The 72,089-nt window shown below is 41.7% G+C and overlaps 2 protein-coding genes across 6 annotated transcripts; both read left to right on the top strand.

Moving 5' to 3' along the window:
• Positions 1–4,175: 4,175 nt before the first annotated feature.
• Positions 4,176–26,889, top strand: ddhd1a (DDHD domain containing 1a). Of its 2 annotated transcripts, XM_051387228.1 has the most exons (14): positions 4,176–5,501; positions 7,226–7,402; positions 11,934–12,035; positions 15,264–15,392; positions 16,956–17,103; positions 19,559–19,668; positions 20,084–20,190; positions 20,277–20,539; positions 21,068–21,143; positions 21,424–21,573; positions 21,997–22,061; positions 22,162–22,334; positions 23,020–23,217; positions 23,308–26,889. In XM_051387228.1, exons 1-14 carry the CDS (start codon positions 4,715–4,717, stop codon positions 23,493–23,495), a joined length of 2,673 nt encoding a protein of 890 aa, XP_051243188.1. In that variant the 5' UTR covers positions 4,176–4,714; the 3' UTR covers positions 23,496–26,889. The 2 variants fall into 2 exon arrangements, with proteins under 2 accessions (XP_051243188.1, XP_051243197.1); XM_051387237.1 differs by lacking the exon at positions 11,934–12,035 and having other exon boundaries at positions 4,177–5,501.
• A 3,098-nt stretch (positions 26,890–29,987) lies between these two features.
• fermt2 (FERM domain containing kindlin 2) lies at positions 29,988–70,825 on the top strand. Of its 4 annotated transcripts, XM_051387264.1 has the most exons (17): positions 29,988–30,211; positions 31,760–31,917; positions 44,879–45,112; positions 51,752–51,880; positions 54,519–54,551; positions 56,305–56,530; positions 56,699–56,801; positions 57,149–57,256; positions 60,587–60,721; positions 61,340–61,389; positions 62,024–62,148; positions 62,296–62,402; positions 62,496–62,714; positions 65,600–65,620; positions 67,213–67,337; positions 67,511–67,652; positions 68,400–70,825. In XM_051387264.1, the coding sequence occupies exons 2-17, from the start codon at positions 31,761–31,763 to the stop codon at positions 68,571–68,573; spliced, it is 2,088 nt and encodes a 695-aa protein (XP_051243224.1). In that variant the 5' UTR covers positions 29,988–30,211; position 31,760; the 3' UTR covers positions 68,574–70,825. The 4 variants fall into 4 exon arrangements, with proteins under 4 accessions (XP_051243224.1, XP_051243241.1, XP_051243233.1 ...); XM_051387281.1 differs by lacking the exon at positions 54,519–54,551 and having other exon boundaries at positions 29,989–30,211; XM_051387273.1 differs by lacking the exon at positions 65,600–65,620 and having other exon boundaries at positions 29,989–30,211.
• Positions 70,826–72,089: the final 1,264 nt, after the last annotated feature.

Genomic DNA, 72,089 nt, shown 5'->3' with positions numbered 1-72,089 from the left:
GCAGTGATCTCCTTGTGTCTTGTCCTCACTGCAAGGTTTCGAGGCAACCGGCGGAAACTCCAGGAAGTTAATGTTCCTGGCCAAGAAATAGTCTGGCACATATCTCACCTAAAAACTGCAACTTGTCATGTTAACACTTTGTTTTTTGGACGGATTAAACAAACAAGACACAGCATGTTAATTAATACGCTTTGGAAATACAAGCAGGCGGACTTTCTAGCCTTTGGGTAGCTTTTACTTCTTCTGTCTTTGTGCTAAGCTACGCTAACCGTCTCCTGGTCCCAGATTCAAACTGAATGCACAGACATGAGAGTGATATCAATCTTCCACGTTTAATGAAAGCAAACAGGCGTAATTCCCAAAATGTCGCACTATTCCTTTAACCTTGCTTGTATGCGACTCTTACCAGCTTTAGTTTTTAACTAAGTCTTTTTTTGTTTTGTTTTTCAAGTCAAATAACAAAAGAGACAGCAACACAGACACAAACACAAACAACAGGCTTCTCCCGTAAGAACACATTTTAATTAGAATACCACCACATATAAAGGCTTATTATTCCTGACAAGCTCTCATTCTCTCACACAAACAAACACAGGGACAGCAGTAAGGCAGCCCATCCCAGGCCAGGCTCCAGTGCGGAGGGATATCAGACTTGTGAATTGTAGCGGGGAGCCTGAATGACAATGGGTCTGGCAGCCCTGGAGGAGATCGTTATGGGCAGCAGGACCAGGCAACGGCTGCCGTGTGCTGGAGTCAACAGCCCCAATCACCCACCTGGAACCTGGAGCCCAGACAGCCGGGGGGAGGTGGAGCCGATGGCCTCCGTCCCCTACAGGCTGCAGGAGACGGAGGACCCCAGCCCAGACAGCTCAACCAAGGCTCTTTTGCTTTAAGTCCCACCCTGTTGGTGACCTGCATGTGCCCCTCCCTTCTATTATATTTGCCCAAAACGAGCCTTGTTAAATTCCCCTCCAATTGCTCTCATCTACTACCAGCTCCTCCTCTTTAGGACCCTTTTGACCACACCCATCTATCCCCACCTAATACTGCCGTGCCCCAGTTTAATCACCTCTGTATGTGGGTGGAGGTAGTTTGGGGGCTTTTGGGGGTGGAGGCAGAAAACCACGCATTACATCATGTATTTACTTATCCAGGGCAGCTAGCGAGTGACACGGAGAGTGGAGCTGGGGGTGAAAGGTGAAGGACTCAGGAGTAAATGAGTCATGACCAGAACCAAAGGGTTGGATTCTGGGGACAAGGTTGCTTAAACACCAAAAGGCTCACAACACCTCCGCAAAGACACTAACATATCTGTGGTTGGAGCATAAAAGTCCTAAAACGTTTCACCTGGGGATTGTGTGATTGCTACAGACAAATTTCTAAACTAATCCTCAGAGGCTTCCCAGATGTACACGTCTTGAACATAACACCATAATGTTTCCCAGAATACAGACTAAGCACTTTGAGATTATTTGCTATTAATGAAAACAATTAGGGGCTCAGGCTTTTGGTAGCCTGCCAACTACTGTTTCAACATTTTTTCCTGCCTTGCAAGTGGAATTTGAACTCTCTAAATTGCTTCCCTTTAGTAACAATGCAGTAAACACCCTCCAATCCCCTCTCAACCATCTGCCCATGGTCAACATCACCTCAGTAACTGCTAGTGACATGTGCCGCAGATCGGCCTTGTAGTGCGTCCAACCACCCCACCTTTAGCGAGCTGGTGCAGCTCAGAGAGACCAAACAGACCCAGTGAAGTCAATCGGCAGACTGCTCCATTTACCCTAAGTGTGGGATTTCTTTATTTCAGTGGTGAGATCCTCCATCCTGAGAAAATAGGTGGCTAGGAGAGGGTGAAACAGAGGTAAAAAGAAAAAAGATAGAGGAGGTAAGGAAGAAAAAGAAGAAAATCAAGAGGAAACAGAATAAGGACAAGAACCGAGATGGGTCAGTGGACTTCCACTCATTCATCTCCCATGTCCCAGCAACCCTTGCCTGTCTGTTGGAGCGGCAATGGCCCGCGCGGAGACATCAAGCACATTCCAAGAGTCGGCCCAATTACGGGCAGATGAGGGGCAGTTCTCTTTGTTTAAGAACAAAGCCAGAAGTGACACAACTGGTCTTTAAAGGGAGCTCTCACAGCCGTGGCTGAGGAGAGGGGGGCCCAGTGGGTGGGGGAGGTGACCAGCTGGTTATAAATATCTATTTGGTCAGTTACTGGAAGGAAAATTTGCAGTTTGTTTGTCATCCACTCATCCAGGTGGTGGGCCTGGTGGTTGCAAAACATCAGAACAGAGAGAGAGAGAGAGAGAGAGAGAGAAAGAGAGAGAGAGAGAGGACAACCTGTTTGAGTTTGACTGCCAGAAATAAGGAATTTGACTAATTCCTATATGAAAGCCACATGTCATCCTCCAGTGTACACCTGCAGAGAGAGAAAGCTCTTGGCAAGATCTTATTGCATATTTAACCCAGTAATTAATTTGGCCATACAGATTAGATATTACTGCAATGTGAATTAGTCTTGCACTCATAATTACGCAACGTTAGAGCAATTTTTAATGACTATCATCTGGCAAATACCAATATTACAACGTTCATGTTGAGTTGACTGGGACTGTAGCACATTCTCCATAAGCAACTTATAACTAATCAAGAATAATGAAAGAAAATGAAGATTAACTTCTTGAAATTTCCTGGGTTTTGGCCTCAGACTGTTCTGTTCTACTATCAAAACTATGAAATGCAATTAGGAGTTTGTGTGGGCCAGGGATTGTGGAATAACTGTTGCGGTGACTCAAATTGTCCTGCTCTAAAATCCATTTTTGAGTACGAGGCACTTCTACCCCTAATGGGCTAGAAGGGTGCCTGTAAAATGCCTCTTTGTTAGCGAACAGTGGCTGTGCACAGCTTGAATTCAGTCAGTTACAATGGTTTCCAAAGGTGACAAACATCCACAGAAAAATCTCAAGCCACTTAATAAGACACATCTCACTCGTCCAAAAGCCCTGTATGCTCCAAATGATCGTCACTTTGCCAACAGAGCTACATACGCTGCTTCCACATTGTACTATTGCCCTAAACAAATCCAAAGCTCCTCCAGAAGCTGTCTTCTCATGAAAGAATACATTTTTACAACCACCTTCCAAGTTTACAGGGGGTGTGAATTTGATACTAAAAACACTGATTTTGGGTGGAGTAACACTTTAATAATGCACATTGTGCAAGTGGTTGTTGATGGCCAGAAGCATGGAGTATTGGACTTCAGAGGGGCGGGACGAGTTTAAAGTTTAATTCCCACTCTGCAGTAAATTAGAACACAGCAGGGTAATGTCTGTTTATCCCAAATACAGCTGCCTGGGCCTCTCTCTCTCTCTCCTATCCCTCTCCTTCTCTCCCCACAGACCACACCACGGCCCCAGGATCACCTGGACCAAGCAGTGCATACACAAATGGCACTACACAAAACACGCATTATGCAAACACATGCACTTGCATAAACAAACAAAGCAGCACATGCATTCATATGCGCACAGACACAAACACAAGCTCACACTGCACTCACACACGCAGATGTAAACACACGGGTTGTGCACTAGAACAGATACATCACAAATAGATTCAGGAGTTCAATGACACCAATGAACTTAAACTCAGAGGCAATTACTTTGTTGCTACTTGCTTCATTTTTATTACAGGGGATGATGTTATCTATCAAGTGTATCTCACTGTATAGTTGGTCATATATCAAGAATAGTTTTTTATGGAAAATAGTCTGTAAGAAGGAATTTGTATTGAGGCTGTGTGTTTTCCTATATTTAAAACTGTGTGTCCGCAGCAAAGTGAGAAACTAGTTCAACTTTGCAATAGTGTTTTTTAGAGAGTAAATTCACACTAATCCTTCCAAAAGAAGCAGGCCAGCTGAGATGTTGGGTTTTAACTTTACAATTAGTAGGTATGTGCTGCCCTCTAGTGGTAGATTGAGCTACTGCACGGTGTAAACAACGAAATAAAAGTCTGAGAACCATAAATAGGTGTTTGTCTCCATCTAGTGACCAATAAGAAGAATGCATTTTATGAACGGAGGAGGGGAGGAGGAGAAAAAAAAAAAAAAAAACATGTCGTCATGTTTGCGCAATTTGTACGTGCGCGTTCACGAGTGAATCCTGTGATCTATGCGTCAGCTGTCAAGCCGTACACACGCACACTACAGTACTGTCTCTATGCAAGATTTGTTTGGACAACGAATGAATCAGAAATTCCAGAGAGACCCGGAACACTTAAAGTATGGTGACCGCAGTGTTACTCCTATCAAGCTGGACTAAAGCGACTCGGCGACAGGAAAGTGGTTTGCCGCGGGTTTGTGTTAGTTAAAGGAGGAGAAGGAGAGAACAAAAAAAAAAAAAAAAAAAAAGAAAGAAAGGGAGAACACATTTTCCGGTTGCAGACTTTCTAATAAGCTAGCAACGGAGTTCTCCAACCGGCTTCATTAGCTTAGCTAGCTAGCAAGCGAACAAGCTGGCGTAAAGACAGCTGCGGTGCACTCGAGGAAATGTCTGCCTGGAGGTGTTTTACAGTTTTAATATGTATTTTTTATTGAGCACTCATTAGCATGAAATCGTGTGTTAGCTGTCGCGAAGTAGCGAGCGCTTTGTTCAGGTGAAGTGACGGTACCGGTACCGGGAGGGTGGTGAGGTTGGGATTGCTCAGGTAAGTTATGAGCAGTTTCAACATTACAACCAAGACCTCCACATTGAGCTCTTCTTTGAGCACCGACGGCAAAGGGTCACCGCTCAGCGTCGACGCCGCCAACAACAACAAGGAGTGGGAGCTGGGAAGCGATGTGTTTCCGTGCTGTCACGAGATGAGTCCCATGGACGATACGATGCAGGCAGGGATGTCCTCCGTCCAGTCGGGGCTGGACGGACACCTGCCGCTTCTGCACGCCAGACACCGGGACGGGTATTTGTTGGACCTGAACTCCCCGGCAGCCTACCTCGACAGCAGCTCCCTGGAGTACAGCGACAACGACGGGAACAACGCAGGTCCGTTGTTCGACAGGAGGAAGAGGTCGCGGTCCAACAGCTCCAGGCACCGCTACAACGAGGTGGTCACGGAGCTCGGTCCGGAGGAGGTGCGGTGGTTCTACAAGGAGGACAAGAAAACGTGGAAGCCCTTTGTCGGCCACGACTCGCTTAATATTGAGCTAACGTATCGGAAATACTGTGAACTGAACCCTGGTGCAGCAGGCTCCCAGGTACGCGGTGGGGAGGAAGAGTCCGGTAATAACAGTGTGGAGAGCAGAGGGCTGAACGGTGCAGTGCCGGTGGAGACCAGGACCAGCAGTGTGCATGGAGACCGGGGCTCCCTGGACACATCCACCGTGTCCTCGGATGAGAGGGACCCTGACAGCATTGAAGTCAACGTAGAGCATGTGTGTGTCCGGGGAGGGCTCTATGAGGTGGATATTAAAGAGAAGGAATGCAATCCAGTTTACTGGAAGCGTGAGTATGATTTAAAAAAAAAGATGGTTAAAGTCTGTATCATCATATGTTATGCTCTGCATCAGTCACACATTATGTAGCTCCTGGTGGCAGCTCTCAGAAGGCATCACTGAGTGCATGTCTATAGGCACACAATTCAGGAATTAGTGCCTATAGACTGCATAGCTCATGTGCTTTATATTCTGCAGTATAATGGCTGTCAGCATACAGATTAATGACCCACAGCCACTCACAAGTCTGCTTTTATTCAGCAAGCAACATCCATCCCTGCTCCCATTAAAGATACAAACTAGCAGCTGATTTAGTAGCAAATTTTAGTTACTGCATTGTTTTGCAGTTTTTTCATTGCCTCATTAATAACTTAGGCCCCTCTTTTGGGAACATCTAAACTACTCAGGAAGTCAGTCTATTGGGCTCAGCTGATCTGTGCTAACTAATTCATGAATATTTCCAGGAAAAGGCGGCGAACAAATGAAGGCGGCCACTATAGAAGCCTCGGAAAACCTGACCCCATGAAAGGGTTCATGGGTAGCTGGTTCTTTTGAAGGTTAATGCCAAGTGACATTTAGAGAAGCATTTATTTTCCTGAATGTTCATGCTTTGGATGTAAGGCCTTTGCAGTCGGCTCAGACCCTCGCTGTGCCTTCTCAGCTCGGCCTGCACCACTGTTAACATAGTGTCACGTTAACACTGAAGACTGTGATGCACCACATTTGAGATGGGAACTAATACAAGAGGAGATTATTTTAAAAGTAATCAAAAGCATATCACTCTGGGAGGCGAGAGGCCAGTTCATGTAATGAGAGACGTGAAGGGGAGGGATTGTTGATGTATTGTAATCCAAGAAGTAAAACATCCTCAGACGTACGAGAAAATGAAGGTTTTGGGAGGTGTTTTGGCACATACAGTAATAGCTTTTCTGTTCTGACATGTAAACGTAGCAAACAAGGTGCAAGGTCACTTTTCACTCATGAGAAGACTTGTCTTTACACTTATCTTCTCTGGCCAGACCTTAACAAATGAGTGAATAGTATACTATCAGTGTGTCTTTCTTGTGTGTTTATCTTAGTCATGTGTCCTCTGTAAATTATATGCTCATGTGTTATATATTTGTTGAGATGAGCAGTCCAGCTTTGTACAAAAGGGGCCTTGTGTCTCGCAAAGTATGCCTACATTTAAAACCGTATTTATATGCTTATTCACCACCAGAGAATCAGTTAATAATGTCACTGAAGACTGTAATCAAAGCTGGCCTCGCTCTATAAGCCACTGAGACTTGGCCCTCCTGGATTTGCCAGACTTGTTGAGTTCAATGGAAATTAGTTTACATAATCTAAATCTCATTCTGAAAGGCTAAATGATGCACTACTATACAGTGACTAACACTGTCACTGGGGAGGATTCCCACTGAAAGACGAACTGTGGAGTTTTCTTGCAAAACAAACAAAAGTTATAGTTATGTTCCGTGTTACTAACCAAGTTTGTATCCTTGTGCACTCTCAAATATTAGAACAAGTTTGTTTAATCCAGCATTGTTTTCAACCATGATTAGCTTGCAGTCTTGTTCTTCCCTACCTTTGTTGGTGCACTGCTGCATATCTTGGCATGTTACTGTCGACTTTATATTAAGGAAATAGTGTGAAATCACTGGCAGGAAAGTGTACCTTGACACATGAGTGCATGTGTGTCGAAAACTAACCATGCTATTTTGTACTGTCTTACAGAACAAGACCATATTCCAGTCATGAGAGGCCAGTGGTTTATTGACGGTACCTGGCTCCCGTTAGAGGAAGAGGAGAGTGACCTCATCGAGCAGGAGCACCTGAACCATTTCCGGGGGCAACAAATGCAGGACACCTTCGAGACGGATTTGGTGGTCAGGACCGTCGATAGCAAAGATGGTGAGAGAACGGGGAGGGGAAAAGTAGAAGAATAAGGATCATTTAGTATGATCTTAGGGATGTGAGGCAGAAGCTCCTACATCTAGAAAGCTACAAACTGTATCAGATTTTTGAAGAAACACATTGAAGCATCCATTCTGGCAACTAATGCTCAGATGAATAAACACTATTAATAACTTCATTATAACTAGATTTGATGGCGAATGTTAGTATGAGAGTGTGGTTTGAGGTTGAGGTTGCTGCATTCACCAACCCTGCAGTATTTTTTATCACGAGCAGGCAGTATCTTGTAAAAGAACACCTATATAGTGCTGTGTTAGAGCAGTGAGGAATTGAAATGCTCCCATAGGAGTTATTAGTAATAAATTCCATTAAAAAGGAAAGTCATGGTCTTCACAATAAAGCCAGAAGAAAAGCATTGTGAGTCATAAATGGTGAATTATGTGACAGCCCTGCCTGCTGTAGTATCGATGCACAGTCAAGAGAAATGAATGGCGCAGGTGCTTCCATTCATGTGAGTGTAGATTTTGTCATGTCGTGCTCCCAATGTAAAGCAGGTGCAGCCCGTACATTCTGGCACGTCCCTGTGGTTAGGGCTGGCTCAGGCAAAATGTAGCAGGCTTTAGCTGTGAAAGGCAATAAGAAAGAGGTCCTTTGATTCAGCAGTCTCCTTAAGGCAGCCAGATCTACAGGACCTTCAGCTGGTGATGAATGTGTGGGTGTGTGAACGTGGCAGATAAATAGAGGAAAAGCAGAGAGGAAAAAGATGCAGCAACTGTTAAAGAGAGTGAGAAAATGTTTAGTCTGCATTATAAAAACTGAGAAAATTATGTTTTAAAGAGACACAGAAACATACATCAAGACATCACCGAGGTAGTCTGGAACACTTGTGCAAAAATTTAAATCGTCTGTCAAAATCCACGAATAGCAATTAATCATCAAATTACCCTTATTTCCTGTAACACTGATTGGTTGTTGAATAATAACTGTTTAATGACTGTTAATCACAGTTAAATTGCTATTAATTGCACAAAGTTTTATTTTATTCATGCTTCCCTCGTGTCTAGCACCCTGCACTGTTGCTGACATGTCACTCCCCCCTACTCAGAATAAATCTAAGGCCTATAAATAAAGTCGCCAACAGAGCAGATGAAAGTGATTACAGTAGGTTGGTCAGTCTTGCATCGTCATGTCCTCGAAGCTACTGGCACTTTTCCTGAACTGAATCACAGACATTTTGAGACAAAACTGGGCTGTCACTCCTCGGCCCAGAAGCTTTTGTGTACATGTACACTGAAAGATCTGTACTTGGAAGCGGGCATATAAACAGTCAAAGAGGACAGAGGGATCGTAGTCAGGTTATCTGCAAGCCAGGTGTGTTAAATATAGTGCAAGGGCACACAGATTGGTTGTGTGACACTTGGAGGCCCCTCTGTTGCACAACACACAGATCATATGACCTTAGCTTGTCCAGTGAGTGAGCTGTATTACTGCAAGGATGAATAGTGCAGTATAATTAAATCACCACATCATTTAGTGTGAAATGCTTACATACCCTTACTCAATATATGTTATTAAAACCCATTGTCAGCGGTATTTATACACGTTAGTGCAATTTCCTTCATCGCATGCAAATATTATTGAGCATCTGTTTGAAACCCTCCTGCTGCTTATGTTGGCAGATTGTTTTCCTCTCCTATATTTAGCAGAGCATTAAAGCAAAGTGAACGATAGATCCTGTTAATTCGCCTTGTTTCAGTAGGTATTACAGGGAGCCTTTTCGGTAGAGTATTTTATCTTTGGAACTAATAATCTGAAGCACTTGGAGCCATAAGTCGGCTAACTTGAACTGCATTGCAATTGATAAATGGATCATAAAGCCAGCGAACTGCGCTCTGACATTACCGCAGTACATAGATTTCCCCTGCTATCTCTCCCCCTCCCTGTCTCTACTGTCTTCCTTCTCCCAGCTTTCTACTTGTGTCTGAGTAGCTAGCTGAGACTAAAGGTTAGTAAAGCAGGAGACATATGGTAGGCATACCAGTGTGCTGCAGGCTTAGCGTCACACTGTGGGCAGGACTTACTGTTAGGTACGAAAAGTGCTCTCTCCAGTGTTCTCTCATGATGCAAATGTACTTTTCTGCCTATTCTTCATGAATTGTAAATGAGGAAGGCAAAATCAGAAGTAACATTGCTTACGTATGGTTTTGTGTAAAGACCAATAGGCAGTTTTAGAGCTCTAATCACAAATGAACGGTGGAGTTTTCACAGTAGTTCTTTCACAATATCAGTCATTGTCATTCACAAATGTTTTTCTTAGTCAAAAAGAGCTTCAATGTCAGATTAAAATGTATAGTATTACCTGCCTTTTACAATTATCTTTCCACTGCCACATTCATCATCACATATTAATTGTTCTGTGTCACTGTTTGTAGCTTTATTTAAAGAGCGACTGCTGTCGTTTGAGCAGATTGTGATCTTGTGGTGCCAGAGAGGCACTCAAAGCTCTTATTTCAGCTGCTGAGACTGAAAATGGCCACAAGGGTGTTGCCGCTAATGTATTTTAGAAATAGTCTTTTAAAGTTGGGATTTTCATTGTCCAACTTTGATCAGCAGAATGATTTCTTATGGCTCCAGTGTTATTTTCCAAGCCCCACTGAGGAAAACGCTGTTTGCAATTCACTATATGCTTCTCGGGTATGTGTGTATATGATTATAGAGCAGTAAGCCTATGATGGAAACTATAGTGTGTGTGTGTACTGGGTGTGTCCCAGTCTCTCAGGTCTTTCAGGCATCAGGGGAAAATAAAACCAGTGGGCTGGGCACACACACTTTTTGGTATTTTGGAGGTAGGCAAGGCCTACATGTTTGTTTGTGTACATTACACATTCAGCTGCATATTTATTTAACCATCACATGAGGCTGCGAACACACTGCATGACTGATGACTGGCACCTGCCTAAAAGAACTGGCAATTACTCATCTAATAACTATCTGTTGGAATTTCTTACATGTTTTATGCATTTGTATATGTCTTGCCGGATGTCATTTAGTCATCACTTGAGCTTCAATTATGAAATATGAAAACATTAGGTGGGGGGTGTTAACCCTTCAGTGACGACAATATCTAGATTTCTTTTGCTCTGATCTGGAAGTTATTGGTGATGTTGCAGCCAGGTGACCTAAAAGTCATGTGTTAACCCAAAGGATGGTCACACAGATCCATTGATCCTCAGTACATCCATAGAAAGGATTCTGTGCATGGATATTTCAGTCATTAGGGAATAACAATTTCTGGATGGATACATCAGTGCTGTAATGCCCAAATGGACTTTACTAATAGCTTTTACAGCAAACAAACTTCCTGTGCACTCAGCAGGTCTCTCCTCCTCCTCCTTTCCCTCAGCCTCCTTTCACCTCTGCGGAGGGAGACACTGCTGACATTTGCAAGTCCGATGTCTGTGTTATCACGGAAAGGATGATTTAGGCAGATCTGAGACTTGTGGACTTTGCTGATTTGATTAACAAATGCAGAGGATGTCCTTTTAAATGTCAGATTAAGACATCCACTTTGATTTTGAATAGTATCATAGTATTATAATTGTTCCTTACAATATATACAAATACCTGCAGCCAGTGTACATTATTTTTCATACTAGTAAGTTTTGCTATGCATGTTATTAAGAAAATAGAGCACACACTTCTTTGGCTATTTTAGATGAAGAAGAGGATGATGACCTTATTTTTATTTTATTACCATTATTTTATATTATGAGTAATATTATACTCTTACAGATCTGTTTGTTTGTAGTCAGTATGTTCCTCTCTGTATTCAACAAGTTCCATAAAACATTTCTAATATACAAAATATCAACAATTTATTAATCCAAATGCTGTCAGGAACTTTTAAAGGTTTTGTGCGTTTTTTATTTATTTATTCGTGTTTCGCTTATTTGCAAAAGGTCTTCAAATGTTTTCTAATTTAGGGTCTTTGTGCCACTTAACATACAATATAGTTTTAATTTGTCATTACTTTCTTCTCTTTTCATCGTGTGTTGTGTGGAAAAGTAACTTCCACCTACCATATTTAAGTATTTAACAAACAACATGTTTTCCAATAATTCTGCCTTTTTAGAAGAGTAGCTGTGTATTAGACTTACACAAAAGAAATGTTGGTTAACTTTATGACATGTTTAATTCTCACAGTGAAGATTTCTGTAATGAGTGTACAACAGACGCTACCTCAGTCATCTTATGGCATATGTCAAGCAGCGCTGCATTTGGAGCTGTAGACTTAAATGAACCACGGCCCGTTATTAAGGCATTGTTTGAGGTTATTGTCAGGATATTTACCTGCAGCCACCAGGTTCTGTCAGTAACCAGTACAGGCTCTGTGCCCAAGGCCATGATGTGGTAACCTGATAGCAGCGCTACTTGATAGATTGGCCTGTTCAAGAGTGATGACAGCGGTAGCTTCCTGTGTGACTGACACCAGGGCAACAGCCATTACTCACTTTTTCTTGGTTGTTAGTTCTCTCCCACCTGCCCCCTTTCTACCTCCCTTTTCTGTTCAAATGGAGTGGATATCAGACGAGTGCTAAAACTACATGTCACAAGCGCAAACGCTGCCAAGGTACTGTAAAATGCCATTTCTTCTGTATTAGATCTGCTAGCTTGTATCCTCTCTCCTAGTAGATCCTAGGTCCTTATGGAACTAGATTTTCCTTTCTGTTGTGGTTCAAACCTGTTCAATCTAATCTTTAGAGCTAGACCTAGGCCTAGTTAGACATGGTTGTGTTAAAATGGATTTAGGCTGCTCTCCCAGTTCTCCATTGCAGCCTTAACTGGGCCTAGTTGCTAGAACTTCTCCCCTTGTGCTGTGACCCAGAGTTCGGTACTTCTGCTGTTGCTGCTTTTTGAGGATACCTTTTGAATCTGTCTCTCATCTCTTTGCTGGGATAGTGAGTAGACAAACATGGTTCACTCAACTACAGGGGCCACATCCCTTAAACCAGTGGACATGAAATAAATATGCTAGTCCTCAAAAAGCCACCCTTCTTTTACCCCTCTTTATCTTTCCAGCCCTGTCTACCACTTTCTCTCTCATTGCTTTCTTTCTGTCATGCCCTCTGGCAACATGACCATCATTAATGAACTACCATCACCAGCTCTCGCTCTGAGGGCAATGAACAAAGCTCTCTGTTGAGAGCCAAGCACAAGTGATGAACTGAACAGAGGAGCTATTGTGGCCCTTTACTCTATTCCCTTAACATGGTGTGTAGAGTCGCCCTCTTAGAAGTCCATTACTGTCCTACTTCTGAGTGTATTGACCCTTGTTAAAAATGCTGAACAGAGAAGTCTCGGGATCTGTGTCCACATCTCATAATAAATCCAAGCAGCCATTGATTGAAGGCCTAGTGTAGGCCAGAACTGAGACCTATAATTTTCCTGCCTTGATTAAGAATATTACAGTACTGTAAGCAATACACTTTTAGTAACATTACAGTAACATAACTCGTACTCTGTCTTGTCCTTCCCTACAAGAAGTGGGAAAACCCTAGTGAAGGGAATGTGCCGCCACTCTTCACAGTCCCATACCAACATCATAGTACACATGATTCATTTGAGGAGCTCTTCCTTTTCATGTCTTTCACCTCTCCCAGCTCGGTGTCTTTCCCAAACTCACCCAGTTCCTGGTCACATTCTTTACCTCTCATCCCTTTAGGTTTTACCCTCTCCCTCATCCTGTGTCCCTCAGTAATTTGCCGTAGCAGTGTTCGAGAATTCCCTCAGTACACTCTTGAAACTTTCTTGGTTGACTGCCAGCTCCTCTGTACACTTTGATGCCCCTCCTTTCCCTTCCTTTCACAGTGCATTGCCTTTCATTGTAAAACAGGAAGTGTCCCTGTACAACCCCTTAGCATCACTCCATCTTACTAGCTACATTTTCAGTTGTAAATCCCATCAAATATTTTATATTGAAAAAGCCAGCTAAATGGAGATGCTCAACATTGTTTCTATTCTGGTTGGACTCCTGTTTTACAGTGAATTTGGCTACAAATGAAACTCAACAGTCTGAAGTGGCTTCCCCCACCCTTTTATGATAACAATGTGTATGGCAGCTGCCGCCATCCTTTTTTCCTTTGTCCTAGCTTGTCCACAAGGTAGATGAGGAAAGGAAGCCACTTTAAACTGTTAGAGATGAAGCAATACTTCATGGTGAAAGGTTCTCTTCTCAGAAGAGTTGATCGTTTCCCTTCACTGCTGCTGTCATGGAGTGGTTTAGTGATAGTCTGTGTGGTGGTAGAGGTTAAGCATATGTTTGCTTTGCTGTTGAGTGGTTTCATTTGAGGATCTGCAAAGATAAATGGAAACGTGTGACAGAGGTAACTGTATGCAATCTTGTCTCTCACCTCAGGATCCTTGGACATGAGCTTTATTATTTTATCTGGCAAAAAAAAAAAAAACAATGTCCCTTTGTTATCCCAAATTTAACTGGTGCCCTTTACTCCCACACTTCTGTTCCTTGTGAGAAACTCTTTTTCCAAACCCTGCTTGTCCTCCTCCTTATGAGGCAGCCATTCCTTTTCACACTGGTTCACACTCACAGTGAACAGGTCTCAGCTAAGGGGCAATAACTGCTTGGCTTCGCATTACCCTGGGGTCATGGTTGTCCAATGAAGAAATTAGCTACGGAGGCTCAGCTTAACTCCAACATGTGACACACAATCACACATGATGTACAGTATATCTTTTTTATTAATTTACATGGTAAGTGGAAGGAGTGACAGCAAGCCTTTTGGATTTCCTGTCAAATGTCGTGTTTACTCCAGTTTCTTACCAAGGAATGTCTAGTAAATGTCAAAATATTAAAGGATAAATGAGAAGAAAAGATGCACTGACAAGTGTTTCCCTGGTAATTTTTCATCTCCTCTATGAAAGGTACATACCTACAAAAGATATTCAGTAAGTGTAAGGTTCTCCGTGTACTACTTCAGGCACCATAGTAATACAATAATAACATTTATTTTAGCATTTCATTTTGCATTGTTTGTGGGACTATGTTGTTACAAGTTTCAAGCTAGCAAAAAAAGGAATCTGGAACATTTTATTTTTCCAAGTACTTTACTCCGTTCTTAAGGGTTTTAATCCCCAGATTGGTTCAGAGCCGTACAAAGAGCCATGACTGTACACTGAACCTACGCCAAAGTCTTCCACCAATTTCATCCAGATGAACTTGACTGCACAGGACATTTAAAGGACATGCTGCAGAGACATAAATAACTCTCTCAAGTCAACCAGTTTCATTTATCGCTCTCAGCTTCTGGAGCAAATAGTGTCTCCTCTCTAGCCATACCTCTGCTCTTACTTGCTCTAGTCACTGAATTACACTTTGAAGCAACAACCAAAACATTTAACCGAAAGTGATGTGAATTTAGATATCAGCGATATAAAATGTCTTCAATCTGATGATATGGAAGCAGGACAGACAAGCAAGAGCTGAAATATGCAATCGTGGTATGTGGAAGTTTGATGTGTTTTTCTTTCCAACTGCAGATCAATGCTCCAAAGTGCATTTGATTGAGCTGTGTGAATAGATCGATTATAGACTTTTTTGTATTGCATTTAAGATGATCACAACTTGGTGTAATTCTTACAATGTCTTTAACCTCTCTCCCTTTGTACTTACCCTGAAATTTATAATAACTGCATTTGTGTTGGTGAACCTTTTTTTTTCTTCACCCGTTTCCCTGATTTTGTTACCCTTCTCTTTTGCCCCGCTCCCCACACCATCTGCCTTCCTCACTTTCCTCTGTCTACTCATTCATTCACTCACTCCTCTCTCACTGCCCCCCTACAGCCATCCACAGTCTGAAGCTGAGTCGGACCCATGTGGATTGGCACAGCGTGGATGAGGTATACCTCTACAGCGATGCCACCACTTCCAAAATTGCACGCACCGTCACCCAGAAACTGGGCTTCTCCAAAGGTCTGTAATTTACACACTATCATTATCCTTCCATTTAATAAGGTGGACAAACAGTTCCCTGATCATACTGTACATGTGTTAGTATTGAATTCATTTAAAAACCACTGTTAGAATAATTCATGTCTTAAATAATTAGCTCAAACTGTTTTACTCTCACTACTAGCAACTGGATTACTGTACATATCACTACTACAACAAAGAAATATGGATTTTAAAACCAGGATTGGTACAATTTATAATACACTGATGATAGAGTATAAAATTACGTTTTGTATTGAACCACATTTACATTACACTCTCTAATATAAAAAAATATACCTTTTTGCTATACTTTCTATGAAGCTAAACATGCGGCTGTTTAGCAGGTAATTATTACCATGTTCACCATCTTAGTTTTGTGTGTTCGCATGCTAACAGTTGCTAATTAGCAGTACAGCAGAAGCTGATGGGAATGTCTTTAGTTTAGCATAAACCAAAATACTAGAACATTTAGATTTCTGACCTAGTAAACATCATCCTGAGGGCAGCATAAATGTCTTTACCAAATGTCATAACGATCTATCCAATAATTAAAGATATTTAGCTAAAAAGACAAAAAATGTCAACCTCATGGTGACACTAGAGGGTATGTTAAGGGGTCATCAAAGTCATTAGAGTTCTTCCTGTAAGCGCCATGAATGTCTGTACAAAATTTCATAGGAATCCATACAAGTTGTTGAGATATTTCAGGCTGGACTAAAGTGGTGGACCAATCAATAACAGACCAATATTGGGATCTATAGAGCTAACATGGCTAAAACCTTTACTGCCTGTTTCACAAGGTCCACACATGTTCCCACTTTTCCTACATATTATATAGCTGCACTCAACAGTGCATTGCCATTTGCTGTTATTCAACAGTTCTTTAAACAGGCTAGCAAAAGTTCAGTCTCTTAACTGGATTAGCCCAGAAAACCACACAGTGTCCATCTGCTATTCTATGTTTGATCAGGTGACCCAAGTGTAACTGAAAAGGTGGCAACTGCAGTTTGACCCCATGTCCGATTTTTGATCGGCATGGATGACTCTAATCTGATCTACAGTCTCCCAGTTCTGCAGAACATTTTCATCTCCTGCTCGCAGATTAGAAGTGGAGCCGTTGGCACTGGTTATCTCAATCTCCCCATGACACACAGATGCTCAGTGAGGGGAAATCTCCTTAGTGCTATTCAGACAGCAGCAAAGTCCATTGGCTCCTATCACCTTGCCGCACAGCACATGACTGGACTAGACTATAGATTCTAAATTAGGACACACACTCAACCCTCTAGGCACATTACAACAACAGAGTGTCGGGCTACAGCAGGACTTCGTGTCTCACCTACTGGCCTCTTTGGACTCATGACAGCATGTTACTTAAACACCATCACATAGATATTTTTAACATTATAGTAAACAGAGGGGAAATATATATACATTCAGCAATACAGTATAGAATATTTCATTTTAAACAGTACAAAAATCACAAGCAGATAGCTAGCTACAATAAGTAATTGTCCAACCCTGTCTCCTCTCCTTTTCCAGCCTCCAGCAGTGGAACGCGGCTCCATCGGGGTTATGTTGAGGAGGCCTCACCTGAGGACAGACCCCCTCAGACTACACACATTGTCTTTGTGGTCCATGGGATTGGACAGAAGATGGACCAGGGACGCATTATTAAAAACACTGGAATGTGAGTTTTTGAAAGGATGATTTTGATTGAGGATTTGCTTGTATGCATGCTTGTTTTATGTCATTAAGAGCACAGTCTTTCACTTACCTCTACCATTAGCATTTGTAAAGGTGATAAAGCAGGTTAAAATGTATTCACACTAATCAAATCCAGTCTTAATTAAGAAAAATCTCACTGAGAAGATGAGATGATTGAATTGCCATAAAGTTTGTTTGTTCCTTTTGTCTTCTTTTCCTCACACAGTCTGTCTTACACACTTCTCATTCTGTCTTTCTTTTTTTCCTCACTTCTTCCTTCTTTTAACTTTTTACCTCTGTAACAACACAGACACAAAAGCATGATAATATCTTGTTTAAATGTTTAAATGTTTATAAATTGTGCTATTGCATTGTGTGTTCACTGGCCTCCTGACTAAGCTTATATTGCATGTATTGTTCAGTAACTGATGGGGGTTGGTTGTTTCAGATGACGACCCATCTGACAGGTTCTTGAGATTCCAGATAGCTTTTTTGTTCAGCACAAACGCCAAGTATTTATGGCATGCACAACTACAGTCTGTACAGAAAACCTATTAACAGCTGTTTATGCATTTGCAACAATGCACCTGCTGTCTTTGTATTTTGTTCTCTTCCTCTCTTCCCTCCATCATTCTCACTCTCTTTGTCTTCTCCTGCTGTTCACTTACTTTACACTTTGTATTGTTAAAATGCCTTCAGTGCGGAGGCCAAGAAAGCACAGTGCACCCAAACTCTAGAAGACACAAGTAAACAGGGGAGCATATTTGCCTGAATAGCATTTAATGAGGCTCTACGGTACAAGCAAATACAGAAATGGGGCAATACGTATGTAGCACAGCATAAGGGAAATATATGTGGACAACATAAAACACTTCTACATCCTAATATTGTGTAAAAATCTCGATGAATTGTATATATCCAATCAACTGGGACTTGATTATGTTTTGAGCAGCGCAAACAAAACTACATTTCCTCCGATTTTATTGGGGTCCTGCCACAACTTTCAGAGATGGATATCGCACAACTTCCCACTCAATGATCCTTTAACCAGCCTGTCGACTTCTTTTTGTCTTTTTAGGCTTAATGTTACAATGAGGAACATTATTAGTCAACAATATCCATTTGTGTAGCGGCTACAATGGGGAAGTTATAAGAGGAAACCTGATTAAGCAAATTAGCGCAGTGTCCTTGCCTTTTTCAGAGTGATACATTACTCGCTACAGCTGGGCAGCTGATCAGTGTTTAGGCTGTCGATCAGTTTTGAATAGTTACTAAAGCTAGGCACAGCCCTTGTGTCTCTGTGTGTCATGGTCTGTGTAAAGACATATCTGACGCAAAATGGCACCACTGTTCTGGCCCTGGATCATGAGCATTACGGGCAATAGTACAGAACATGCAGACCAGAGCCATGTGTGCCTCTGTGTCACAAAGTTATCGTCTGGCCACTGCTCGCGGCTTAGGCCAGCTAAGCAGGTAAAGTAGACCAAGTCAAGCTGCAGAGCACTTTAAGCCTCACTACCAGCTCCTTGTGGATTACAGCGTAGACGCTTTCATCAACCAAGAGCAAAGATCACCCTGACATGTCTAGCCAGCTCCTTGTTTTGTTTTTTGTATAGGACCTAAATTAGATTCAGATGCGTGCCTTCCTGGGTGTCACCAGCAGCAGTGAAAAAGGAAATTGTGGGGGCGTTTAGGACTTTATTATTATGCTCTAAAACAAACTTTTTAAAGCCTATTTTTGCTAAACTTACTATGTCAAAGCTCACTGCCCAATTGATGCCAACCTAAAAGCTAGGGAATTCGTGTGGGTGCAGCACAGAAAGCCCCGTAATGCAGCGCTCAACCGTGCGAGCATTTGAGTTTCCCTGCAGAAACACTAGCCTGCAGATAGTCCCGTCAAAACCTGCATTAGGTGCCCCATTCCCAGACCAGTCACCTAAAAGCCTCTCTCAGCCTCCACTTATCCATGTCAACACTCTACCTCACCGTCACTCTCTTTGTGTATTTAGTGTTTCCTGCGAGCTAATGCTGCCCCATATAGGCCTATTAGCACTGCAGCCATTGTGTGTGTGTGTGTGTGTGTGTGCTGTGTGAGGGAAGCTGCTGCATCAGTGAGCAGCAAAATGGGCGTCATTCTTCTCTTCCCAACAGTCATTAAAGACTGTGAGAGAAAGTGTGCAAACACAGACTCCCTAGTCAGTCTGTAGCAGGGCCAGCTAAACGTAGAGGACGTTACTCATCCACTCAGTACCTGTCATTATAATGCACTGCTGCCCCGACAATGCGATGATGACATTGTTTCTAAATCGAGCACTGTCACAGCATTGTTATCGATGAATGTTTTAGCGTATCGGTCAACATATAACCAAATACACTCTGAAGTCACAAAGTGCGCAGTGTTCCCCTCGTACTATATGTGCTTTATTGTGTCAATTCAGGCTGAGGGAGGGTGTGAGGAAGATGGAAGAGAAGCACTTTTCAGAGCACAATGATGAGCATGTGGAGTTCCTGCCTGTCGAGTGGCGCTCCAAACTTACACTGGATGGAGGTTAGTGTGTATTTGAGACTGTACATGCGCATGCATGTGTTTAAGTTTGTCTATCATTGCCTCTGTTCATGGTGGACATGTCTAAGTTGGTCTCATATGTCAGTCTTTCCATCCTATTGGGAAAAAAAGCATAGCCAGAGTCATCCCTTATAGATAAACAGGTAGCTAACCATGACCTTATGACTGTCCTAACCATGGTCACTGTGATGTGTGATGTACAGTAGGTTAAGATGTAAAATGAACTGAACAGGTATCGAGGAGGGTGGTGAGATCAGAGGTCATGGGCTCTCCAGCTTAATAAAGAAGATTTTAAAGGTGTACCTCATATAGTGGCCACTGAGTGTATGAATACAGGCACCATTGTGTGTCATAAATCTCTTTTTTATACCGCGAAATCGGTGATTTGATTCCGTAGATACGGTAGACTCAATAACACCGGACAAAGTGAGAGGACTGAGAGATCTACTCAACAGCAGTGCCATGGACATCATGTACTACAACAGCCCCCTTTACAGGGATGAGGTGAGAGTCACACACTTCCAGAAACCAGAAAAGAGTTCTCTGTACACTATTTCTCCTTATAACCTCTCCACTCCCTGTTTCTCCAGATTACCAAGGGCCTAACACAGGAGCTAAACAGACTGTACACACTGTTCTGCTCGCGCAACCCCGAGTTTGAGGAGAGGGGAGGCAAAGTGTCCATTGTGTCTCACTCCCTCGGCTGTGTCATCACCTATGACATCATGACAGGATGGGATCCTGTGCGCTTCTGTCTGCAGGAGCATCACGCTGTGGAGGAGGAGCTGGACCTGCGCTGGATGTCCTACGAAGAGAGGCACCTTTTAGAGCAGCTACGGACCACAAGGACGAGGTAGACTTTGCTAATGTAGATTTTCACTGACTCCTAGCTTGGCCTTGGGGACGCCATGTATAGCTGTAAGGATCCCCAAGAGATTTTTGGGTAGTAGTGAGTTTGCTCAGCAACAGAATACTGGTATATGCTATACCAGATACTGAGGTGACTGGAGGTTAAATTTGGACTTCGACAATTTTCTCTCAATATGAACAAACAGATACAAGGTATTCATCTCATGCTCCATTTTCAGGAGGCAAGTGGTGTTTCCTGTTTTGCGGGCAGCAGGGCATTGTGATGCCTCATGAACAAATGGAAAGGAAGAGGCCCTGTGTGTGCAATATAATTTAGTGTGCGCACCATTAGCTTAGATCAACAAACTTGTTTTCCAGCAGCTTCTTGTTTGATGACTGGCTTAAGGACAGATCTATTGATGAAGGCAGAATCAGTATGTTTGTCTAGGTAGCTTGAGGTTACAGTAGTGCTTTAAAGTGTTCTTTTCCTTTTTTCGTTAATAAACATTGTGTCTCTTTGTGCTTCTAACAGGTTACGAGAGCTGGAAAATCAACTCCTCACACTGGAAGAATCTAAACCCTCAGCACCCCCAGCCCTCAAATTTAAGGTAAGATGCTCCATTATGTGAAGGTACCATACATGGGTGTACCATTACAATTTGACATTAATCAGTAAATATTAGTGTTTTTAGCAGTTTTATTGCAGAATATTTCTTAAAAAGACCAAACAATTTAAGTTAGCGCAACACGAAATGCCATGATATAACCGAGATGATTATACCCTTGGCCTCTGTAGCATTGCTGTTCACAGCATTGCACCAATGCTATCTGTGTCAATAGACTCCTTTTTAGGACATTTATATCACCTTTGCACCTTTTATCTCTCAGGTGGAAAACTTCTTCTGCATGGGTTCTCCTCTGGCGGTCTTTTTGGCCCTGAGGGGGATCCGTCCTGGTACCAGCTGCCACCAGGACCACATCCTGCCCACCGCCATCTGCAGCAGGCTCTTCAATGTCTTCCACCCCACAGACCCTGTGGTTAGTCTCCCTTGATTTACCCCAGCCTGTTACAGATGCTCTCCCTCACTCAGGGTTCACAGCAAGTCGAGATTTTCTTTTTGTCTTTTATTTTTCTTAATTCGTGTCGACTTGGCCCACACACATTAAGGGTGTGATTTATGAGTAGGAATTTGCTGTTTTCACTGGACTGGATTAGCTTTGCAAATAGAAACTAGACCGTTTCAACTCACTCAGTCAGATTTTTTAATTAAAAATGTGCACTGTACATATTTAACTTGAAATAGTTAAGTGATTTGTAGTACAGCTTCGGTAAAGATTGATGGGTAAATAATTTTATAAGGTGTGCGGTTTAGACTTGTTCTATATGCAAATTGTCCTGAGATAACTTTTTATGATTTGCCTCTATAATTAAATTAACGGACATTTTATGACTCTGTTCAGGCCTACAGACTGGAGCCCCTCGTCCTCAAACATTACAGCAATATTGCACCTGTTCAGATACACTGGTAAGAATCTTACATCTTATAACACTTTATCCCTTGTACACAGAATGTTTTCAGAGTATGTACAGTATGTTCTGAATGTTTGTGTTATCTTCTCCGTCAGGTGTAGCGCCACTAACCCCACATCCTACGAAGAGGTTCGGCCTACCTTCCTGAACCCAGTCAAAGACCCAACATCTGACACTGAGAGCATCCCCAGCCCGAGCACTTCTCCCGTCCTTGCACGCAGGAACTATGGAGAGTCCATCACCAATCTGGGCAAAGCCAGTATACTGGGTAAGACTACCATCACTTTTCCAATTCTGGTCTAAACTTAGCTCTAACGGTTTACATGACTGAAATGTGTTTACAGTACGTGACAGTTCAGACTCTAGAAGAGTTTCTGTATATGATTGTTTTGATGATTACTATATACCAGTCCAGAAGAGTTGTAAAATTGTTGAATAAAACCAAAATAGTTAGAATATTTAACTACTTACAAATGTGGCAGATAGGCTACTATAGTGAAAAGCATCTGGGGGGGAGAATAAAGGAGTAAATATTCTCTTTTTAATACATGCAATCTGTCTACATTTGCTTTTAAAACTGCCATAGTGAAATATTATGAGGTCTGACAGCACCCAGAGAAAGAGCTGAGTGCATTAAATTTCACTCTGGAGATAGTTCTTATTCCATAGGTGAAATTCTTTCTCTCTTGAGATTTAATATTTGAAGTAATGTGAGATGCTTTGAAAACAGCACTATTTCAACAGTGCCATCATGTGGACAGATGGAGAACAAGCTTATACACTTTGCTTCCCCTATAGTTTGAAATTAATTAAATTAAAGAATTTTAAAAAATGAAAGAAAAGCATTACTACAATTCTTTTTTTCTTGTTCTGAACTGCATCCCACCCAGCATTATCTCTTTTTCCTCCTTCTCTCTCTCTCTCTCTCTTCCCCCCTTCCACACTCAATGTAGGAGCGGCGAGCATAGGGAAGGGCATTGGAGGCATATTCTTCTCACGTTTCTCCCGCTCCAACAGCCAGCCCTCGGTGTCTTTAGGGCTTGAGGGAGGGACAAACACTGAGGAAGAGGAGCAGAAGCGGACAGAAAGCCAGTCAGCATACGGACTCTCCACCATGATACGACCCACCTCGCCCACTACTGACACATCATGTTAGTTCATTTAACCAACAATCATTGAGAAAGTCTCACATGTGCTGGTGTGCTGGAGGGTATTATAATGTCTCTGTTTCTGTCTTACAGTGGAGTTGGAGCGGCGCATCGACTTTGAGCTCCGAGAGGGTCTGGTGGAGAGTCGCTACTGGTCAGCGGTGACCTCACATACAGGTTACTGGTGCTCACATGACATAGCACTCTTCCTGTTGACCTTCATATACAAGCAGAGGACAACCTCCTCTGACCCGGCAGAAGATACTCCGGAGCCAGACTGAGGCAGCACATTTGTTACAACACAAACACACTTGAAATGGTGTCTTACAACCTTGAAGGGTTGTGTCATCTTCTTGACAAGACACAAAAATAAACAATAAACATTCATTTATAGTTCATGCACACAAACTGCTCACATACACTAACCCTAATCATCTCCTGTAGCTCCCTGTGATCCAGCTCTTTTAACAATTGGGAGTCATTACTGACAAACTGACTTAATTCCAAGATGTGCATTTTTGTCTCTTTTTGTGTAGTTTGTACACAGTTGTGCACCCTAAGGGTGACAGTGTTGGACTATGAACCCCTAAGGAGGTGCACCGTTTGCCAGTATGACCACAACCTACATATAAACATGGAATATGAGATTAATGAGTTTGATGTCTAGGAGTCTGTTACACCCAGAAGAAGAGAGTTCTAACTTCATCCACAGGTCTTCAACCTTAAACAGATGCAGCCAGTTGATAAAGTGTCCATACTTTACCTGTTAATCAATGCTTAAATCCAGCCTCTCTCCCACAGACTCACTCTGAAGCCTTTTGACATTGTGCTTGATCCTCGGTCACCGTGGCTTGAAGCTCTGTGTCTGTGCTTTTTAACTTCTTTTTCTTTTTTACATGGAGGAGAGAGAAATATAATTGTCAACAAATAGCAGTTTTATCTTTGAATTAAACCTTTAGCTACTACATCTTAAAAAAAACTTAATGCTAACAAGCAAAAGCAATGCCTTTCAAAATTAGCCAAATAATATTCCTCATACAGAATATTTCTGTTCGGTTTTTCTTGAAAACCTAGGGCATTATCCCTTTAATAATGTTTTGAAAGTACAAAGAAAGACATAGCAAACATGCTATTTTCAGTTTGTTTTTCTTCCGCTGTTATTTATTTATTTTTTAACATTGTTTTACTCTTGAAATAGATGGATAGATGTACCAAATAAAACATGAGAAAAGCTTCACTTTTATATGCTACACAGTCAACTAAAACAGAATTTCCTTTTGTGTTTAGTTTTTTGCAAAAACTGTTATTGTTAAAGTACCAGAGACAAAATGTCTCTTACTAATACAACTTCTACAGCTGAACATCAACACATTTACATAAAGAGGTTTACAACCACAAGAAGCTTGCATCATGACATGCATATCTTTGCTCTTAAGCAAGGGCCGGACATGTACAGTTATTTTCTTACACCCAGTTTATGTCTAAAAATCTCTTGATGATGTCATTTATAAGACAAGAGGTCATTCAAACTAATTTCCATGCTTCTATATTAAAGATATGTTATGGAGAGAATTTTCTGTGTTATATCTTTATATTGATATCCAAATTAAATCAGTGGTACTAGATGTATTTTTTCTTAAATAAAAAAAAAAAGAAATATTTTTCCTAGCAATTTTCAGGCTCTGGATAGAAAACCTGGTTCCCATGATGGGGAAAATGGGATTGAATTTGCGGCCAAATAACATTTATGTGTCTAGTTTATCAGCTGCTCGGCATTAGTAATGACCTAGGGTTAAAGTAGCTTATTTTTTATTTAGAGACTTTTGTGATACATTGCACGCAAAAGTAAATTGTATCTCTTTTGCCTTTCTTTGTGACCAATTCACACTATCCCCTTTTTGAGCAATGGATACATCAGCTTGTCTTTTTATTTATGTGGAAAAAAGGGTTTCTTTAGTCTTAAAAATTTTCCAGCAACTAAACATGTATCGTTGCCTAACTGACACTACTTGCAAATCTACTCCCAAAAAGAAAAAAAATGTCAACAACTGAAGGCAGCAAATCATAATTTTGGTCCTTTTTTGTTGTTGTTTTTTTGCTGCTTATCATGACTCTTGCCTTGGTTTGTCAGAGCAGTTCTAAGAAAAGCTACCCCAGTAATGATGGATCCTATGCCTGTCAAATCAGAGCCTAAAAAAAACACCCAGTAACAATTATGGAGAAGTTAGAAAACATACTCCCTTTGCATGGTGTCATACTGATAGTTATTGGGTGTTGGAACAAGAAGACATTGCAGAGTGCCAACACACATCTAAGAAACTGCTTTGTGTTCTTTATTGAGTAGAAAGCCACTCATGATTGTTTATGGATTTCTAATAAAATCATTTGCAATGGATGAAGAAATGGAATTACCCTCAAATTTATGTTTATGGGGTTAGTTACATGTGACAGACTTGATTATTGTCAGTGTCAAATTGTCTTTGTGTTCTATTTGTAACTTCATAGTTATCAAGGAGAATATTTTAATTTGCTGTGGCGCAAGCTGCTGCTTTCAGAGTTCCACACAATCAAGGGCTGTTGTTGACTGGTCCACCACTGAATGGAATCCATTTACTGTTTTTTTTTATGTCTGTGTTATACATGCAAAGGCCTACTGACTGGAACCAGGCTGCCTGTCGGATGACTACCTGGAAGTAGTATGGAAGCAGGGACAAATATGGGAGAGTGATGTGAAAGTGTTTCTATGTCTGATCTGGTGGATCTTGCCCATTTTTCCAGCTATGAATTGCACAGAAATGATGTAGAAAGCAGCCCACTGTTGATTATATATATTAATTTTGCTGAGCATGTTGTACATTGCAGCAATAGATACAGAAAGCAGTTTTAACATGCTACTTGGATGGCAGGCATGCAATTTATCTTGGAGACCTTAGACGTGTAATGCAAAATACAAGGATGTTGTCCATTGTTGCTGTCACTGTGTGTGGGTGTAGACACAGCAAACATGTAGAAGTGTGGACAGACCATCACAGCAAAAACAACAATGTTCCTGCCAGTGTTTGTGATTTGGCCGTGTTTCCAAAATGTATGTGAAATTTTGATATTTTCCATTCTAGCAACTCTTGATTCAAGCACAGATTTTCAACTGTAGCCACTCTGCTTGCTAAAAAAAAGAAAACTTTGTCAAGATATATTGTACTTTTGAGTATATGACCATTTAATGCACAGCATTTTGAATGATGACAGTATATTTTTCTTGTTAAAGGCACCATAAGCATCAGGGAAATGTCTGCTGTTACATGTTTTGTAGATTCAACACTGTCGTTGACTCCAGTTTGAAGCCATTATTAAGTAAAAGAGTTAAAAAGCTGTCACAGATCTGTTGTCAGTCTTTAACATATTCCGAGGTTAATAAGAAAGGGCCTGCAGCCATATGTAATCAGTCACTGGGTGAGAAAGAGAAATAAGAGTTGAAATTTATCATGGGTGTATTGAATGAAATGTGTTCAATTTGTGTCTGGCACCACTGTCGCTCTAACTTTGAATGGAAGTGCGGAAAAGTGTTTTTGTCTGTCCTTAGAGCTGTGCAATAACCCATGCCTGTAATGGATTCTAACTGCCATCCAAAGCACTGTATTTATTTGATTTTATTAAAGCATTTCTTTTTGGATACAATGTCTACTTCTTCTTAATCCAGCATGGAAAAAATATTAAATTTGGGAATCTGTTTGTGGTGTCGCGTAGGAGGAGGAGGTTGACATTTCCAGAAGAAGATGGTCTCGTTGCTCATTTCCTGACTGATTTCAGAGGACAATAGAGCTATTTGTTCGTCTGACGCTCGAATCAGATTCTTTCCAAGGCACCCCCTGATGTGAATAACAAAGCTGACTTATAGATCGTGAATGGGCGGCATTGTGATCCACTAGCAGTCGTGGCTTCCACATGAGTTACTAGTGCTTTAATGCAGTTAAGCAACATCTGCAGAGGCAAGGCTCACAGATGGGAGCAGTTAGAACAGAGGTGATGCTCATAAATAATGCATTTTGCCCTGCTGTTCTGCATTTGGCCAGAAGAGGTCAGTCATCTATAGGTAATACTGGAACAAAGACCTCTATTGACCATCTGTTGTCTTGTGCCCTTTCTCCTTTCCTGTTTCCATTTATTGCCCTTAACTAATTGAGCTATTTTGACAGTTAATGCTCTTATTCATAATTGTGTGACTTTATTAATTATGTTTTTAGGTTTGTAAGATATGTTAAATTGGCATAAAACATAAAAACCTTTACCTTTACCACTCAAATATCACACCAAATGCTGAAAAACGTATATCATTTTTGTTAAAGGTGATTCGTGCAGACAGTGTAAACCTCTTGAAGCTGTCCCCCTCACACCCTCCACCTTTCTGCCTCCTACTTTCTCCCCTTCATCTCATCGTCCACATCCACAGCCAAGCCAAGCTCCCTATCTGATTCTCCTGCTCTGCATCTGACTGACTCAAATGTTTACTCTGCAATTAAAACACAGCCTATAAAAGGCAACGGATCGGGTGCCAGATGCCGACAAGGGGGTCAGAGCTACAGGGAGAGTTTATAAATCGCTTTGATGCCGACTGTAGTCTGAAGGCCCAGATTCCTGAGCTGGAGGATTGGAGCTGAGTGAGTTCATGGGGGCCCGAGCCAGAAACACGGATGATTCATGGGTCTTTACTGCAGACCACTTGGAGAGTGTCTGTTGGGGTGTGTATTGTGCTTTGGAAAAGACAGGAGACAGCAACCTTTCTCTGCCCCCCGAACTTGTCAATGTGTGATCATTTGATTGAATGTACGTATGAAATGTTATTACTCATCTGCAGCAGTGAAGACGTGAGCAACAACCTGCAGACAATGATATCCTCCGAAAAAAGAAAGATATGATCTGCACACACTGATGACAAGCTATTGCATTCTTTTATAGTGATTCCATGCATGCTGTCATAACACATACTGATGACAACGTCCCATTGCAGTTTTGAATTTGGTGCACAGGGAAAATAAAGACATTAAACAAGGGATGAAGATCTGCACAAGATCATTTTCTCATAGTTACAGGGCTGTATTGGGAGACGACTGCAGACAGTTTTAGATGTCTAAGTATAAGTGTATTAGCAAATGAACGTAAACTGTTATTGAATTTCTGTAATTCATTGAGTTCCTGATAATGACTCACTGTGTGTGAGAGATAAATATAGTGTGTACATGAAGGAGAAAATGTGAAATTAGGTGAAATAACTTCTAAATTAGGTGAAATAACTTATATATAGCATATATTTATTGCAATTTGGAAACACTGGTACTTTACCTTCCATATGTATTTAACGAAGTGTTTTTTTTAGAATATATGTCAGAGGTCAATGCTGCACTTTTTATTACTTGTCTGCAGCTCTGTGTATTTGTTACGCTCCAGAATAAGATTTTATATTAGCTAGAATAATGATAGATAGATAGATAGATAGATAGATAGATAGATAGATAGATAGATAGATAGATAGATAGATAGATAGATAGATAGATAGATAGATAGATAGATAGATAGATAGATACTTTATTTATCCCGAGGGAATTCAAGCATCCAGTAGCAGCATACACTCGATACATACATACATTAGACATACATTAAACATACATTAAATATATAATGTATATCTTTACTTTTAAACCCCAAAGAGTATGTGAAGAAGTACATACCTCTGCCTGGAACAGCTGCAACATCACCATAAAAATGCACCTTGGATATATGTGATGTGTCAGGAATGAAAGTAGATATCTGTGTACCTTGGCTAATTTCTACACTTCATAGTCTTCCACTAGGGCTTTTTTAGTCTGAACGAATGAGTCTACACTGAAAGCAAAAATGCAGATACTCTTTAAGGGACATATTAAAACTGTAAAAGTCACAAAAAACAAAATGTCTTGTTATTCTTTGCTCTTACTCCCGGGGCTAAAGACCCAAAGATCCCTGGATGCTGCTGCAGGGCTGAGCAGCACTATTGCCATAAAAGGCAGCTTGAGATCTTAACTGCATGTCCATTATGCTCACCACAAACTGTTGAATTTGTACTCTGGGGTGTTGCAGTTTGACAAAATCTGCATAAAACACATATAAAAATGCAAGCCCTTGCTTATTCTGATAACATACTGTATTTTTGAGATTTAATCGTATCTTATATTGTATTATATTTTACAAAGCAAGTGGTATGAACACTAAAATCGCAGGAATACCTGATTGTTTTTGTTTTTTGTTCTAAGTCGACTACATAAGTGGAAGGTTTTATCTTTTACCTTATCTAATATTGTAGTTTGCATTACTTGTCTGCACCTGTATTTAGTAGTTAAGCACTAGAATAAGATTTAATATTAAATCAAATGATGAAATATTAAGAAGTAATATACAAAAAAGAATAAAGAAAAGAACAATCACAAGAACAACTTGTTTTTCTTGTATTTAGTGAATTACATAAGTGGACAATGTGTCCCATTATTCTTGACAGTTTTAAAAACGTGTTAAAGCTGAACACCAGACCAAATTATCTGGTCGAATAATGGCAAGAAGCATTGTATTTGTACAAAGTGGCCCCTTATGATGAACATAAAAGGTCAAAAAAGGGAGAATTAACCCACGATTGACTCCCACAGGTCCTGAGTGTGTGTAAGTGTCTGTGTGTGTGGGGGGACCAGTAGGCGACCAGAAAAGCTCCCAGTATGAAAGGAAAAGTGGGATTGGAGCAGTGACGTTATCCGCTGCTGGAAAGAGGGAGGGAGAAAGAGGGACGGCTGGACTCCATTAAGCCGAAGCCTGCAGGAAAACTGTTTGGGATACTTCACTTCTTCAGCGAGTTCTCCGGGGGATTTCTTTCTGTTTTTTATTGCCTCAAAAAAGACTTTATACATGATTTAAAGAGGGGGGACCTGTTCTGTACCGTGTAGTCGACTCTTTTAGTGTGTTTTCGTCTTTGTGAAAGGTGAGTTAAATGTTTCGTCCTCAGAGCTTTGCCCTGTTCGCCGCTATGAAATATGAAAACGTTTTTTTTTCTTCTTTTTTTGTTGTTGTCGTCGTACCGCGTCTGCCACATTTAACCCACCGCTTCAATTAACATGTCTTTTTAGCTCATTTGAGCTAGTTTGTTTGCTTTTTTATAGACACACTTTTCTACCGAACTTACTCCTTTTTAACGACCGACATGGGCGAGTGTGCATGCAGCCGGGGAAGCTGTTCTACGGACTCCGCTTACATAATTAAACCCCTCCGCCTATTTGTAAGAGTGGCCTTTACCGTTATTTTTAACAGGTGAACCGGCACATATTGCGAAGGTAAAATAGGTGCCTTGTTGAACTTGTAGCCACGGGCCTGTAAGTCTTTGTTTGGCCGTGTTCATTGATTAAAGGGCTGTTTTGATAGCCAGGCCACTCTCTTGCTGGACAACTTGACATCAAAGAATGACAGATACAGGCTATAATGTAACTTTTTGGCAACGACTTCACACGACAAAGGCGCGCCTTAGTTCCCGGCGAGGAGCCCCGAGGAGAGACACAGAGATGAGCAAACAGATTTTGTTTCGCCTCCATCCCTTTCTAAATAATCCCTGATAGTCATATGTTCGGTAACGAGCTAAAATTGCCTCATCTGTTACCACTAGTTTGGTCATAACAGTGTGCCATTGCTGGAAGAATGAATGCTATAGTAGAAGTTGAAATACCAGAATGAAAACTCCCATTATAGGCATAATGCAGTCAGGATTGTACTGAATCAGCAGCAAGTATATTTAAAATAACCTATTGTGTGTGTGTGTGTATTTATAAGTATCAAAGTACTCTCAATGAAGGATGAACCCTGTTAGGAAGGTATATGCTCTATCACAGTATATGTAATTTATATCATCATATGGATACATACCTTTATAACAATGCAAAAATGTACTAAATCTACAGTAGGGTCTGTTATTTTGTTTTGTACTGATAAATGTTCAAACCTCCAGTGTCTAACACAAGCTTCCTAATCTAAATCTGTGTTCCCAGTCCAAGCTGGCACACATTACCCCTATGACATCACAATGACACCATCAGGGTTACTTTTTCCGACATTGGAAAGCTCTTCCAGAGCAACAAAAGATATTATGCAACTGTTGTTTTAGGCTGAGTAGCACCAATCATGACTAAACAGCTGACTTTGATGTGTGATAAGGACTGCTACCACGGTATAGCATAATTATATTGCAAAATATATTGATGCTTTTATGTGTAAACACCAATCTTAATCTGAAAGGTAACCAGCAACTACAGCTACAGTGAATGCAATTGAATATGTATGCATAGTTTCCCTGTTATAGAAGCATATACTTAGGAATCAAAGTACTCAAGTGAAGTAGTAGTGGTCAAGAACAGTACTCACGTAAATCCACTAAAATTAAAAAACAGTACAGTTCTTTATCAAGACCTTGCATTCATGGGCTGTGCACCACATTTGACACAAGTTTACCTTTTCCCCACCTGACTGTGGCTCTGCTTGGCAGGATGGCGCTGGACGGGATCCGGATGCCCGATGGCTGCTACGCCGACGGGACGTGGGAACTGAAGATGCATGTCACCGACCTCCACAGGGACGTGTCGCTGAGGGTCACTGGGGAAATCCACATCGGCGGAGTCATGCTGAAACTCGTGGAGAAACTAGGTATGCATGCACGCTGCTGTCACGCAGGGGTCAGAGTGGTGCATCAAGGCTTATCTAAAGTGTAATAAACAGGCTTGAGTGTAGTCTTAATTGACTAATTTTGACACATGATAGAGATGATAGCAGTCCACCATGAGTCTGCTGATTTAAGATGCATTCCTTTTTTATAATAGAGTGGATGTGCTTGGCAGTAATGAAAGCCCCTTTCTTTGATCTCTGACCCTGTAAAATCTTTCCATAACAGACTTTCTGTGTGTCAATGGATGACTTGTGTTATCTGTTCATATTTGTTGGGCAATAAATACCTCCAAATAGTTACCATTCTGAGAAGTGAGATTCCACTAAGTAAACCATTCTTGTACGCAAACGTACAAACAGTTTCTGAGTACTGGCCAAAGTTAAGAACAGACGTTGTCAGGTCAGGCATACTCAAAAGTATGTTTTCTGCTAGAAACACTGAGAAGAAATGTATTAAATCAGAGGTTGTGGAGAAGCTATGTGGAGATAATAGTGATCCTGTCTTGTGTAATACATTTTCTAATTGCAGACTACTTAATGAGTTTGTTTCTTTGACCTTTATTGCATGACCCCTGCCCAAACTCCTGTTTTATGTTTGTAGACTTGCCTTTCAGGGGTTAATATTCCTCTTTGTTACCCTGCAGTGTATATGGGTCAGTAACCCAAGGTATAAAGAAACCATACACAGCTGCCCTCCCCCCACTGTATCATGCACGGTTCTGTAACTGCAGTTAGGCACTTGACAAGTTTGGGTGCAAGTAAGCATAAGAGTCCTCTGTTCCAGCCACTTGAACACTGCCCTGTTTCATGGAGGCTGGAGAAAGTTCAGCGCTGGTGGCAGTGCGACTTGGGAGTGACAGTGTGTTGTGTGTCGATGGTGCTTGAATGCTCAGCATTCCTGCAGCGCCTCCAAGGTTTTATTCCCTGCCCATGGTCCTGTTTTTAGCTCTCCTGTTAGAGCTCCACATAATTGAGGTCTTTGTTCCCTGTGGTTGTCTGTGCTGTGCAGCATCTATGCTAGGCGAGTGCAGTGTTACCGTGTGTGGGACGACATGAATTCACTGGTCCTCCCACCCCAACTCCACTCAAGGCGCAGCCTTATCCATTGTTTGAGTTGTGTTCGCGCTTTTTGTTAAAGGTCTAGTTGAAGGGCAGGACTTTTCTTGATGTGACACCTTCTCTGTGGTGTAGTGTGGGCCAAGTCTTTCAGTGGTGGATGTTTTTGTCATTAAAGTTGGATACATGAGGTATAACAATACATTTGTCATTGACTTTTATTGTTATAGAAATAAAAATTGGCCACGTGTTTGACATTGTATCAGTTGGATTAAAATTGTATCAACAAGCTGTTTTGGTGACATGCAACCATATTTTTGTGATGGAAGTTGGCTGCTCACCATTTCCTAATTTCTGTTTTCATTTTCTTAAGGATGTAGCTGTTTTGCTGATGACTTGTCCTTTTTTTATCTGTTCAGGATTCCGGTGGCTTGAGGTCTTGCCTTCCATAGTTGACAATAGTTTTGATTTGTTGAACATGGATGGATGTTGGTTGTTGTTGCGCCAAGTTAAAATAACAGGACGTGGGTGTGCATGGTTGTTTGTGCAACTATCGTAATTCCAGCCTTGATTACCATTTTTAAACATATTTAAATCCCCTCTACATGATCATACTACTACCACCATTATTGCAGTTAAATTAGCTAACTGAAGCATGTTTAAAGGTAATAGGCCCTCTAACTGAGAAGTAGAACTCTTGCAGTGAGATTAAACACTGCTGGGTGAGTGTATTTGTGCCTCTTGACTGGTTTCACAGAGTGAGTGTGGGGACATTTCATTTGATTGCCATCTCCCTCCTACCCTGAGTCAACAGGTTGTTTTTCATTGTAATCATTAACATGGTTTTTCCACATGGGCACACACTGCAACAGACTGTACACTTGTTAGGTCACACACAGTATTTTGTGCTTGGAAGAGGCAATGTAGATATGCTTTAATGGTCCAGAAAATATACATTTTCTTAGTCATCATTTTGAACAGTTATTTTTCAATGAAGACTTTGTTGTAAAGACAAACACCACTCTATGTATTATTGTGTTGGCGTACAATCTGAGGTGAGAGAAGTTAATGAGTTACATTATGAGATTAAGAAAAACTGTAAGCAAACTGTTCTCGTGTGACTTCTGTGGGAAAAATCTTCAGGGTCTTACTTTTTTGCCAGTAACCTGTTTCTGTACTACCCAGCTCTCACTGGGGACAGTGCTGCACAGTTCTCACTGAACACCTCTTAAGTGCTGTCACATACCCGCCGTTGGATTTGCTGATTGCTTGGCTGTGGGGGTTATACATAGATAAAGCACACGTGCAGATGTACATGCACGTATACATGCTGCTGTGAGAAGGGACACGTAAATGTTTTTGGCAGGCAAAGCGTCAGTCTCACATTGAAAGCACATCCAATGACAACTCTCTCTCTGTCCTCTTTCTGTCTCTCAGTCTCTTGCACTCCAAAATGAAGGACCTCTTGTGATTCAGTAATTGTTTTCCACGAGGCTGCCAGTGCTGTGGGTTTTTTTTTTCTATCATAAACATTTGTCGCTGTATGTAGCTCTTAGAAGCAGTTTGTGTGAAAATGTGCCAACGTCTGCAGTCTTCCGTAGGATGGCCAGTGTTCTCATTAGTAGTACTCGTGCATGTGTTTCCACACGTGAGCGGGGTTGTGCGCTGGTGTCAGTGGGTGTGTTTCGTTCACATGTATCCTGCTTCCATCTTTCAACTCTTCCTGCGAGCTGCAGGTCTCTCGTCCACATCGCAAGCTCAAATGGCCTTCGATAATGGATTAAATAGACAAATGCCAGGAAGGCACTTAGCTATTGATCACAGTAGCGAATGCTGCTTCCATTTCCCCTGCAGCCCTCCAGGAGAGCAGTATTTAAAGCCAGCTGATTGACCACCCCCTGGTCCCCTGCTCGTGTAATCCTTTCATCCTTCCGCTTACCATCACTGCTGCTTTCTCTAACTTTGTTTATGTTTTCCAAAAGTGCTGCCCTCCTCTCTAAAAGCTAATTTTGTGCCATTTAGAAGGGAAAACAAATATTGCACAAACAACATTAGCTGGCGGGAGTTTTATTGGATTTAAAGGGATTTATTCCCAAGTTACCTAGCTTTAAGCTTTAAGTCTGGCAAACTGTTGCTTACAGTAAGTGCTAAAAGCTATCAGTGTTTCACTTAAATGCATTGCTATTTTGCAAATGTTAAAGGTGGAAAGGACAGTGATAATGGTGTACTCAATGCCCCTAGAGTCAGACCTATAGATAGAACACATTAAAGCTAAGCAAGTCTTGGAGTAAGTAGCATTAACTTGCACCCATTGGTGAGAGTGTTGCTACACTTCCACTATTGGAGGTACCCTGGTTGTATTGGCTCTGCTTAGCCTCACAAAAGACAGCTGAGGGTAGAGGGACTGGATGGAGAAGAAAATGGGAGGGAAAGGGGGGGGGGGTGCGTGGAGTCTTCCTCTCCGTCTCTCCTTTCTCGTTGTGACGTTAGCCACGCTGCTAGAATTCCATAAAAGTCTTCGACAAAGCAGGAAATGACTTCCAGGGTTTGGCATGTTGTTCTCTCTGGTCGCTGCCGTCACTGCTGGATTCTCCGCTGCCTGCTTCATCCACCTCCCCCTCTCTCTGTCAACCCTCCCACTTTTCCTTTCTCCCCCCTTTTCACGCTCCTTTCTTACTCCCTTGTCATCTTTTTTATTTTTTTTATTTTTGGCAGCTGTGTCATACTGTTTGAAGCCATCCACTCCTCCAGCCACGTAGCACGGCTCAATAATCAACAGAAAACATCAAAGTACATATTGTTCACTTTCTCATGGTTTCTGACCCAAGTTCACGGCTGCTAAATGTTCCATAAATAGAACTCAGCAAACTAATTGGTCTAGTATGACTGTGATAGTTCATGTGGTTGTTTCCAGTGAGGGGCCTGCAGTTCTTGGCCGCCGTACTACCAGCCAGCCGCAGAGAACGTTCCCTGCGTGTCAGAGGAAATGTGTGTTTTGTATTTGCGATGACCTACATATTCACATCGCAACTGATTCTGCGAATGTCATCATCCCACATTCATTTACTATTTGTTGGAGCAAATCGTGCAGGCAATTTGTGATTAACCTTAATGTTTATTTTTCCCCTTTCCGAAGCACCTCTAACAAAACAGCAAAACACCAGTTATTGTTGTAATGTTCAATTAGACATTGCTTAGAAGTGACTTTAATGTTTCCACTGAGCAATTTTGTTTTCAAGATCATACTCCGGTTTGTCAGCAATTTGAAATCAGTGTCCTTTTTGTGATGCCAAGTTGCTGTCTGCCGGAGGTCGTGGCGACCAGAGGGATGGCTTCGGTTTGACAATGAAGCGCAGGTTTCATTAGGAAACAGACGCGATTTAACACAGGATGCTGAACTTCCTCTGGGCTTTTTTTATACGCCTTCTCCCTTGTGCCTTTCTTGCATTCCCGCCTTCCTGCCCTCTCAGTGTCCCCTCACAGAAGAGAAAGATGGGTCTTCAGTTCTTGCAGTGTGAGATGAAGAGCTAAGATACCTTGGTCATATCTGTCCTAATGACGTGAGAGCTGCTCCAGCTACAGTTCACATCTTTACATATCTCACAGCAGGACAGTGGAAGATTCCTGTGATAGGTGGCTATAACCACTCCCTCCCCCCCTCTCCTCATATCATCTTGCCATGACACACAGGTCAGAAATATCGCTGTGCATAATGAGACTCATTGATTGGGACTGTGGAGCCGTGCTAAACGTCTGGCATCACAAAGTGAGAAATGGCCTGGCAGCGTAGCGTGTGTGATCATCCTGCTCTCTAATCTCTCTGACAGGAAGTAGTTAGGCTAAGTAGTGGTCCTGCCCAGGCCAGAGCTTTCCTGTTTTACTAGCAAGATGCTACAGTGATTGTGCTGTTCTGTAGTCAGCTCTGTAGTGTACCTACATTAATTATAGCAGCCCACGTAAACAAATCTGCCCCAGACTAAAAAGACTGTTTATTATTTCATCCTTTCAATCTTGTGCTTGGCAGTGAAGACAGTGGATCGATTGAAAATTTTGTCTGAAAGTTAGTCCCTACGATCAATGCTTGACTGATGCTTTAGTACCATGATAGAGAATTTAAAGAAGATGGTGTCAAGAAAAGAAACCAGCTGTGGTAGTCAATCTGTGCTATGCTACTGAGTTAATTACTTACACATTGTACAAGGAAAAGTTTCTGTTAAGACTGAGCAAAGCTTGACTTTGACAACTGTTCGTTTACGTGTTCTCTCTCATTGCAGCATCATGTGGGAACAGTATCAGCTGCTTAACGTAGTAAGCATTCTAAAATTGTTGGTCCGTTTACAAATATCTATTTGAAAAGCATAGTATGTTCAATTTGATTTGCCATATTTGAAATATCTCCTTTTTTTTTTTTCGTTTCCAGTTTTCTCTCTTTGTCCACTTTTATGGAAGGACAGCTGTGTTTGTTAAGGATGATTGAATTAGTTATGTTTGGCATCTTAAACATGCAGCGGAACAAACTTTCATTGCTCCTCTGGGATTCTGAAGCTTGTTGCTTTTTGTGCCTCTCACCTTCCTGTAGTGGCAGGCAGCACAGATGATCCAGTGGAAGGAAATGTTAGAGCCGCACATTGTTGCTGTAACACCACGCACCTGTATGCCAGTGGAGTAAACCGATATGGAGCTTTTGTCCAGGTTCTCAGCCTACATTTCATTCATTTAAACCCGTCCCCACCAGTCTGTCTCTGTACTCCCTCTTTGACAGACCAAAGGGCCAAGAGAGGTGTTGGTTTTCATAACCAAGGGTTGAGGCTTCATTAAAGCAGTTGTGACAGAACATAAATTGTGTAATTAATTTCATAATAGCTCTGTCACTTCTAAAGTTTATACATGATTTACATGCAAGCTAATTTAAAGCCAGCACTGTTTCCATCTCATTTGCTTCACAGCAGGAGCGCTTGTTTGAAAAATATCTCAAAATTGTGAAAATTATGTCTTCAGATTGCTTCTTTAGTCTGACCAAGAATTAAACAAAACACTAAATATACAGTGGACAGGACAACTTTGTATTTGTACTTGGAAGTGATTAATTGACTAACAGAATAGTCTGGTCATTTATTGATTAAAAAGTCAGCTAATTGCTTCAGCACTGCTGTAGATTGTCCAACTATTTTCCTCAGGCTTTCTAAAGAAATGCAGCTAGAAGCTGGGGACCAATTGAGCTTCCTGTTGAACTTACAGAGGCATCAGTGGGTTGACTTATCACAGTCCTAAGGGGACGTCTGGCAGGATGCATACATAGGATAGAGGGACAGATGAATATGGTCTATCTGCTCCATTGATCTTAGCCTCAGAGTTTCTTTGTAATGTCATTATTTCACTGGGTCCCTGAACACTTAATTGTATAAAGCTGTGTCAGGGTGGAGGGGGAGCACCCGCACTGTTTTGCTGTGTTTGGAAAATGACACAAATGGATACAAACTATCTGTCTCTAAGGAGATTTCCTCTAATAGCCTTCCTGGCCTCTCCTAATGCATCAAAGCCAGCACTCTCTTCTTACTGTAACAGGCTGGATGCTCCTAAATTTCCTAAATAAGATTTCAGACTCCCTCCATGCTGGAAAAATATCCATATTGTCTATTTGGTATAGAGTCTGGTTCTGCCTCCACCACTTCACCTGTTGACCTGTAGACCTTGCAAAGGGATGCACCCAAGCTTCGGTACTGTTTAATCTCAGATTGAAAGTCTGTGTTACTTGTATTGTTTAGGCTATAGATAAATGACGTATTTTGTGAGTGTGTTTGTTGTTTGTGTTTTTCTAATCAAAAAGCATCTTATTCTCTGAGAAATAGAAAATATCTAGATGTAGGGAAGTAATAGTGGCAGTACAACACTATTGAATTGAATCAATATCTGTCACAATGTCCCCTGACTCCTTTTAGGCCAGTCATGACCCTAAAGGATCTCACCACTGACACAGGCCACAACCCCAATAAACCCTTTTTGTTGCTTATTTTCTGCAGCCCAAACAGCTTTAATGGCGGTATTAAGTGTCTCTTTGTCTAAATGCTTTGTCAGGTAACGTTTGACTACTTGCCTTTTACCAGAATCGGGGTCTGCTGCGTATTGCATATTTAATGCCTGAGATAAATGGCCTGATTGATTGACTGTTGGCGAGAAGCTGAGCTGTTGTGTAATAACTGACCGAAATAGGCTCAGCTAACCTCGTTCAACTCAGGTTGCCGATGGAAAGCACTTGAGTTTTAATGGTATTGGTTAGTGAATACCCAAAGGACACAGCTGGAACAGATCAGAATATTAGTCAATGATTTCATCTTTATGGGTGTCAGAGCCAGGCAACAGTATGTGTTGCCAGTATTACTCCCTCTTGGTCGTGTACTTGATTGAACAGATGCATTATGACTTCTGGATTTAGCTTGTTATCTTTTGAGCATTCGTCATAAGCCCAAAAACAAGTTTGTCTGCTGTGACTTCTGTCTCTAACGTATAGTGATTCCGACTACTTGATACTGTGTGCTTTGTTTTTTTAGAATGAGCCAAGGTATTGTTGAAGCGACTGTATCACTTAAATCTTCCACTATAATGTCGTGTCACTCACTATCGCGTGTCTGCCATACAGATATCGTCATCACCTGTCTTTATTGAACTTTTGTACATGTTGGCTATCTGATGTTAATGCTATCTAGCATGACTGGGCACGCAAGTGAGTGTCTAAAGGCCATTTACAGTAGATCTAATTTAAGGACAGTACAGTTGCTTCCTGTATCCTTGCTTGTCAATACCGACCTTCACCCCGCTTTAGATGGGGGAATATATTTAGAAAGAGAAGGGCTTTCATGTTGTAGAGGGGGATCAAATCTGTGTGTGTCAGAGGGAATAAGACTGACAAACCTGCAGCCCCATGTTGTTGAGTATGAAAACAAGTGGTCGCCTCGCACCACTTCCCCTGCGGTGTCAGCCACGAGTCACCAAGGAAACGGCGTGATCAGCCTCACCCAGCTGTAATGTTTTTATCAGCTGATGGCTGTAACTGACAAAGCCTTGCACTTGTTGGCCTTGGTTATCACTGATGGCTAACAGCTTGACTCCCAACAACTCATGAAAAACATTTTCAGAGACAAGGCTGACTGTGCAGACGCAGTAAAAAGTCCTGATTTGTGAGTGTGTCTGCTCTTAAATCACCTTCATCAAAGATGCTAGAGATGAGTCTGGATTTTGCTTTAGGTGACAGCTGACTGTCATTGCTTTGCTGATTAGGTTGAAGCCTAAAATACAGAGTAAATATGAGTCATTGAGTGCACTTGCAACCACAAGGATTTCTTCCCTTTGAGACCAAAAGGCCAGTGTCACATCTAGAAGAGGGAAAAAAAATGAATTTCAACATTGGGGATTAATAAAGTATATTTTCTTCTAGAGCTATAACGATTTGTCAATTAATCAACTAGTCAACAACCCAAAACAAATTTAGAAGTAAAATGCCGAACATTTGACAGTCCTGTGCTGCTTTTCTTAGTCTTATGTTATAGTAAATAGAAATCTTTGGATTTTGGACTATTAGTCAAACAAAATAGGCATTTTAATGATTTGACCTTGGGCTTTAGAAAACTCTGATGGACACTTTTCACTGTTTTCTGGCATTTTATGGACAAAATGATAAATCGATTAATTAAGAATGAAACTCATAGTTATTTACAGACCTAGTCAGATCATGGCAGGACTACAGGGTGATCAAATCTCAGAATTTAGAATGTAGATATCCTTTTTTGATGGAAAGTGATGTTTACAGTACCTATAAGGCACACAGCAGAGTGACACGTGCACAAATGTGTGCTAACAACATGTGGATGCATATTCGACTGCTGAAATCTCTACTGTCTGTTTTTCCCTCCATAGCATAAAAGCACATTTTCAATTTTATGCAGGAGAAAGAATTGGTGATACTATTTATATGTTCAGTATTTTCGGCCGGTAGACTCTAATTTTGACTTTCCACTTCCTTACGCTTGCTTTGGCTTGCTCTATCTCATATTTATGTGTTCCCAGCTAGAGCTCCTCCCTCCTCCTCTACTCATCCTCCTCATCTCTCCTTTTCATGCCCTCTCTCATTCCTCATTTCTCATCCTCTCCTCGTAGTCCCCTCCCCTCCCCCTCACAGACAGGCCTCCATAAACATTGCAGCCTCCTAATGTAAATAGTACAGTTACTCGAACTTGGAGGGGAGGGATGGAGAGAGCATAGAGGAGTGATGGGGAGGAGAGGAAAGGAGGGACAATTCAGTTTCCTGTACTATCTAAATGAAAGCCTTGCAAACTGGGTAGTTTTGTGCCTACTATACAATATTGTCAGCACAATTTCACTGTGTGCACTTTGCTTTTTTTGCTTAATTGTCTAATCTTAAATGTCTTTTTAAAGCAGTATTTCTCACTGTGGTATCTGGTGCACAAAGCAGAGGAAGTGGTCTTGGTCAGGAGCTGTGGTGGTGAATGAAAATAACTCAGTTTGACAGAATTTATGGATTAATTTAGCTTGTTAAAGCACACACGCGCAAACACACAGAGCTAATGTAGTTAATGGATGGATAAGAACACCCTCCCTCCGACAAATCCCCAAACCTGTGCACACGCACACAATCTCTGTATCATCTTTCACATCCTGCAGAGGTCATAAAACATGGTTTTCCCATTCTGTTTCCCCTCCCCTTGTCTTTCAAGCCCTCTTTGTGCACACACATATCACTCTACTGAGGGTCTGTGGGTCCACATTTAATGCACCCAATTACTTAGCCCCCCGCTCCTCTGGCTGCTGCATTACGTCAGGCTTGGCAGGCTGTATTTTTAGCTTGGAGATGCCATTGGCCCTCTCTCCCTCCCTCTGTGTGTATTGAGTTACCACCTTGTTGCTGAAAGAACCCAATGGACGCCTACCCGAGCTGCCCTCGTCCAATCACAACACATTGAACCACTGCGTAACGACACAAGCAAGCAGGAGGAAAGACTATGTCCATTACGGTTTTGGCACTTGGTGGTGACAAGGTAACAGTGGAGCAGGGGCCATTGGGAGCGTGTTGAAGGTAACGGGGACCAGCCAAGACATGCATTCATGCCACGCCACAGACTGTATGGTGGTCACACATGCTGAGTGTGAGGACTTTCTATAGAAAATGATCTGTGGTGAAGACCCGAGTGCCAAATGTTAATGCTAGCTGTTCTGCATTTCTCCCAGACACCAGAAATTACAAGGTTGTAAGAGGAAAAACTGTGAGCAGAGTTATGAAAATACATTTAGGTCTATTTTCAATTTTCCTCTTCTTGCTCCCTCTCATTATTTCATCCTTTTAATAGCTGCAGTACACTTAAGGGAGCAATGAAGTTGCGTTCTGCACAGCTGAGCCATCAGAATGGAGCGATGACAGCTAGGCCCCATGCTGTTAAAGTAACTCACACAGGGTCTCAGAAAGAAAGCTTGGAATGTTTTCACTCAAGTACCAAGTGTTTCCCCCCCGGAGTAAACAGTATAAAAACCCAGCAGCTTGACAAACAACCCCCCCCCTCCCACCAAATCAATTCACACAGGCCCAGGCCTTCACAATGACATTGCATCGAGATGCCAGTGGCCACTCTTCTTCTAAAACGTTCTTCGCCATCTTAATCACCAGTTTAATCTCTTCCTCATTCCAGTTTGCTTTACTCACATCACAGCAGTCTTGTTTCCTGGTTCTAAGCAGCCATTCTGTTGTTTCACCTACTCACCCGCTAATCCCAATCATTCAGCTTTTAGACAGGATCAGCAAGAGAGTGTCAACAATGCATATGGGTGCCCCTATGTAAAGTTAAGGTCAGGGGAAACAATAGCAGCACATAGAAACAGAAGGCCACTCAAGGTTTAGGTTACCATGGCACCAAGCTGTTTGACATATGGAGGAGGTCAGCATAGGGCTGCATTCAAGATCGTTCCCCAGTCAAAAATGATTACCATGTTTCTTTCAGAATGAATAGAAGCGGTGTGCATGCGTTAATGTTGGATTATGATAAATCCAAATCATCATGTTGATGTGTGTCTGTGTTCTGCTGTTTGCGTTCCATGTATCAGAAAGTAATTGGAGTCCATTATGGCTTGAGTTTGTCCATTAGTAGCTGTGTCCTTCCTTATGTAATAAGTAGATGCAATGTGTTGGTGCCACATTTAGATAATGTGCTACCAGCCTTGAATACAAATTAGATGTGTTTCTTAATGGGGGTCAAAATGCAGCTCTTGCCTCTTTTTAACCTTGGGAATACAGTGATTTCTGGACCCACTGTAAATGGAATATTTTCAGGTTTTAGATTGTTGGTTGGTTGGAACATGTGATGGACTTATTTCACTATTTTCTCAGATTTTCTATTATATATATATATATATATATATATAGACTAAATGATGAATAAATGGTTGCAGCCTATAGTAAAGGGCTATCGTAGTTCAAGTATTATTGGGGATAAGGTAAGAGTTGGCACATGTAAACAACCACCTATATTGCATACATGCTCAATATATAATACACAATTTGTATACTGTTCTTCTCATGTAGCGGATTTGTTTTAAGCTTTTTAGTTTTTTACAGCCTGGCCATGATGCTGCAGAACACAACATTTTATTCCATCAGTATGCCTTTAAACACTCTTTGCTGCCACAGCAGTATATAAGTTGAAACAGTTCAGATGGACTGCTTTGTTTAAGGATGACTGAGCAAACGTCTGTGTCTGGACACAATGACTCCGAAGAGGAGAGAGAGCCCCAGAGTGAGACAGAGGATAGGCTGGAGAAGTGATGATGGGGTATGTGGGTGGGGGAAATGAGACACCGCTTTGGGAAGTGCCTTCCTGGACTAATGCCGGAGTAATGACATCACTACTCAGGGGGAACATCTCAAAGTATAATAGGCTCAAAAGTGAGGCATATTCACTCCATCTTAACTATCATTCAGTGTTGGGGCTTTTAGACTTGAACATAAAGTAACAGATGCACAGTACGGAGTAAATAAACAGTCAGTGGGTATTTGTAACTCTAAAATGTGAAGAGGAGCAAGTCAGTGAGCTAGTTGGCCTGCTATTCATTTTGACCTGCTTAACATATCTATCTTATCTATTTTGTGAATGTATCCCATTAAGGTGATAAATAGATAAGAAATGGATGCAAAGGGGCTGTTGCACTTTCTTTGAATGTATTTTACTTTCGCTTTGAAGTGATTTGCGGCTCTAACACAACTTCAGCTCATAACAGTGCTCCTCGTACAGAAACCAGAGCAAGGTGATCTGCACAAACAGCTGCTTTGAGTTCCCTTAAGTCCCTGCGGTTTTCACCTTCCCCTTCAAGTCAGACACACACACCATGAGACCACTGGGGCGTCCCCATTGTGCTGAGCCCCTGCGTAGAAAAAGCCTGGGAGCTATGTGTGGTTTTGGGTGGCTTGTGTCTGCTTTAGAGGATCACGGTGTGACTTTGGAACAAAGAGGGAGGTATGAACCTGATATCCTCGCAGTGTCCCACAAACAACCACATCTTTTACACACTCAGTCGCCTCCTCCCTCTCACTTTGACTTCACCTTTTCTGTACACCCCCCCGCATCCTAAATGTGACCCTCTGCCCTGGAGGGACATATTTGGTGAGCTCAGGTCAGTACAGTGTGATGGATACAGTCTGAGCACTCTAGTTACGCCTTACTTTTGCCGTCAATATCTTCACCATGCTGACAGTGGATTAAAATGGCAGCCGACATAGCCACACAAGCAAGGAGAATGCAAGTTTAAAAATAATACGACTTAATCTCTTTTGCATCATTACCGTTACTGTTGAAACTCATCCATTCTCCTCTTTTCTTCCCCTCCGTAGATGTGAAGAAGGACTGGTCAGACCATGCTTTGTGGTGGGAGAAGAAGAAGACATGGCTGCTGAAAACCCACTGGACGTTGGACAAGTACGGCATCCAAGCCGACGCCAGGCTGCTTTTCACGCCGCAGCACAAGCTGCTTCGCCTCCAGCTGCCCAACATGAAGCACATGAAGGTCAAGGTCAACTTCTCGGACCGCGTCTTCAAGGCTGTGTCCGACATCTGCAAAACTTTCAGTAAGTGGAACAAATGACTAATTTAGAGCAGGGAGAGCAGCCTTCATGATTTTTAGTCTAGATGTGGAAAACAGTCATGAAGCAAATGTGAGATGAGGTGTGACTGACGGCAAAGCGTTTTGGGACTGAGCGTAGAATAGTGGTGCCCACCCTGCTCAACCAAAAACTATTCCCTGACTATTTTTGGAAAAGTTCTGGAAGTGTTCTACATCAAACTTAGTTAATCATGTCCTTCCTCTCACTTTGTTTTCATCCCTGGCAATTTGTTGTGTTTATTAAACATACTCTGAGCTCTGCATGCTGGAGTCACGTCCCCCTGGCTGGTCTGGAGTCGTGTCCTTGGAACCTGGGCTCCATCGGTCTCACAGTAATGTTTAGTAAACAGAGATTATCAATCTGTCTCAGGCTTACAACACAGGCACACACCAAGTACACAGTCATGTACATGTAAATAACTCATACTGTTGCTCACTGTCTTACTAAGATCATGTCCAAATGTAACTCTCCTCCCATGGTGTAAGTAGTACCCAAGGGTCACTCTATTGATATCTTCCATCACTGGCACCCCCTGTGATAGACGTGTCAGAGGTCGCACACTGAACCCGAGTGACCTCTAACCTGCTAACGCCCACTTTTCCGTGGCTCAGCCCTCGCCCCCTGCCCCTACCTCTTAGTCACTGTCTCCAGTAGGGTTTGTAGGTTTGGAGAACCCCCACCAATATAAATCCTTCCACCAGGCAGGGTCATGGCACACCTGTCGTGTTTTTGTCACTGGACTGTGTTCAGCAGACCGGATCAGGGGCTCCAGTGGCAGCTCCCCCTGTTTATATTGGCCTACAGGTAGCACTCAACCTTGTTTTTACTTTGGCAGGAATTTCCCTTTTTTAATTATTCTTTTTAAGAAGGTTACAGGGTCTGCAGAAAAGTTCTATGAAATGAAGAGAACAAATGGCACATTTTATTTAGTGTAAATATACAAAGGGGCTGTTTTTGAAAGCAGAGGCAGGGAGCACGGGGGAAAAACAGGACTGTAGGCTGTTCTCTTGGGCCAGGCCTAGTTAGGAATGTGTCTGCTGCTTCTGTAATAAATCTATTTCAGCTTCACAGAAATTCAGAACAAATTGCTTTTGGCTGACATTGCGCGTGCCAGGATTTTGCAAGATTTTGTACAGTGGCTGGAAAGGGCCCCTCAATGTGACATCCTTGTATTTGTATCGCATTGCTACTTGCAAAAAGCAGAACCTATGATTAGGACAGTTGATTCTTAACTGTAACTGTGGGTATGACAGCCGACTTAGCTGACTTACAGCTGGTCTTGCCTGGAAGCTTTTCATGTTTTTGTTATCTGGGCAACTTTGAATTTTACAATTTCCTGTGCATATTTTCTGCTGACTCCCTGTGAGCTGCATGGCATAGAGAATCCGAGAGGAGAGGACAGGAAGAGACGAGGCCTGTCCAACTGGCCTTCGCTCCAGACAGCATAAAACCGAGGGAGACAGAAATATTGGAACATAGAAACAGATAAGACAAAGTCAGTGGAGATTTTCAATTGTCTCCAGTTCTTTTTCTCATCCTAATTTATTTGGAGGGTATTTTTTGCTCTGCTGTGTCCGGTCAGTTGGTCACACAGAAGCTATTTCCTGTTCCAAAACAAGTTTTGGGTTCAGTCCTGTAGTGTAGTATTTGGCAGTTTTTTCCCCCAACCCCATCATAGTTTATTTTTCTTATTACACTCTACAGTTTAAGACGGATATGAATGTTATTTTGTATTATTAACAAACAGAAGGTTCTTACCTCACTTTATATTTTATCTGCTTTTCAGTCTCTTTAGCACAGCTCGAACTCAGACAGTGAGCATCCCACACAGTGGAAAAAGCATACAGAATCAACATAAGACTCCCAAGTTAAAAGTATAAAACCAATTATCACCGCTGTACTTCTCCCATGTCCATGGCAGCTGTGTCCTGACACAGACGCAGTCCATCTGGGCTGGCTGGGAACTGAGAGGACTCAGCAAAAGGTTGATGTACTGTAATACATGAAAATCACTCAGTTTCACTCCTGTTTTGACCTCTGATTCCATTTGGCAGCCTTTACATCCTGTACTGCACTGCTTACTTGATGATGAAGCAGAGCCATTAGGGATTTTCCACATTTTGTTGCAAGATAACATTTTTAAACTCTTATCAACAATTCTGAGAACTCAAGTTTGTGTATTGTTTAGGGAGGTCACAATACCCAAAATGTAGAGGTTGATACCTATAACAGTGAACTCCCATGATTCTCGATACCAATTTGATACTACAGTAAAAATCTCCCAGTCAAGTTTTTTTTTTTGCCCCCCTATCATTATTTAATATCTGATACAGAGTCCTGATCCAGTACTTATTTTCCTTATTTATACAGGTGAATAGTTCTGCATCACATTAAGAAAAGTAAATCACGGTAACAAGCTGTTCCTTAGCCTAACAAACTCTCCCTAATCTTTTTTTTTGTCTTGTAGCTGTCTAGAGGGTGTTTCTCTCTCCCTTTTTGAAATTGTCTTGCAGAGTTTGTTACTTCAGTGCAGCCTCGGCCAATCTTAGTTAGCTGAATGAACTGTATTCTGCTGAGTGTTTATTTTCCTCGTCTGTACATCTTTTGCGCAGATCACACACAGCGACAGAGACACAGAGGAGAGTTTTGACGACGGAGTACTGTGCATCAAAGTTTCTTTAGTAAATCCCCTGTTGCCATCTTCAACATGTCTTGTTCATCTTATTCCTGTGGTATTTAACAGCCGTCTACGGTATTCGTAGGTGTATATGCTGCGAGTCCGGAAGTATTACTTCCTCGGGTACTGTCTAAAAACAAATGCTGTTAGGTTGTCAGGATTTTGGTATCGAAGTATCTGTTCTCGTGACCCTGGTGCTGTTTGAAGTGTTTATTGTGTTTTGGTGCCAGCTGAAACTGTATAGATGTGTTGTAGGACTGCGACAAATGATTTTAAGTAGAAATTAAGCTACTGATTGTTTTTTCAATAGATGTAAGAAAATAGTAGTAAATGCCTGTGAAAACTTGCTGAAACCTTTTTAAATGTCTTGTTTTTATCCAAACAACAGTTGAAAATCCAAAGATATTCAGTTTGCAATTATATAAAGCACAGAAAAGCAGCAAATCCTTACATTTTAGAAGGTTGAACCCAATATTTCAAAATAGATTACAAAATTGTTACTTTTGACCCCTTATCAATTAATCGACTAATCATTTCAGCTCTAAAAAGCTGTTTGTAGTTAGTAGTCAGGAAAAAATGAATGGCACTGAAATGGTTCCTCAGGCTTCATTTGTCAAGTGAAGAGTCACAGTCAGACATGAGCTTGTCCCGTCTAGACAACCTGGACTCACTTCCAACACATTAAACACACACATACACCTCCTCCCTCTGACAGGAGACCGTTTTACTCTTCCTGTGAACCAGCACACAAACCGTATTCTTCACAACTGACTAACACATGACTGTGGACCTGGGAGTCTGAGGTGGTACAAACATGTGGCTGCTTTTCTCAGCAAAGCACCACTTCAGGGTAACAAGAGTCAGGCTGCCCCACTTAAGCGCTGTGGGTTTTTTTTTTTTGTCAGCACTCCTTTGCTACCATGTGTGGGAAAACTGAGACACAATAGAAGCAGCAACAATACTTTAACTTGTGGCATTCGTCAGCACTTCTCCAAAACGTTACGATGGGTCGAGTTACTTGAGAAATGGAGGATGTCTGTATCACAGGACATAAAGAGCACAGGAGGATGAGTTTGAAGGACGTTGACAGTTGAGAAAGCATATTGCAGTGAAATGTCAGAGTGTTTTGTCTTCCAGAAACCTCTTTTAGATATGTGTTCCAACACATATCTAAAAGAGGTTGCTTCATCGTTTTGGTCCAGCAGATTTATGGCCCATGACCTGTGGTCTGCTCGACTGGCCCGGGTGTGCTGGCCACTGTTGTCATAACATAGGAGTAGTGCAGTTTGGCTTCACCTCCAGCCTCTAAATTTAAAAAAGTGCATTATTATCCTTTTTTGAGTGGCCTTTTTTAGCATCTTTTTAGCCTCCTGTCTAATAGATGAAGAGGACCTCTGTCACTCCTACCTTGCTGCTGATGTCAGTTAATGTAATTTTTCCTTAAAGTTAGAGTAAGATGGTAGTGAGTCATAGCATCATTCAATTAACTCTATAAATGCCACAAATCTAACTTTACTGTTCTTGTCATTGGATAAATTCTTACATAAAACACCATGTAGATTAGGAGTACCTTAGCCCAATGAGAACCTATTCACAACATTGAGAAGTATGCAGGGGGGAAACAGAAGGTGATATCACTCCTTTCTTTTTTTTCGTCCATGTAGGGTCTTAAACTGTTTGTACGGTAAACTTTAGTGCTGTAAAATTAGACTGTGACGGTGTTTGTGATTCTTCTGCGGCTGGCCTTACTCACTGCAGTGAATCATGTGTTCCAAGGAGTAGTTCTTGCAAGCCCAGCTGGCTCTCGGTCAACCTCTCTCCTCTGGCTCCAGGCCTGGTTACTGCCACATGTCTGCAGCTTGGAGGATTGGGCTCTTATTGTCTAAGGTGTCATTTCTTCTAATGGAAATCAACCAGCAGTCTAACCATCACTCACCCTTCCTCCTCCTTTTCTCGACTGGCCACAAGTATGTGGTGAGTGCAGGAGCAGTCTTTCCCACTAGATCATGATTCTTAAATTATCACTATAAACATACAATTCAACACTCAACTATGTCAGCAGAAATTGACCTGTCTTGCCTGCCGGTCTGAAAAAATTCTAGGGGAGTGTTTTTTTTTTTTGTGTGTGTTTTCTCTGTAGCCTGATTTGGTCATCTTGATCTCTGTTTTTTGATAGTATTCATACTTTAGCAGACCTGAAATCGCCATCATATCTAATTCACCTCCACTGCCTTCATGGGAGTGATGAAAAACACGTAGCTGTCCATTTATTTTCCCGCACACCCAGTTTCCAACTTCTCTTGTTTTCCAGCCACTCAGGCATAATGGTTCAATAGAGGGGCCTAAAATATTCCTTTTACAGGAGCTGATAATGGATCCCAATGGCAACATGTCCCAGAAAATAGATTTTTACCACACTGAGCAATGGTTTTATTGCCAAAATCTTTTGCTTTTGAGCCACACTTTAGATCTATGCATCTCAGAACAGTTCCTGCTTATAGATAAATTCCTTAGTGAAAATATATCAGCATGAACACTGAAAGTGACATCGTAGTAAAATGCCACATGGCTCTGCAGTGCCTCACGAGAGGGTCTTACCAAGTACACACAGTTTGATGCACACTTAACTGTGTGTATTGGCCTCCTCGCACAACTCTGTGGGGCTAAATCTCGGCAGCACGCCTGCAACTCACATGGCTGTATAAGGGCACAGGGATTGTGCTTCCCCGCTGCAGCAGAGCGAGAACGAGGGAGGCAGGGAGGGAGAGGGGGAGAGAGAGAGAGGGAGAGAGAGAGAGGGGGGGGGGTTAGCTCGCATCTGGTAGTTCTTAAAACTTCTGGAATGCTTTTGCTTTAGTTACACAAACCAAACAAGCTTACTTACCAAGCCAAGACGTTCTCTCTCCCCTTCTGCTCGTGCTTTCCTCAACACCCTCTGCAACCTCTTCAATCAGTCCGCAACACCTTTCCAATCCTTCATCTTTAAAAAATTAAGACAGATTTTTTTCAGTCGATATGAGAAGAGAGATTTTTACAGCAGTCCTGCACAAAAAAAACAAAAACTAAGAAAAAATAATAAAATGAGGCTCTAAAAAATATCGAATTAATTTATATGGAATTTTGAGAAAACTATATCCAGCTGAGGATCCAGATGTGCATGCTTCTAAACTAGCACCATCTATTCTACTCCTGACACATTCTGGCTGTCTCACTACTGCATCAGAACCATCCGATCTTAAAACATCATTGCAGTGCTGAATGATGGTTCCCTGGCCTCCAAGCCTGAGGGGAGGGAAAAGAGGGGAGAGAGGCTGCTCTGTTTTAGTCATTATACTCGGTGTGGTGTCTTACTGTCTGATTGGGAACTTGCACACAGCAAGATAGTACCTCAGTATCTTCAAGGATTACTTTTTGGTGTTTTTGTAGAAGCTCTGCTGTCCTATTACTCGCCAACAGCAACTGAATACTGTTTTTTATGTGTGTGTGTGTGTGTGAGAGGAAAAGTTGGAGGACGGAGGGTAAGAAGGAGATAGAGGTTGTGTCTCCCCTGTCTCAGTTGGGGATTACAGTTAAAGCAAGATTTGTTGGGGCCCTGAGAAAAGGGATTTTAAATTTTCCACCCCTCATGTGCACAGCTGTCTACAATTTTTACCCATCTCCTTTGTCCCTTTGCTTTCTCTTACTCCTCATCCCCCTTTCTTAACTTTTTTTAAGTTTGAGTTGCCTTAATGTCACTGTATTCACCTACATACAGGTACAGGTTCTACCCATTGTCTGTGTGCTTTGCAAGAGGCTGTGTGGTTTATTTGAAGCCTGTAGTTGAAACAACAAAAATTACTTTGTTTTTAGTGACTTACTGACTTGTTGTGAGGCAAGCTTATGTTTATGTGGCATCAAATTTACTGTCTTGCTCCCTCTCCCTTCAGATATTCGCCACCCAGAGGAGCTATCTCTACTGCGTAAGCCCCGTGATCCCAAGAAGAAGAAGAAAAAGTTGGAGGAGGCAGAGGAGGATGATCTGGAGCTGGAGGGTCCGCTGTTAACCCCTGGATCAGGTGAGCTAATCATAGTAACTCCTAAATATAGAAGAAGCACTTGCACCTCCAGAACACTTGTGACAGTGTTTGCTCAAAAAAAAAATTAAAAAACAATTATAATCAGTTGACAGGAAGCAATAATAATCTTTCTTGAAAAAAAAAAAAAAACACGTGTACGTTTTTCTCTTCACACGAGGATCCGTCTGTGCATTCAGTTTTTTTTAGGTTCAAGATCTACTTTTGAAGTAATTATGGAGCATTGGGTTTTATTTTTGTATTTCATTGTGAAAAGTAATAATCTTGTTTCCCTCAAGCAGCAGGTTGAATAACAGGTTTCACTGTCTACTATGGAGTGTCTTCCATTCTTTTTTGTGTCTGATTGCGCTTGTGGTTCAGAAACCCACTAGGATAACTTCAGATAGCTGCACCCTGCTTCTAGTGACCAAATATGAATGTGTGAGTTTGAGGCCTGCATGGGATCTGCAGCCCCGGCTCTCGATTCCTTGGCAGGGAGGACGAAGAATGGTTGGGATTCCACACATAGTTGGTCACGCTGCCATTTTAGACCCAAACCAGGCTACACGACTGCAGTTATATTGGCCCTCCTCCCTCCTTCACCAGGGATGGGAGAGTTACAACCATGTGAGCAGGGAGGAGCAGAACAAAACAGCCTGTGCTGCTGTCACAGAGTTAGCATTAAGCAAAACTGCTAACACTATGAGACAGGGTGAATGGGACTCTTTGTGTGGTTTGAGTCTGTTCTGCCCGGCCTCTGGTCAGTCCCCTGGCTCCTTAGACTCAGCTCAGCATCCACATATACACTCTCATTTAAGTGGAAGAGGGCTGAACAATCATTGTGAGCTTGGTGAACGTTCACAATTCCCGCAGTCAAGAAAAACTAACTGCTGAAACTACCAGAAGCATATGTGTGTACAGTATTTTACCATATATTGAAATAAAATCAGTCATGGAATATGCAAAAAGCAGCAGCTTTCCATTTTCATGAGCACATGATGATGATCACACCCAAAGTTGCATCATTACATTTCAGGGATTGTGCTGCATTACGATACATTTTGTTTTCAGTGGGTGCAGAGAAACAGTTTTACCAGGAATGTGCAGAATCTGTTTACTGTCACCACTGTCCCTGTGTATCTCTGTTGTGTGTGTAAGTGCATACACACACACACACACACACACACACACACACATACACACACTTCCTATGTCCTCCCTATCAGATCACATGGTACAGACTATACTTCATGGCCAAGTTGGAAGGCGTTATTCCGTTCCTTGTGAAGAAGGGCTGACCTCTTCGCTCAGGTCTCCTGATAGGAATCACAAGGCTTTGCAGAGAGGCAGCGTTGCAGTCAGAAGCACAGCTTTCTCTTGTGTATCTAACTGCTTCTGTACACTCCACACCACCATAGAGAGTAAATAAAACATGGCTTACTGCAGTTCACCATGGTTTTACAAAGTAAAGAAAATTCTTTCAGAATTACTCTTATCATGTTTAGAGATGCAGCGATGAGTCTATTAATCAATCAGTCTATCAGTCATTTTTTAAGCAAGAAATGGCAAAGATGTATGAAATCCAACTTCTCAAATGTGAATATTGCCTGTTTTTCTTCTGTGATAGCAAACTGAATATTTTAATAACAATTCTGATATTTTATAGATCAACTGATTCATTGATAATGAAAATAGTCTTAATTTGCAGCACTAATCAGGTTCTCTGCCAGAATACCCAAAGTTACCTTAAGGGCCATACCACCTTTTTAATAGCTTATTTATAATTGACAGTGCTGGTAAAACATATTGATAATAAGAAATATTTTCTTCATAAAGTAGCTGAGATACATATAATACAGAGTATGTATACTGTGCAGTGAGGTCCATACTGACCTCAGAAGCAGATGACATGGGTGGATGGTGAACACAAGAAGTACATGACCAATTATTTCTACTTAAAGACTTGTAATCCTTTTCCAAAACCTCAATCTCTAAATGTACCATTTTGGAAACTCCTTGTCCCCTGTCTGTCTGCACAAGTCAAGTGTCCCACAGAATGGGTCATTTTGTCAGGAAAACAGTGTTACTAATCCTCAGCTGTTGTCATGACATGAGACTGATGTTGGCCATGATGCCAGTCCATCCTTGTCCCTCTGGGCCCACCGCATCTCGACGTGCCTGTTGTATCTAATTATCTTTCCTGTCAGCGTGGAGAATGACATACCTCAGACAGCCAGCTTTATATTTGCGCTGCAGTTTATACATGCAGGGCTGGGTTATGCTGACCAACGCCTTGCCTGGGTTTTCAATCAGTCATGCTGTGTTGGATGGCTATGAATGGGTGGATGGAAACGACAGAACCTCACTAGTCATTCCAGGGTGATCTCCCTCTGCGAAGAGGGTAAACTGAGTCATCATCCACTCTGAGGCGAGCAGTTGGCAGTGCCAATGGAAATGCCACGGATCTCCCCATTCTTGTATTTCTCCACTTTTGTCCTTACTCTCTTCTGTTTCCTCCTGTCCTTGTCGAGTTTTCAGTATCTTAAATCTGTCCACTTGATGTTGTTTGTTCCCATTCCACTTCTTCCCTCCACCTCTTTCCTGTCTTTCTTTTCTCTTACTCTTTCTCTTTTCATCCTAGCCTCTGAGATAATATACATCGGACCTGTCAAAGGTAAGCTTTCCTCTTCCTCTGTCCTTTACTCTTCAGCACTGCTTACCCTCCTCCTTACCCTCCACCCCCCACCCCCCCTCCACAGCTGGAGTGTTGAGGTCACATGACATCTGTAACCTTTGAGACTAGCAACCCAGTCACCTGACTGCCCCTCCAGAGGAAGTCAGCTGATTCGGATGGTCACATGATAAAAGCTTTGCCTCTCATTAGAAATTAGCTCAAAGCTCACTTTTTTCCTTACAGCTACTTCAGGCCTGCTCACTGTCCCTGCTGACTGTTTTGCAGGATAGCTTGTCACTTTTTAGCCCTTGAATGTGGTGGTTACGGAGATGTTCAAATTATTACTGTTAGATTTTTTTGTTGTTTTTGCTATACCTTTTTTTTTTATAGAAGTCCAGACATTCTTACTGGTCCATAATCCCACATACACACCCACATAGGAGCTTTGTGTAAAAATCAAATGCACAAGAGACTTTCATTTATTGACAACCCTCTCATGGTTTACTTCTAGTCTTAACAGCACATGGTGGTCCAGCTCCATCCATCTAAGCCTTCTATGAATCCCCAGTTTAGGAGAATTAGGGAGTCAAGTCATGTTAACATTCTTTGTGTCTTTCCGTCTGTATTGGGGAGTCTGTAAACAGGATGGAGGGAGGCCTGGTTGTGTTTTTAATGGGCTGCTAGCTTTCACCTTATACACGGTCTCTCTAGATATTTGGGATTCCTCAAGAGACCCTATGGGAGATGGGAGTACTCTCCCTGACCTGATAAACTCAGCATTAGGGGGAAAACCTTGAAAGAACCACTGAATAACACCCTCCCCCACAAGGGATGAGTGGCCATAGCCTGCACCCTGTTCTCATGACCTCAGCTCGCAAACACAAACACACACGTGCACACTCACAAACACAAACCAAGCCCACTTCCTGATTTCAGAAGGGATTTAGTGGTTTAGCCAGTGTTGCTTCTTGACCTAGGCCCTACAGAGGGAGAGAGGGAATGGAGGGGTATGGGGCCAAAAATACTCCCACAAGGCCAGCCAACAGGAAATGCAAACAGCTTCACTTTGGTTGCTTGCGTATGTTTGCTACCAAATCTCAGACTTATTTAAGAATGAATGAAAAGGCAAAGCAAAATATACAGATATATAAGCATTTAAATAATGTAGACCCCTTATTCAGTGAAGATTTAGATGAACAATTAAGTGGCAGATTATTATTATTTTTTTTCAAACCTTGCGTTTTTGTTCAAATCCATGCATCCTCCTCCCATATCTTTGCGCACCCCCTCTCCTCTCTGTGGCGACTTGTGCAGTAGTTTGCTGTGTGCAGTGCATTCCTGCAGGTTTTTTGACTGTGAGTAAATGGGTGATCCTGATCATGGTCTGCAACATCTGCATGCTGATCCACATCCATCCAGCCATCGGCAGGAAGACATTGTTGAAGCCACTCATGTGTGGGCTGGTAGTCACATGGTGTTGTTGACCGCTAGCTGGCCTTGCTAGGCTGCAAGTGTGTGTGCTTTTTGAAAAGTGTTCACCCTTTTTTCCCCCATATGCTGTTTTTGTTGATTTACAGTATTTGTGAATGTGCACTTGTTGCTTTGAAATGGGAGTATTCATTAAATTAGTGTCTGTGTGAGACAACAATTAAATAAAATATGTATGTAATATTGTTCCTTTATTTAATGTGATAATTTTCTTTTTGGACCAAAGTGCACTATAAGGGACTAACTGATGACTGTGTGTTTTCAGGGAGCATCTACTCCAGTCCAGGCTTGTACAGCAAGACTATGACCCCCACCTATGACTCCAGAGACGGCAGCCCGCTGTCACCCACCTCTGCCTGGTTTGGGGACAGTCCACTCTCTGAGGGCAATCCCAGCATTCTCGCTGTCAGCCAGCCAATCTCCTCACCAGACATCCTGGTCAAACTATACAAGCCCCAGTCCCTTCTGGATAAAGCCAAAATCAACCAGGGGTGAGGTGAACTTTGTTTAGTGGTTTGGTGGTTTAGTTAAACTGCTCATAGCCAGAAAGGCTGTGGTGGGATTGCAGTATATTTAGGGCCCTGCAGCTAATCAAAATACTTGCAAGAGGCCATAGAGAGATTGTTTCAGAAGAAATTATATGCATTGTTTGTGTACAGGTGGTTGGACTCCTCCAGGTCTCTGATGGAGCAGGATGTAAAGGAGAATGAGGTGCTGCTGCTGAGGTTCAAATACCACAGTTTCTTTGACCTCAACCCAAAGGTACGTGCCATAGACAAAGCTGTACAGTTTCAACTTGCAAATGGAGTCCCTGGGGACATTTGTTGAGGACCTGATGTACCAGAAAGCAACATATCATTTTACCTGTGTAATGAGCACAACGAGCATAGATAGTAAAACTGGCAGGTTAGATAGTGTGATTCAGGTATTTTTGTAGAGTATATGAAAAGTAACTGGACAACAGTCATAATGCCATTAACCACATAGAAATTCTAACAAGTGTATCACCCATATCTAGTTGTGTCCCTTGTATATCAGAGAGTGTGAGTCTGTGTTTATTCGCTGTTTGTTTGTATGCATGTTAACCTCTGTGATAAACCTCTCCATAGTATGATGCAATCCGAGTGAACCAGCTCTATGAACAGTCCAAGTGGGCCATCCTGCTGGAGGAAATTGAGTGCACGGAGGAGGAAATGATGATGTTTGCTGCCCTGCAGGTAAATAGACTGTGTGTGTTGTGTGTGTTTTGTGTATGTCTGTGTTTGTGCCTGATCTCAATTTTCCTGTTTCAGCATTGTTTTGTCAGGGTCTGAAATTTTAAGGCCTGCAGTCCTCTTTTCATTGGGCAATGGGCACATTGCCTTTTCAACCGCAAGCTAATGAATTGGATGGGCTTACAGCCCAGAGCTGAGCCATATGGCTGCCAGTTCTGCTGCAACATGCATACTAAAACTTGGCTATTATACACTGGTGCAGAATGAGTTAATGAGGGCATTATCACACATATCCCACTGGGCTTCTCAATATACTTCCATATCAATCGATTCCCTTTATTTCTGACTCATAGTTCATAGAACCCTTAGGCTTTTTTTTTTTTAAATCTTGTATGAATAATTAACTACAATTAACTTGAATGATTACGATTAATACCCCTTCAGTCTTTTACTATATGCGGTTTTGAATGCCTGGAAACCAGGCCAAGAGAGTCATCAGACAAAGAAATTAAAATGTGATGTGGAAATATTACATTCCAATTTTCATAAATGTTCTTGTTGATCTACAATAACCTGTTGAAATTCCCTTTATTATATTCTTCCAACATTACAATCTCTTAATATTAAGGGATTTCAAGCATGTTCATATACTGGACCATGGCCATTAGCTTTATTTGAGTAATTTAGTAATTAAGTAATTTTGGCAAACCTTGTCATACAGAGCTGATCTGGCCTGAACGTTTGAGCCACTGGCAGCATCAGACAAATTAGTTTTCAGCTTAAAGGAAGATCAAGAGGAAGAGAAATAGGGAGCGGTGGAAGTGATATACAGATGTGAGCCCCTTTAGCCCCCTCAGGTAGCCCCCTGTAGTCTGGGGTGGTGCCCCTGCTATTTCTGACCCTCATAAACTGTGTGTGCCAAGACCCGAGGACGCCACCCTGTCCTCACCCCCGGGGTAATTATAGAGCATCTTGGGCCACAGGACCCAGTGCCTAAGCTCAGACCACCCACCCCCAGCAAGATACTGTCTGACAGACCTGCTCACATTCCTCTCAAAGCCCTCTTACACTCTGAGGTGTTAGGTGTGTTTCATCAGACCGGTTATAATTACACTTAACTAGTTTCTTGTTACTCTTCCTGAGAGAGATGCTAATCTGAGTTGGATGTTTAGACTGGCGGCTACTCTGTCACTACCTGTCTGTTAGCACTTTTAGTAGCTACTACTATGTTTGATGGTATGGTAATATGAGCTCAGGGTTTTTGGCTTAGATTTCACTGGTGAGAGTGGATACACAGGTTCTAAATAAAGAGCAATGATTGTCCACATCCAGTATGTTGCTGGCTTGTGTTTGCATGCTATGACCTCGACATTTTACACAGCAGTACACAGAAATGAGATAATCAGGAGTCCAGAAAAGTGACCGACCTGGGCAGATAAACACATGGGCTCAGCCACTCATAAACACAAACAGGAAACAAGCGCCCCCCCCCAGTGTTGCAGTTTTTAAAAGACAGAGAGGAAGAGGAATGAAGTGTCATAGCAAGCCCTTTGTCCCACATTCTGTAACCTTAGCTGGCTAAAGCCTCACATATCTCTCTCAAACTCTCTGTATCTCTCACTCTCTCGACAGCTGTTCATTCATATATTGGTGGGGGGTTGGTGATGGGTTGACATTATAAATACCATTTGTCAACAAGTTGTATTTAGTGTCTGTGACTCACACTAACAGGGAAACACGGTCAGGTTTTCAGTAATGGCTGCATCCTGATGAATTGGTGTTGCCAGTTTTACAAGAACGTCCTATCCTATTGGCCCTGATTTACATATGTTCCCAGTAAAAATATTTCAGAGCCTGTTACAGTTCAAAGACGTGCTGAGAACATGTTGTTCAAACTGTACCACTTACTTCTGTCAGGGAATCATCAGCACCAGTCTTCTCATCCTTAACTAGTCTCCTCATCTTCATCTCTTTCAAAGATAAAAGTCCTTGTTTCACCACTGGTAAACTCACTGTTTGGCAACACTTGCTAACATTAATGCCAACACATCTTAAAGTATTTGTGGCAATTATCACAGACCAATTCACTTTTATAAGACAAAGTTGGAGGGTTTATGCACCAGTAGCACACATGGCTGGGAACTTTATAGAAATCATCAAAACCGTTGACAAAGGTGTTGGAACAGCTAACAATTTCTTGCAAAAAGTATATGTCCAACTTCCTCTTCCTTTACTTTAAGTCAATCTCTGGGACTGGTTGTTTTTCACCTGGAAGGCTTTAACGAATATGGTAGACAGAAACATTCTGTAATGGGCAGAGTATAGGTTTTAACAGTGCTGTGGGGATAAGACTTTAAAACCTTATCCACAGAAACCTCTGGTGTGATAGTGTGAGTGCATACTGTACATGTGTGTCTGTGGATATTGAGACAAACATTCTTAAATTTCTCTGTATTAACTGGTTGATATGTAGGACTAAGAAGTAGAGAAATATAAAGATGATTCATTTGATGAGTTCTAGACCATATAAAGGTTTGGAGTTTCAGTGAAATTATAGAACAATACAGTCACTTGTCCCACATATTTCCTATAGTTGTAGACCTATTGTCATGTACCATACTGGGGTATTTTTAAGTCTTAAGCCGAGCTCATACTACAGGAGGGTTGGGACAATTTATTCACGATTCATGTTTGATATTTAATTCAAATATAATAATAGAGAATATTTAAGTTAAAATCTGGATGATTACATCTGTAAGTATTTTCTATGCAGGACCACAGTAGCCAATGAGCGAGACAAGTCTAACAGAAAACAAAAGATGTTGCAAGCTAGAGTTAGTTCAGAAGAAGCTGATGCGGTTTCCAAGAAACGGTAAACATCTTAGCCCTTCAGGGAGTATTGTTAGCTAGCATAATACTGTTGACAGATATTAAAACTGAGAGTTAAAATCCAGCTATTTCGAAATAATAGGCCATTTAGACTGCGTCTCCCGAACCATTTTCTTATACAGACTCATTTTCTCACTGCAAAATATTACTTCAGTGAGTTGTTGCAACACATCAGTCTCCATTTTGTTTACATCTGCTTCCTTCTTCCATCTTGTATGTTGGATGTGTTTGAGATTAGAGAGAAGAACATCTTTGTAATTTTTGAAGGATGCAACGTGATTTTTAGAGTCCTGTAGTCGGAGCCTGGCTTTAGGTGCACATATTAAACGTCTAATGTCACTTTAAAATAGAAAATATGTGGAAACCCTGATTTACACAGAACAATAAAGTACTCTAAATGAATTAGTAATGGGCCTAACTGGAACTATCTCTTCTTTTCCTCAGTACCACATCAACAAGCTGTCGATCATGTCTTCAGACAACCACATGAACAACAGTGAGAAGGAGGTGGATGAGGTGGATGCAGCCCTGTCAGATCTGGAGATTACTTTGGAGGGAGGGAAGACGTCCAACACACTGGTATGACAACATTGCCATAGTTTCATGTTCACTACAGGAAATACTGTTTGGTTGTGGACTACATGCTCTGTCCAAGTTTTTTTTCATCCATCATTACGTGAATTTACTTTCCAAATTGTAGTTGCTTGGCAGTGTGTTTGGTCCTTTGTTTCTCCACTGTATTCTGATGATGTCTCCTTTCATCAGTGGTATTAAACGCGAGCGGAAACCTACATAGACACTGTACACTGACCCAGGGGAGGGGAAATCACAATGAATCTCACTGGAAGTGCAAAATTTCACAGTTATTTATGAGTCCTGCATCTGACAAAAGACCGGGGGTGTGAGATATGTGACGTTTAAACAAACCCAACAATGCTTGGGTTATGTGTCCATTATTACAGCAGCCCTGCCTTAAGAACTTATTTATACAGTTTATACAGCTTATCAGAGGAAACTCAGCTTTAAGATATTGCAAAAGAAGTGTTGTTTTTAGCATACTCTACTGAGCAATGACATTGAAAATGTACAATGTTGAGCCCGAGGACATTGTTTTAATTAGGTTTAATCATGTTCTTATTGGTTTATATTTAAATGTTCCATGTTTATACTAACAATGGGTTTTTACCTTCCTCCTAGGGTGACATCACATCTATTCCTGAGCTAGCGGACTATGTCAAAGTCTTCAAGTAAGTCCACATTCAGAGCGACCACATGCACTTACACTGTTATCAAAGTGCTAACAGCTGCATATGAGTGCGTGCAAAGATTTGTCCAAAAGATGCTGAGTCTATCAAAGAACCAGAAAAAATAATAACCAGAAGAAATAAAAGTTGTTGGCTAAATAAGAGCGCTGTTGTCTGGTTTGAATCAGTTTAATAGGCTGCATTGTTTGCCAAAGGACATTTGCAGGCTGAGCCTTCAGTTTAGCTTTTGAAAGTGATTACAGTTGGACCAAGCATATTTTTAACCATATTCATTTTTGGCTTTAAGCCTTTGCTGACAGGCAGGTGGCCACAGGGGTGGTTGTCTCATAAAATGTATAAACCATGGGGGATAAGGGGGAGGGGTGGTGGCTGATATCAAGAGGCATTTCCTCTTTAATGGTTTTCCATTAATGTTCACGTCCAATACTGGCTCCCTTTCTCTTCACCTTGCTGACTTTGCACTTGAAAAGCTCTCCCTATTTTTCTTTTTCTGTCCTTTGTACTCACTTATGATCTCCCCTCCCCCGCTCTCCCTCTTGACCACTAATAAAGAAAATGGGTGTTTTTCCCATCTGAAGTCTAATACGTCTCCCTCTGTCTGTTATATATTTTCCAGACCCAAGAAACTGACACTGAAGGGCTATAAGCAGTACTGGTGCACATTCAAGGATATCACAATTTCCTGTTACAAGAGTAAAGAGGAAGCACATGGGACACCTGCTCACCAAATGAATCTTAGAGGTGCAAACACACAAAAGATGTAATTTCATGTACATGCAAGAGTATTAATGCTGTTTTTTACTGCTGCAAGGAAGTCATTTTGTGGCAGTGTGTTGGGTATGACCTTTGACCTCTTGTTCCGCTCTGCACTTTGGCTTCCATGTGTAGGTTGTGAGGTAACTCCAGATGTTAACATCTCGGGTCAGAAATTCAACATCAAGTTGCTAATCCCTGTGGCTGATGGAATGAATGAGATCTGGCTTCGGTGTGACACGGTAATACTCAAGTTTTAGTGCATTATTTATTTATACATTTATGATCATTTCTTGTCCTTTTGACAGGTTTTTAAATTTGCCTTTCTTCTCCAGGAGAAACAGTACGCCCATTGGATGGCTGCGTGTCGCTTAGCCTCCAAAGGCAAAACCATGGCCGACAGCTCATACAACCTGGAGGTTCAGAACATTCTGTCCTTCCTCAAGATGCAACACATGAACCCCGACCCCCAGTTCATTGAACCAATCACCACCGATATCAACCCAGAATGCCTGGTGTCCCCGCGCTATTTGAAGAAGTACAAGAACAAGCAGGTAAGCCGTGAAAGCTGCCTTTCTATACGAGCCTAAACATACAACCCCTGAATGCACTGTAGGCTGTAGTTGCAGCGGCATGGAGGGTAAAAAGTGTAGTTAACAAAGGGAGAGGATAAACACGGTAACTATCTGGTCTAATGTGTATTTTGTAAGAGTGTGTTTACTTGTTTGATGAGTCGATTGTGGAGTTAGATGGAGCAGGGTCTGATGCTTCCCAGATGGGCGCCTCCTGGCATCAGGCTTGTCTTGCATTGGAATGTAGCCTCCCTCTACTCCCCCTCCTTTACTCTCCTCCTCTTCCCTTTTCCTTCTCCCCACCCCCCTCTGTCCGAGGGGAAACCAGGACAGCAGACGTCCAAACCACTCCGCATGCGTACAGTAGAGTTGCTTATGTCAGACTGTAATGGATACCTTTCCTGCTCTTGGCCTTTGTGCTTGTAGACAAAGAGAGTGGATATCTCTGTCACTTAACCTGTAGGTGCTCAGTTAATTATGTAACATTGGCAAGAAATTATCTAAACACAACATTTTGGGGCGACAGTAGCACATCATCAGCAAACATCTTAATAACCAGGTGTAATATTTAAGCACTAAGAATGAATTAACCTTCTTGCAAACTTTCTTGGAGAAGTCTACAATGTGCCCAGCAGATTTGCAGGCCAGTGTGTGTGTACAATGGAACAGCTGAGTACACGGCTGCCATAGCTGTGTTAGTTGGGGGTGGGTGTGGCGGGGGGGGTGCCTCTCCATAGTTTACTCACTCAATTGCTGAAGTTGTAGTAAAAAAGTAGAATGTTGCTAGGGGGTCTGAGGGATGTTTACAAGGGTGTTGGTACAGTAAGTGATGACTCAGAAATGGTCTCGGCCATATTCAGAAATATGCTGGACGGAGAGAGAGAGAGGGAGAGAGAGAGATAGGGTGGGACAGAAAGAACAATATAGGTCCAGTAAATGTGTGTCAGCATGGCTGGTTGAGTCTGTATGCGGATGAAGTTCTTCTTGTGGGTCATAATACAAACCAGGCTTGTTCTGCGTCACTTTGATTCTCCTTTAACACAGGAAACATACGTATGAAGTGGTTGTTCTGAACTTGTGCCTCATTTGAGACTTCTGTCACAGGTTCAGCTCTGGACATCACTGATCAGAAACTGTATTTCTGAAGAAAAATTAGAATCAGCCCAAAATTACAGAAGCACCAAATTAAGTTTCAGTTCTCTCTTTCTCATTAGCCAGGAAATCCCTTAAATATTGTTGCGGTCAGTAACATGAAATTAACTCTTGAAATATCTCTTATAGAAAATCCTGTGCTCTAAACTCAAGGAGTGACCAATCCATGTTGAAGTAAAGAGAGAGTCACAAAGCCAGGTCAAACGCAGGTTGACCCACTCATATCAGTCATCCTCTTGGTTTAACCTACGTCATTGTGTTGGTCTGAAAGATAAGAATTCCCGGTCTGCTTCTTGGTTAGCTTCTGTTTCACTAGTGTTTAAATCTCTGTGTCTATGTATCTAAGTCTTTGACGTAGAAGCTTTCTTTCATTGGTTTTCCTGGAAAGTTTACATAAGATACTGAGGTTTTCTTAACATGTTCTGCACTAAAATACTCTGTTGGTGATATTTAAGCAGCTCATCATTTCATTCAAGATGAAACAATAATTATTTTGCTAGCATTTATATCCCATAAACCACATGTGTGCTATCCAAACCTCAGGGGAGGTGTAGTTGTTGAATGATGATAATTGTTTTTATAATCTTAATCTAACTCAAGTTGCTCAGATGTCACAGTCCACTGACCCATTTTATTAAGAACATTGACCGAAAACTCTCGTATCATGTTACAGTTGTTTTTTAGAAAGACAAATGAAAAAAACCTTCTGTGGCATAAATTCATTGCCTGAAATAGAGGCTAGCTTGAACAGGGGGCAGGACTTAGACTTTTGAGGAGTATTAGCCTGGCAGGGTGTGTGTCAGTGTGGGGCTGTGGTTCTTTCTGGTCCAGCTCCAGCCTCACTCCCAATCCCAGTCTGATAGGGGGCTATCCCTAGGCGCAACATGAAAGAGTAGTGGCGTTATGTACAGTATGTGTATGTGTATGTGTATGTACCCACACATTCACACACACATGTGTAGTGGGCGTGGGGCATCAGGAAATGAGCCGTGCCTGGGAATGCTGCGCGGGAAAACTGTCTGGGAAAAGCCTGTTCTGAGTCAGCTGCGACCCCTCCCCATCTCTCTTAAACTGGACTTCCTGTTGCGAGACTGTCAGAGGAGACTTCCGTGCTGCAGCTCCCAGCGGATACACACACAGGAATTTTTAGATTACTTGAACCATAGTGGTCTCTGGCTAAATCTATGCTTTTACATAAGAGGAAGCAAACATTACATCCACAATGATAAACTCAGATGGACATATGACACTCCCTGACTTTGAGGCCACTTGGTATATACCACCATCTTGTGGATGAAAAGGGAATTACAGAGAAGCTGTTATTATTTTAATAACCCTTTGTGAAAACCTGTAACAGACACTATCTAGACCTGAAGTGTACAGTTTCAGTGCCCACTTCCTTCATTTGAAACCACACAAATGTAGTGTAACCTCCCTCTTTTCTCTTATAAATGACAGTGTCTGACTCCTGCTGTACCCTCTCTCCCTCTTGTGGCTGAACACTGCATGACCCCCCTCCCTCCAGACTCCACAGTGCCTCTCCCCCACTTTGTTTCTTTTATTACAATTATGGCCTCCTACTTTGTTGTTTGGGATCTCTCCTCCCTCGACATTGATCTCACTTGCTTGTTCTCTTTGTCCAATCTTTCTTTCTTTTCTTTCTTCTTGTATGCATCTCCTTCATTCCCTCTCCCATCCCAACCTCTCATCTTCAGCCAGGCTATATCAGGGACTTGGTAAGTTGAGTTATGTGTCCACTGGGTGACTTTAAGCCTTAGATACATATGTATGTGCATGAATGTATAAACTTGAACACTTTGTGTGTCCTAGTCGCCTCACCTAACAGTAGTGCAGCTGTATAACATCATAGTCACGGTGCCTGATCGTCCCAGTAGAATAGATCAAATCCTTCTTGTTCGTTTATGTTTGTTATGTGTCATTAGCTCTAATGTTTTCAGGGTGCTATAAGACATGCAAATGATACAACATTTGGGCATCTGTGTTATGTATGTTTCTTTACCTTAACGTTGGGAAAGAAACCTGCAACACTACATTAAAATAAATTGACCATGCAGGTGTTTCTGCATGTTTTAGCCCATTTAACACAAGTTCCATATACTTAACATTGATGCCAACCATTTTCATTCAGCAAACCACATGTTTATAGATTGAAAGCAGCTTTAATGTGTTTTTGTATGTGTTTTGCTTTTCTGTCTGTATAATATGAAAAGCAGAGACTAGAAACTTGCTCAAAGTAGTCCATCACACTAAAGCAAATTTTATTTTTGAAGGCATTTTATTGTTACGCAGGTGAACAGGGACTGCTGAATCATTTTTGTGCTGATGCTTTTAAGTGCTTACAAGAAGCTGTGGCAAGCCCTAAATTGCTTCCAAACTGCAAAGAAACTATCAGCCTCATTGATTAATTCCTGACACCCATATTTGCTTTTGTTTTCTAATTAGCAGCAAATCAGCAGCTTGAATGTACCTTTGTGTATGAAACGTGGTTTATAACTGCCTTGCCTTCAAATTAGATTTTTAGTAGATTTGTAGTTCAAGAATACAGTATTAATCTGTAGGGGGGTTGGAAAGATAAAGTTCACTGTGATGGATTACTTATATCAGAAAATGTCAGAAAAAGTCTCTATTAGGTCATTTTCATACTAAACCACATAAACTAAAACCAGCGGTGACCCAAAGGGTAGGAGAAGCACATTCATAACTCTTTAACATGCTTTAGAAAATGGTCAGAAGTAATTATACAAAGAGTATGCTCATCTTAGACAGTGGGTCACTCTGGATGTCACACTGCTCTTACAGTTGAATTAGCTAATAACATTTTGGTAAACAAAGGATTTAGGGTCGGTAGGGGAACACACACGTGCGTGCATGCACACTCACACAAATTGGAAGCTTCCCTTGCCTCATTAACTGTAGTCTGGCTCCTAGGGGTCTCATAGGTTTCGATTTGTTTGTCTGTGCTGTGTGAAATAGACTTTCACTGTGACAGCTCTCTGGTTATTGGCTGACAGTGTGTGTGCTGATGGCTTTATGGAGTTAGCCACAGCTTGTTTACGCATTGGGTGTGTGTGTGTCTGTGTGTGTCTGTGTGTGTGTGTGTGTGTGTGTGTGTGTGTGTGTGTGTGTGTGTGTGTGTGTGTGTGTGTGTGTGTGTGTGTGTGTGTGTGTGTGTGTGTGTGTGTGTGTGTGTGTGTGTGTGTAATTGTGGGTGCATCGGGTGGTTACAGTGTGGTGACAGGATGCATTTGTTTACAGTTGGGAGTGTGTTAGTGTTTGTCGTGAAAAGTCATGTGTGTGTATTTGTCAGATTTCAGCCCGGATCCTTGAAGCCCACCAGAATGTGGCCCAGATGAGTCTCATCGAGGCTAAGATGCGCTTCATCCAGGCGTGGCAGTCTCTGCCTGAGTTTGGAATCACTCATTTCCTTGCCAAGTAAGTTTAGTCACAGTTGGGGGGGGGGATTCAATAAATTGGTGATGTCTATACCTATATCTCCGTCACCGGCTCTCTCTGTTTTATGGGCCGGCAGTCACTCATACCGTCATTTGATCCACACACTTTCATTTCACAGTGGATTCTCTTCTTCTTCTTCTTCTTCTCTGCAGGTTCCAGGGTGGAAAGCGGGAGGAGCTGATCGGCATCACTTACAACCGTTTGATCCGGATGGATGCCAGCACTGGAGACGCTATCAAGACCTGGCGCTTCAGCAACATGAAACAGTGGAACGTCAACTGGGAGATCAAGATGGTAGGAAACCCACTGAATATGACCATTTTAATGTAATGTAGGAAGGTTTTGAAGAGGAAGAAGAATCGGGAATAAAAGCGATGATATATTTCTGGTTCTGCTGCATCGGTTTTTATACTTTTGTAGGCAGATGTAAGTATTTGCTGGTCTTCTCAGATAGTAAATTGAATAGTTTTGGCTTTGGACTGTTGGTCGAACAGAGGAAGACGCTGAATAATTCAGAGATTGTGAGGGGAATTTCTCAAACAGACATTTCACAGACCAAACCATCAATTGAATAATCTATAAAATGAGCTGATTAATTGGTTATCATTAGCAGCCTTAGTTGATTGTAGCACTAAAAGCAATGAGCTAAAAGCATCTCAAAGCTGCCTAGAGCTGTACAGTCGGTGGTTTGAATCTGCAGCACTAGCAATCCGTCCATTTCACTGGGAAGTCATTTGATTTAACTTTATTCAAAAGAAACAATTTCTTGATGGAGGTATAAGGAAAAAACATTCATCTCAAAGAACAGTTGGTGTTTGAGTGTATACATATTTCTTATTATGGATACCTGGCCTGGTTACGATATAGACTGACTGTCTTATCTTGCACCTGTTCTCTGTACATTATCTGAAGTAGTTCATGGAATCAATGGGCATCAGTAATATACATCAAACAGTCCGCAGTACATCACCAAGAAACACAATTGCATTTCACTGGGTTTCATTGAACCATGACTGACCGTGCCTCGCTCTGTGTGCTCAGGTGACGGTGGAATTTGCAGACGAGCCCAGTCTGTCTTTTATCTGTGCCGAGGTTGATTGTAAGGTGGTCCATGAGTTCATCGGCGGCTACATCTTCCTGTCCACTCGTGCCAAGGACCAGAACGAGTCTCTAGACGAGGAGATGTTCTATAAGCTGACCAGCGGCTGGGTCTGAGCTGCCCCGAACCAGACAGGGGTCAACGATTGTAGGTCAGGGGCCAGGAGGGGAGTGGCTAGGGGTGGGGGTGGAGGGTGGAACCACAGCATATGGGGTTTATTTTATTCTATTTCTCAGTCCTTTTAATTGTTTGGAGCTGTGCTGAAGAGTCCAGAACAGCACTACTATTGCCATGGCTGACACCGTTTTTATTGTTATAGTTGTTGATTTTTTTGTTTATTTTTGCATTAATGCTGACAAAGTCATTTGTTACAACACTAATATGAATGCAGTCCACATGAACTTTTGAACCCCTGTGGTTGAGCAGAAGCAAACCCTGTACCAGGAAGCTTCTCTGTTTTCCATACGACCACCTGCCTCCTCTCCTCCTGGACTGACGGCCATCAACTTACGTCCATGACAGCCCTTTAAACCCAATCAAACACCAGATTTAATCCCAAAGAATCTCTTTTTTTCACTCTCTCTCTCTCTCTCTCTCTCTCTCTTCTCTCTTTCTCTTACTGTCTTTTTTTCCCACTCTTCTATAACTGGACTAAAAGAGCTCACATCAAACTGTCATTAAATAATCACATTGTAGTCGTGGTGCCACAGATGCCTACCGTTATATCAAATTATTTATCCTAAAAGACGGACTTCATCAGAGAGTCCAATCAGAAGGGTGTCTGTAAAAGCAGTGGCCACCGATCGCAGCACTACATGTCCATCCTGTCCACTCTATGAAGGGTTTGATCTCTTTGAAGTCACATGTAAGCACTTCTACAGTATACAGTCCTGTTTATGAATAAGCTGTTGTTAAATTTCCTTTTTGCTTTTGATGTCTGTTGTCTTTGTTTCAGAGCTTGTCCCGAGTCTCCGCTGTGTCGAGTCTCTCTATTGAAATCTCATTGTATTAGCTGACAGGTGTGACATGTGAGAGCCTGAGGTTTGTTTCGTATTTAACAGACTGCTAATTGTAAGCGTGTCTGAAAACACTACAGTTCCATGCACTGGGATGAGTGTCCTGTGGGTTTGAGAATATTTTCCAGCTGATGTAAATGTCCTCTCTGCAAAAATGTTCATCTTAGCAAGGTCATTAATTCAAGTTTCTTAAAAAGAAGTTTTAAAGAACCTGTTTTTAAAAATATTTGAAGATGTAACCTGAAGGCAGTCCCCCTCTGAAGGGGAAGGCGTGACCTGGACGTGCACATTCAAAAATGATGTGCCAAAGTGCATTAATATTTTGCCAAATATGTCTGTTTATGACTGCTGTTCCGACCACCGCTATGAGTTGCTAAATCTCAACAGCATGTTAGAAATTGCATCCAGAGATTTAAAAACCCCTGACATCTCATTGCTCAAGTGCATGTAGACTACATAACAGGAGGGCTCATTACTCCTTTGTTCCACCTTTTTACTGAATTGCCATTCTGTTTCTCACACCATATAGTATTATTATTATTATAGTTTTTATCATTACACACCAGCATAAGGTCACTGAGTTTGAAGAATGAATTTTTTCTCCTGTCCTCAGTATGAAGGATCAGTAAATGAAGTATTATTTTTTGTAACTAATGTAAAAACACAAACGTTTTATAGAATTGTACAGTTTTTTTTTTCTGCTTTTTGGGTAAGAGGGGGGAAGCCATCTGTCAACATGTTAGTATTCAGAATTGTGCCTGCCTATGTTGTGGTCTTACTGAGTTTTCAGATGAAGATATATATGAATATATATGAAGATAACACTAGTCTCAAACTCCAGGTTTGATTAAGATATTTGTCGAGTACATATTATAATTTTTTTTAAAATACAGATATGTATGCCTTCTCAATGTGCTCTTTTTTCTTGCATTTCTGCTTCATTTTATTGATTTTCTTCTTTCTCTTCTGCCACTCGCGGATCGCCATTTGTGGCCCCGAGATGTGTTTTTAGCTCATTCTTTATGACTGACAGTGATAACTTAATGTGCTGCAAATTTGATTTGCTTAGCGCCTTTTTTAAAACACTTCACTTATTTGTCTGGTTTTGTCACAACTGAAGTGTGCCATTTAATAATGTCCATATGAAGGAGACCCATATTGTTTAGACCCTGGAGTTTGAGACAAATCAGCAAAAGTGAACAGAGGAAAGAGAAGCCTAGTCTGTTTTTATTTTCTCTGATGTTGTTTTTGTTTGCCTCCAGCATCAGGAGCGGCAGTGCATGTCCTGCTGTTCTGTTTGACTGTAAAAAATGCATTTATTTTAAAAAATAAAGTAATTTTTATTTAAAGAAGCGTTTTCTGTTTTTGATTTCCCCTAATGCAGAATGTGAAGGGATAAGGCTATGACTATATTTTACTTATTAACATTGTTGGTGTGCTAATATCCCAGCTCTGTCTGTGGCATTCATCCCCTAAGCCCATTCATTTCTAGTATTTACATAAATCTTGACAAATTTAATATTTTAAAAAAGGCTGGTCATTGTGGTAATGTTTTAACGTCCCTGTGTTAGTCTATTATCAGCCTTAATACATATCCATATACATATGGTGTGCTAGTGAGTATTAACAGCAGCAGGTTGTATGTGGGCTCATGGTAATGAAGGAACATGTGATTGAGGAACACTGATTCCTGTATTAAGACACTGATGGAGGTCTGGTCCATGACACAGCGATAGGCTATATCAGGCTTTGCTTACACAGGTTATAGTTTATAGGATCTCTTTGTTTTGTATTTGGTCCTTCCATGGGAATTGTTGACCATAAAAACGATATAGAATCTTGTCAAATGGGCCAAACTGCATTACTCTTGAAGGCCTTTTTATTAGGTTCCATGCTGCCTCATCGGATCTACTGACAAAAGGCAAAACTGTAGTTAACTGCACAGAAACTCATACTAATACTACAAAAAGAAAAACATCTGCGTCGAGCAAAGTAAGATGGGCTTGTTGTTCTTGTCTGTGTACATACATGTTTAAAAACCAAAATCAATATGGCTTTTGCTCTCACAATATTTTACAGATGTTTTTCCCCAGAAATAGGACAGAACATGGCACTTTTTTTTTTAAAATAAACTGCCCCCTCTTCCTGGAATAATGTACAGAAGACCTTTACATTGTCAGAGTTCATTACTAGGGACAATTTAAGGACAATTTTAAAGGATCGTAAATTAGTACTCCTGGTAAATGTCATTGTCATTGAAGTTGTTTATTGTGTATGCATCATAATTGATTTTGTCCCTGAGCTTGTATTCCATATTAACTGGATATTGTGCTCAGTCATTTGTAGTGTGTGACGGTTGTATATAAGATAAAGAAAATTAAGCCACAGTATTAATAAATGACAACAAATGGTGATAGAGCATAAACATTGTATATCTTCCTGCACGCATACAATATGTGCACTGGTTATGTTTCTCCACTAGAGGGCAGTCCACAACCATCTGTGCTCTCCACCTCTCCACGGCAGTCTCGTGCTCGGTGCATTCCAAACTTCTCCAAAGGGTTCTTTGCCGGAATCTGACATGTTTACCTGGCATCCCAGCAGAAAACCAAGTGC

Source organism: Dicentrarchus labrax, unplaced genomic scaffold, assembly GCF_905237075.1.
Source record: "Dicentrarchus labrax unplaced genomic scaffold, dlabrax2021, whole genome shotgun sequence".
Taxonomy (NCBI): Eukaryota; Metazoa; Chordata; class Actinopteri; family Moronidae; genus Dicentrarchus; species Dicentrarchus labrax.
The sequence above is the reverse complement of the archived record's forward strand: the minus strand, read 5'-3'. Positions and strand labels throughout refer to the sequence as shown.

Bases quoted from the DNA above. Each gene is read 5' to 3' on its own strand.
- ddhd1a (XM_051387228.1), top strand. From the start codon at position 4,715: ATGAGCAGTTTCAACATTACAACCAAGACCTCCACATTGAGCTCTTCT. The intron at 20,191-20,276 runs GTGAGAGTCACA...CTGTTTCTCCAG, and splicing joins GCCCCCTTTACAGGGATGAG to ATTACCAAGGGCCTAACACA. The intron at 22,335-23,019 runs GTAAGACTACCA...CACTCAATGTAG, and splicing joins GGGCAAAGCCAGTATACTGG to GAGCGGCGAGCATAGGGAAG.
- fermt2 (XM_051387264.1), top strand. From the start codon at position 31,761: ATGGCGCTGGACGGGATCCGGATGCCCGATGGCTGCTACGCCGACGGG. The intron at 61,390-62,023 runs GTAAGTCCACAT...TATATTTTCCAG, and splicing joins GACTATGTCAAAGTCTTCAA to ACCCAAGAAACTGACACTGA. The intron at 62,715-65,599 runs GTAAGCCGTGAA...TCTCATCTTCAG, and splicing joins AGAAGTACAAGAACAAGCAG to CCAGGCTATATCAGGGACTT.